General features: G+C 44.4%; 4 protein-coding genes across 6 annotated transcripts; all 4 read right to left on the bottom strand.

Annotated features, from left to right (window-relative positions):
• Window positions 1-1,492: 1,492 nt before the first annotated feature.
• LOC133024152 (leucine-rich alpha-2-glycoprotein-like) lies at window positions 1,493-3,146 on the bottom strand. The gene is made up of 2 exons (XM_061091135.1): window positions 2,686-3,146; window positions 1,493-2,594 (listed from the first exon to the last, which is right to left on the bottom strand). Exon 2 carries the CDS (start codon window positions 2,584-2,586, stop codon window positions 1,600-1,602), a length of 987 nt encoding a protein of 328 aa, XP_060947118.1. The 5' UTR covers window positions 2,587-2,594; window positions 2,686-3,146; the 3' UTR covers window positions 1,493-1,599.
• An 83-nt stretch (window positions 3,147-3,229) lies between these two features.
• On the bottom strand, window positions 3,230-4,622 carry LOC133024151 (leucine-rich alpha-2-glycoprotein-like). 2 transcript variants are annotated; one of them, XM_061091133.1, is made up of 2 exons: window positions 4,538-4,622; window positions 3,230-4,359 (listed from the first exon to the last, which is right to left on the bottom strand). In XM_061091133.1, the coding sequence occupies exon 2, from the start codon at window positions 4,355-4,357 to the stop codon at window positions 3,365-3,367; it is 993 nt and encodes a 330-aa protein (XP_060947116.1). In that variant the 5' UTR covers window positions 4,358-4,359; window positions 4,538-4,622; the 3' UTR covers window positions 3,230-3,364. The 2 variants fall into 2 exon arrangements, with proteins under 2 accessions (XP_060947116.1, XP_060947117.1); XM_061091134.1 differs by having other exon boundaries at window positions 3,230-4,367; window positions 4,538-4,615.
• Window positions 4,623-6,437: 1,815 nt separating this feature from the next.
• Window positions 6,438-39,276, bottom strand: LOC133024247 (rho-associated protein kinase 2-like). 2 transcript variants are annotated; one of them, XM_061091277.1, is made up of 33 exons: window positions 38,885-39,276; window positions 33,654-33,735; window positions 33,070-33,170; window positions 32,225-32,362; window positions 30,412-30,672; window positions 29,233-29,377; window positions 28,991-29,129; window positions 26,960-27,051; window positions 24,335-24,494; window positions 21,509-21,605; window positions 21,331-21,410; window positions 20,796-20,844; window positions 20,574-20,709; window positions 20,294-20,385; window positions 19,808-20,054; window positions 18,016-18,122; window positions 17,684-17,843; window positions 17,071-17,231; window positions 16,187-16,371; window positions 15,975-16,044; window positions 15,631-15,734; window positions 14,545-14,731; window positions 13,976-14,069; window positions 13,637-13,731; window positions 13,208-13,396; window positions 12,666-12,834; window positions 12,262-12,471; window positions 10,999-11,066; window positions 10,786-10,874; window positions 10,475-10,553; window positions 10,088-10,346; window positions 9,256-9,535; window positions 7,069-7,671 (listed from the first exon to the last, which is right to left on the bottom strand). In XM_061091277.1, the coding sequence occupies exons 1-33, from the start codon at window positions 38,978-38,980 to the stop codon at window positions 7,599-7,601; spliced, it is 4,494 nt and encodes a 1,497-aa protein (XP_060947260.1). In that variant the 5' UTR covers window positions 38,981-39,276; the 3' UTR covers window positions 7,069-7,598. The 2 variants fall into 2 exon arrangements, with proteins under 2 accessions (XP_060947259.1, XP_060947260.1); XM_061091276.1 differs by lacking the exons at window positions 7,069-7,671; window positions 12,262-12,471 and adding an exon at window positions 6,438-7,047 and having other exon boundaries at window positions 10,999-11,072.
• A 5,761-nt stretch (window positions 39,277-45,037) lies between these two features.
• On the bottom strand, window positions 45,038-53,190 carry LOC133024246 (sine oculis-binding protein homolog). Its single transcript, XM_061091275.1, has 6 exons — window positions 53,098-53,190; window positions 50,298-50,427; window positions 49,814-50,008; window positions 48,488-48,639; window positions 47,150-47,245; window positions 45,038-46,984 (listed from the first exon to the last, which is right to left on the bottom strand). Exons 1-6 carry the CDS (start codon window positions 53,188-53,190, stop codon window positions 45,038-45,040), a joined length of 2,613 nt encoding a protein of 870 aa, XP_060947258.1.
• Window positions 53,191-61,942: the final 8,752 nt, after the last annotated feature.

Genomic DNA, 61,942 nt, shown 5'->3' with positions numbered 1-61,942 from the left:
CCTGAGTAAAGGACAAAAAAAGCGTAGGATGGTTGAGGACGGGCTCGGCAGGTTTGACTGTTGTTAAGTGCTCGCTTGGTTAATGGCCTCAAGCTTCTGAAGGCAGCCACAGTGTGACTCCTCTCACCCACCTTCAGGTTCACTTTTAATGAGTCCAACAGACTCGTCTCTTCTTCTCTCAGCCTGAGCTCGAACACACGTTAACGTAAGAAGGGGATTGTGACCGGAGAAGGATGAAGGTCGCAGAGCAGTGGTACTTGATGTGGGGCCTAAACTGAACTAGGGGGGGGGGTGGGGTGGGGGTGTTGGCTGGAGCAGATGGAGATTAAACGTCTTGCCCAAGGAGCAGCCGGATACTGTGGAGGTCGAGGAGAGAGCTCTTCTCCACTGTCCCCAAAAACAGATGGTTCCAATTAGAAGGAAAACTCTGCAATCTGCTCACAAACCCACTTCACTGACCTTTAGGTAAATCCAACTATTGAACAAATTCAATTAAATACATATAAAAGGCTAAATTTAATTGAGTAAATTCCCCTTTGATTGATTATTTCCTCGAGTAAGTTCAAATCAAATCAAGAAAATTGAGTTTGGTTTATATAACTCAAATTGTATCAAGTCAATTCAACTTAATTATCGAGTTGATTAGTTAACAAAATAATGGAATTTATTAACTTGTGTATTTATGGTAGAATGAACCTCATGAATCAATCCTCCGAGGTGTTTCTCCTGCTCTTTGTGGAACATTTGAGAACAAGATTCAATTTCCATAAGTAACGGTCACCAGTGGAGGCCCGTGTTTTATACATTGTATCAGGGTATATAAATTATAATTACATAAATTATTAAGGTGATAAATTACAGTCCAGGGCACTCACTGTGATCAAGGCTGGAGAACAGGAGGTGTGTGGCCATGTAGAAGACACACACACACACACACACACACTCAGTGAATGAGAAAGAGACCTAAGGAAAGAGAAAGATGAACGAGGGATATTCAAACACAACCAGTGGAGGTCAGCTGGAAGACTCTTGCATTGCTCTGCCCACACACTCCCACATGCTCAACATCATTCAAAACAACAGGGCATGACTGAAACAAGGCCGATGTGTTGGAGTAAGGATTCAACATGAGACACATGAAGGAAGCAGAGAAGTGAGCTTTCACTTCATGTAAATATTGGCTTTATTTTCTTTATCTAAAGATGCTTGGATCGTTCTTTAAATTCATGAAAAGTGTGTTAGTCATTTCAGAAAAAAAAAATTTAAGCATCTATTTGCTCAAACGGTGAATTAGGAGTATGTGCCTCGTGGATTTTTTCAAATAAAATTTAATCAGAATATATGTTTGCCTCAGATCTGCAGGAGCCTGGTTCTAAAATGAGCGCCACCACCTCTTTAGCTCATTAGTGTCAACACTTTCTGAGGATCTTACGCCCCCCAGTGGGCTGGAGCACATCCAAACGATGACAAAACAAAACAGGGGTCAAAGGAATTTGATAATTAAGTTTTATTTCAGGGTTTAAAACAGTGGTATTTTTTTTGTTTGACATAAGAGTGAAAGATGATGGGACTTAATATATTTATTTGTTTACCCCATCTCTAATTTTTTGAAGACAAAAGCTCGCTGTCGGTCAAAGACGCCACTTGTCGATGTTTGAGAGCTTCGGGCCCGGCACAGGTCACCTCCGCCAGAAAGACAACGTTTTGAGGATGGACAGTGAGCCACTTCTTCAGAAACTCAATCTTCTCGTCACACACCCAGGGGTTTCCTCCTAATATCACCCGAAAAGATGATCCCCCCTCATCCAGAAAACCCGAGGGGAGACACTGCAGCTGATTCTGATTCAGCAGCAGCAGCTCGAGGTGTCGGAGACCCCGCAGGAGGGTCGCCGGCAGATCTCGGAGGTGATTCTCCTGCAGGAAAAGGTTGGCTAGTTTCAGGTTGTGGGTGAAAGTTGCAGAGTTCAGGGAGGTCAACACGTTCCCGGCGAGGTTCAGCATCTCCAGGTGGTGCAGGCTCTTCAGGGCGTCGGCTTGTAGCTCCTGCAGATTGTTATCGCTCAAGTCAAGGCTCTGGAGCTGAGGCAGCTTCCGGAGCAGAGCGGACGGGACGCCGGTTAAACGGTTCCCAGACAAGTCCAACGATATCAAGCTGCTGTTGACGGAGAACCACTCGGCGTCCACTTTTTCAATCCGATTATTCTTCAGCACCAGATTATGGAGTGAGGCGTGGCTGAAAACGCCAGGAGGCAGATGATCGAGCCGATTCCCGGTGAGATCCAGTGTGTTTAAGAGAGGAACCCCCGTCAGCAGATCTGAGGGAAGGCTTGTCAGGTTGTTGTGATAGAGCTGCAGTTTGTGCAAGAGGGGCACCACGCTCAGGTGACAGGCGGTAACATCGGCGAGGCCGGTGGACTGGATGGAGAGTCGGATGGTGATGTTAGTTAAACCTTCGACAGGGAAATGTGTGAGGGAGCTTCGGCTGCAGATGACCTCTGATGGGCGAAGCGAGCAGGAGCAGAGGTCCGGGCAGGAGTAACAGCATTCAGCCAGGGCAGCAACACTCAGGAGCAGCCACAAGTTCATCTTTAACACTGCAGAGATACACAATAGATACACAAATTAATGATTTAGATTTAAAATCATCACATTGTTAAAATCATGATCTAGAAAGCATGAACCTACCTGACGGGGAAAAGCAGAACTCCCTCTGTTTGAATGTGGACTCGGTTTTATTTGTAATGTCGAGAACATTTGACTCAGAACATAAAATGTCGCAAGAGGCAAACAAAGCCAACAGCAAACAAACCAACTCATCAACTGACCGGTTCACTGTTCTCTGTACTTTGTAAAAGTACCCCACACACAGGTCAATATTTTCTTTGCTTTTATTTTAGGTAGGAATTTTACATTCACATTTAATGTCTTCCTTTCGTCCACTTTCATAATCTCTTGTCTTGTTGCTAGGATGTTTTTTTCAAAGAACTCCAAAAGTAAACCTCTGGTAGTTCTGCTGAAGGAAATGAAGATAACAACATAACCCGCCGGATGTAAAAATGAGAAGTTGTGGTTCAGAGGCTGTAAAAGTATTGTTTTATATTTAGAGCTCGTAACGATGGTATCAATCTTCACATCAATTGTTGGCGATAAAGTGAAAAAGCTCATTTCCAAAACCAATGTGTAACAAGTCTTTTTATCTGCAAGTGAAGTGAAAACAAAGACACAATCGTATGTTTTACTCAAAATCACATTTAATTATACACTCATGTTACACTCATACAAGTATTCATTTATTGAAACGTGTTACAGGCTGAACTGTGAACTTTAACGTGTCAGATAATAACAAACACGACGTTGGAAACGGTTACGACTGAAGATTTAGTTCACTCGCAGTCAGCGACATCACCGACCGACCCGATAAAGACGGAGGTGAAGCACATATGATGGTTTGTGGCAGGAACACCTTCTTCTTGTTCTTCTGCAGCCACCTCCACAGGTACTCCACCTTCCCGTCGCACTGCCAGGGGTTGGAGGTCAGGTCCAGACCCTCCTCGTCCAGGGAGCTCAGCCGGTCCAGAGAACCTGGAGGGATGTGGCTCAGCTGGTTGTCGTCCAGATTCAGGTTCTTGAGCTCAGTCAGCTCCTGAAACAGCTTCTGGGGGATCTTGCTGATCTTGTTGCGAGAGAGGAACAGGTAGGTGAGGTTGCGGGTGCTCTCGAGTACAGATGCATCCAGGGTTTCTAGTTTGTTGTCCTGCAGGTTCAGCCTCTCCAGTTTGGTGAGCGCGTCCAGGGAGTTTGCAGAGATCGTCTCCAGACGGTTGTTGGAGAGGTCAAGATTCTCGAGGTGCGGCAGCTTCTGGAGCAGAGCAGTCGGGACCTTTCTCATTTGATTTCTAGATAAATCCAACCAGGTGAGAGTGCTGTTATCAGGAAGCCACTCTGCATCCGCCGTCTCAATCAGATTGTCCTTCAGCACCAGGCTGCGGAGCGGAGCGTGGCTGAAGACGTCGGCCGGCAGCTCGGCCAGTTTGTTTCCTGTCAGATCCAAAGTGCTGAGGTGAGGAACGCCCCGGAGGAGATTGGAGGAAAGGTGCTGCAGGTGGTTGCTGAACAGGTGGAGCTCCTGCAGCAGGGGCGTGGCGCTCAGCTGGCTCTCCGAGATGGAGGTGATGTTGGTCAGCTGGATCGTGAGCATGGTGGTGTTCCTCGGGAGACCCTCGGAGGGGAACTCTGTCAGGGGAACCTCGTTGCACACCACCTCAGCTCTTCTGGAGTAACACTTGCAAAGAGCCGGGCAGGAGAGGGCACCATGGCAGAAGCATGCCAAGCAAAGGAAGGCGAAGAGGGCGTTCATCACTAAGACACTAGAGAGAGAGGATGCAGAGAAATGATTATGAGGGAGACGACAACTTTGGAAAACTTAAATATCTCCCTGATGTATTGCGCCACTGCAACAACAAATAAAGTACAAGTGACGTGATTTCCACATCATGCACATGATGTTCAGTAGCATGAGTAACAAAATAAAACTTACCGTCTTGTTTGCTAGTTGAATCTGTATCAGCCGCTCTGCTCTTTACATCAGATTCAGCAGTGCTCTCTCTTGAGGCTCAGACCCCCCCCCCCCCACCAAGTCTAATCATTACTCACTGAGCAAACACTGACCCGTCACTACACAGACATTTGTCAAGGACACGCAGTTCCAACAGAGAGGGTGACTAACCTGATGGGAAAGTACAAGACCTGGAAACTTTGTGATTTTGTTATTTCAGCTTCAAAAAAACGCCTCATTCGAGGACATCAAATTGAGAACGTTAATGTGATTGTGAACATATGTGAGCGATGGTTTTGCTGAGTGAAACACTTTAAAGTTAGATGTTTACATTAATGTCTCCTTTGGATTCTTGTACAAAGGCAGCGAGGGAGAGCGAGCGTGTGGGTAAAAGCAGAAATGCACGATCATCAGTTTAAAATGAGGTGTATTGGATTTATTTAGCTAAAAATTAGACTCATCATCAGAAAAAGCTACTTCAAGACACGAGGTGGCGGCTCAGCAGAAATAAATTATTCACTGTGCCCAGATGCAAACAGTTAAAGTCGCACGGCTTAGTTATATATAACAGGGTGTGGACAGTATGGAACCAAGGGATTCAAATAATTACCTCAAGTAAACGTATCAAACAATAATGTTAAAATAAAACAAGTAAAATTAATCGTTTCATAGAATAATGGCAAGTATGAATGTGTGTATTCAATTAAAATACTTCTTAAATAAAAATCTATAACAGTGCATCATATTTTGCATCATATCGATCTAACCTGTAACTCCAGCTATGAAATGAATATTTTTCAATCAAATGTAAACTCGAGGCAAAGTATAATATAGCAGATTTATAAGAAAATACACAGTAAAAGAACATGAAGCTCTTATTTGTACGTCGTTTAGATTTAATCACGAAAGTAAAGAAATGTAAAGGAAAAGACTGCAGATGAAAGCGTGACTTCACATTGAGGAGGAGGAGGAGGAGGAGGAGGAGGAGGAGGAGGAGGAGGAACAGCAGCAGAAGGCTTCGTGCCACCTAAGGTCAAACCTGGTCAGTGCTGTAGGTTCAACGCCGGCTGATACAGAGGATTGGATTGGACCTGCAATAAGAATTTAGCAGATGGGCACCACGATGAACCGTCATCCATAATGTATGCGAGTGCCAGTTAGCTTTAGGCTGTTCTGAAAGATTTATTTCAGTCAGGCCCACTCACTCCACATGCAGCAGTGAGGAACACACAAAGCTACACTGCAAACTGCTGAAACACATCCTGCAGCCACAACTTGCTGGATTTATAATGTTACTGTCATACTGTACATTTACATCATTGTCTGCAGGGTTACTGTACATTACTATAGTGTAATTTATACATTTAGGATACTTAAGTAGTAATATATGTTTATTTGAAGATATAATACATATGTACATACATTATATGCATGGACACATACTGTATATATAGATGCATGCAAATATATGCATTCATACACACACACAAATTCCTAAACACACACACACCTTTATATACATGAGTATACATATATACATACACACATATACACACACCACCACCCTTAAAGCAAGAACTAACCCTTCAACAGCCCTTTGAAAGAAAGTGAGGATCGGCTCAAATGTCCCCACTCCGTCAGCATGATGCTCAAAAAGGTCCTCACAAAGATATAAGCACACACTCAAACACACACTTCATTAACCGCACTGCCTCTTGATTCCATGTCGACGGTGAAGGGGAAAATTGTCGTGTGAAATTCAGTAGAAAAGCTTCAAAATAAGACGTCAAGACACAAAAGAAAGCGTCAGCCTCACAGTCTGCAGCGCTGCACAAATCTTCAACAGCAACATTTTTGAAAAAGACACAAGTGAAAACATGAATTCTCAATTTTCAGGGTAACAGAGTTTATTTGAATTTGTCATGGATGTTAAGAAGGCACATCATTTCTGTTCAGTTCACATTATCCCGTCTTTATGTCTTAATGGGATCCTTTTAGTATTTGGTGTCGTGTTGTGTGTCCAAGAAATTCACAATGATGTAAAATCTTCCATTCAGCAAAAACTGTAGTCATACATCTACAGCACAAGCATGTTCTGTGTAACGTGCTGCAGCTATATCCATACAAATAAAACAATCACATACTATGAGCTACACAGACTCTTCATCCTATGTACAAGTGATCACACACACACACGCGCCTGACACGTCACAATAACAAATCCACGTCAGTCACTGCATCTGACAGAATAATATTTTTTGATGTCATGATTATTATAAAACAAGGCTGTTCTCTATTCACTTCTTCTTCGGATGAAGTCTCACTGTAACACGGTACCAAACAGATAACGCTGGTTTTCCCTTTGGTTAAAAATGACAAACGGTCCCAGTTCTCATGACGACGGCCGGTCGCTGCGAATGTTTCCTCTCCACGATTAGCATTTTTTTATTTATTTCTCAGTCTTCAGTCAATCTTTGATCAGCCGGGGTTAACTGTGGAGAGAGAGAGAGAGAGAGAGAGAGAAAGAGTGATTTGACAACCTGGGATGCTGCTGCAAAGACACACCCACACAAAATCCACACATATGAAACGAGCCTCACACGGTGCAGGAGCAGAATGCACAATCTTGGTCTGTTTGCAAGAAGTAAAATATGAAACCTAGTAACTTGGTTTCTAGGCTAAGCAGCTGCTGAGTGTAGCTTTAACACACAGACATAAGAGCGGCATTAATCTGTCCTTCTGGCCACCAAGAAAGTTAATGAGCTCATCTCCTCAGAACATCAAACATCCAGATCAAGATTTTTCCCAAAGCCGTCTCCTTTGTGTGCAGGTGATTATGTGCAACCTGCAGATTTATCCACAACGTCAAACTGTTCACTTCACAAAATACAAACATCGGGTTTAAGATTTTCACTCAGCTGCAAATTTAAAGATCACACACACAAAAAACAACATGCTCGTTTCTACGCCTTCACACTGCAACCACACACTGGATCCATGCAGAGGTGCGGTTACCCTCTGTCCCCCCGATTTCACCTCTTCTTCAGAAGAACATATCATCATCATCATCATCATCCAACGACCAATTCCAATCTCTCAGGCCAAACTCAAGCAATCTGAAACAGTAATGAAGGTCACCGAGGGGTCAGGAGCTTCATAATGTCTCGAGGGCAATGTCCTCCATGTTCACCAGGGGGCAGTGTGGAGCTGTGAGGTGACTTAATGCAGCTCGTAATGAGGAGGGGGTTAAAAGGCACAACAGCACGGCACTATGACGAGAGGGTGAGCGGCGAGGAGGCTGGAACACACACACACATATCTGCTACTTACAGTCTCCCAGCATGAGAGACGTTAGAAAGGTGGGGTCAGAGGTGAAGAGGTCAGGGGTCAGTGGAGGATGATGCGGAGCATGGGGCCAGTGCTGGGGGGGTGGGGGAGGAGAGTCAAGGCGTGGCTGAGAGGGCAAACTTTGACAAACTGAGACTTAATCAGTCACAGAGAACTCGACAGACACAGTTAGTTAGTAACTCTCACTCTCATGGTTTCTATACGATTAGATGGAAACTGAGGCTGAGTGAGGGGCCATGATGGAGCGTTAATGCTGCATCAGCGTTATGCATCGTTTGAAGCAATTGTATCAGATTAGCAGCAGGATTACGCGAAAAACTACCGAACTGAATTCTATTTTTTTGTAGGTGTGTGACCGCAGGACGAGTGCATTAGGATTAAATAGGCAGATCCAGGAATTTAGTTTTCAATGTATGAGAGTAAAAAAATCTCCGTTCACACATGTTAAACCTGGACTCTTTCAGACATTAGCTGGAGGAGCTGCACAAACGTCTGAATCAGCTGAAGCTGACTTTAAGACAAAGGTTGAAGCTCCGCAAAGTTCACGTCACGTCCGATTGAGCTGATGTGCAAAAAGATAAAAGGACTAAAACTGGCTGACACTCGACAGAATGCAAATATGAAGCGGTGATGTAATGAGCGTGGTAATTAGCATCCAGCGGTTCACGCCTCAGCTCTGCACATTGACCAGTCCAGCCACAAACTAGGATTTGACCTGATCTTGTATTTTTATTATATATAATAATATATTATTGGTAAGATTAGCTCAGATTCAATGTTTCATTCATTTTTTACCCATGTTTCCTGCTATAAAAAGAAACTGATCACATCCAGTTACAGTTCATAAGGTCTTGATGGTGAGAGCTCAGAAAACGATTCCACTTAAAGGAGGTGATGACGATTATTAGTAGAAAACACAAATGAAAAGCTGATGAGCACCACAGAACAGACTTAAAATATTCTCTTGAAATGTCATTTTAAAATTCACATTGAAAACCCACCAATTTTTAAACACGGTTACATTTAAACAGAAATGAGAGAAAGGTTCTGAAAACTGAACAGATCAATGAAACACATCTTTTAGATTCAGAACATTCATTGAATTTTTTCGCAGCTTTTTCCTTGACACTGTTTGTACAATTTTATAAACAAGTCTGATTCAAAATTGTTATTTGAAAACATGGTGATTTCCAATGCAATGTTTTGTGGTTTGAATCAAAGCTAAAGTATGACCTTGGAATAAAAAAAATAAAACTACTCCAATCAAGTAAAAAGACAAGTTTCACTGTTATTAAATATTTTCTGTATTCCCTCAAACTCCACTCTCTCTCTCTCTCTCCCCTGGGTCTTACCTGGTCTTCCCTGACGACTGCTGCTGTCTGGTGGACTGACCCTTTATGGCTCCGCGGTGGGACGACATGTGAGGCGAGCCCCTGGGCGACGGCCGCGGGGAGTTCCGCGGAGAGGAGCGCGAGGTGGCTTCAGGCGAGCTGGTGCGCACGGCAGAGGGAGGACTCAGGGTCGGGTGTTTCCTAGGGATGCGTTTGAGGAGGTGACCGACCCAGCGCTGCTGCTCCTCCTGCGAGTTGCTCAGCAGGAGCAGCTCCTTGGCAGTGGACATGTCGTAGTTCACTGTAAAAAAACAAAAAATTAAAGGTTTTTATTCTCCAGTGCAGTTTCAGGATGTACAGTGTGGTGGTGGTGGTGGGGGTGTACTGGACTGCAGAGTTTGCAATATTAAATCAAACATCACAAAAAGGTTAAAAATCTATAATGTGCAACAAAAACAATTTAATAATTATAAAAACTATTATTTAAATCTAATATACTTTCCTCAAGGATATAATATAATATAAGACATATAATATTGGTCCTCATTGGTTTAGAAATTTTGAATACTCATAATACATATAGCTGAACTATGAATCCATTCATTTACCAAAAGAAAATGTATTAAAATTGTCCTTAAATTGTTCCTTACAGTTATAGTTTTTGAAAATGAAAATTTTCAGATTTCTTTTCTGCTTTATTCATTATGAATCATGTTTATTTCTGGTTTTCATATGTGGTTGGACCAAATGGGCTGAAGGTCTCCTGAAAACTCGGATGAATGTTTTTTTCTTTTTGCTTCTGTTATTAATAAAAATGCCACAACATTTAATTGTACAAATCAGCGTCACTGACCCTTGCACGGCACGATAACCTCCTCCTTTCTGTCCAGGTGGTCTTTGTGGCACTTGGTGTGGCAGCGGCGGCACTCGAGGGCGGGGGGGGGCTTGAAGACGTTCCACAGCGGCCGGGTGCACGCCTCGCAGCTGGACGGGAAGTGATAGAGCGTGAGGATGAACTCGTGGCCCTTGTGGCTGATGTAGGACGGGCGGTCAACGGCCTCCACCGCGAGCTCCTGCTCCCGTTTGCTCTCGCCCTCGTTGGCATACAGGATCTGGAGGGAGAGAAGACAGGGAATGCAAACGTTATTGATTGCATTATTAACTCATTTAATTATTGAGTAGGTGATTCAGACAGTCAGAGATGGAGAGGCGGGAATAATGGGCTTCCCGGGATCATTACCTGGAATATTCTTGGAATTTCTTTGGCATCTGCACGATACACATCAGTCTGAGTGACGGGTCGGACGTGGAACAGTTTACTGCAGGTTGCAAAGTTTACATGTATAACTAAAGAGAACAATTTAAAATGGCACAAGATATCAGTTATATTAATTTAAAGCTAACTTTTCAGCCCCTGAGGTAATGAATGAACGGACAGAAAGGCTGCATATCCAAGGTCGTAATGTGACTTAATCATATAATGTGTCTAAGAAACTACTGATGAAAATGTTTAACCTATAAGTGTGTTATCATTATTTCTAAAGGACTCACTCGATTTCCAGGGTCATGAACGGGTTGGCCAGCTCTCGGTCCTGCTCGCTGTTGTAGAACAGGATCTTTTTACTGCTCACCACCACATACTGAAAAACAAAAAGGAAAAAACAGGAGGCGACGGGGTGAGAGGAGGGAAATGACTCAGTGTGCAGTGCTAATTACAACCAAAACAAAATCAGTCGATATGAGAAATAATGGGGGCCACGTTACTTTCTTGTCCCAGCCAAAGCGCTTTGTGTTCTTGGTCAGAAGGGAAATCCAACCCTCCAGCCTGGAGTCTGTAGCTTGTGGAGAGAAAAAGCAAAAAAACAGGAAGATGTGAAAACAAAGAGGAGGAGAAGCCTTTAATCATGTGAAGCACTTAGAAGAACACTTTGACATTTTTTAAAGCTTTGGTGGAGTCACTCAGAGAGGAAATGATTTTGGGTCAGCGACAGGAAGTCCTGCTCTTTGTTTTCAAACACAAACACTGACACACTAAATCAGGGTTTAACTATGAGGGTTATCAGGGATCAATATCTAGTCAATAAAATAAAACAACCCTGCACAAACTGTCCCAGCTTTCACAGTGAGTGGAATAAATTTCAACATAGCAGAGCAGAAGCTGTGAGTTCTCGTGTCCGGGGAACACTGAAGAGGATTAAAGCGCAGCCGAGGCAGAGTCAACACAGCAGAGGGATTAACTGCAGGCTTGAACCAGAGCTGCAGCTATTTCTTTCCAAACTGAGGGAATGGGGATGAGAACAGCAGCATTTTTGATGGATGGATAAGTGTTATAACACCATAGACTGTCAAATAAAGATGGACGACGTGTCTCCACTTCTTCACACTATCCGGAAATGAAGCCAAAATATCACAGATACGAACACTGCCATCTTGAACTTTAGGAGCCAGAGTCTGGACAGTAAGAAGATCGTAATTTTTCAACTCTTTGATCAAATAACTAACTAAACGCAGCAGAAAAATCAACACATCAAACATCAGTGTGATAAGAACGACCTAAAATCATAGAAAACACCTTTATTTAGCCTCTGACTTTTTAGTATGGTGCATACTATGGTCCCATCCACTAACATGGAGGAGGCAGGATTTATCAAGATGCTTTGGCTTCATTTTCAGGGAGCAGGCATGTCATCCATCTTTATATACGGTCTATGTTTTAAACCAGAGGTTCCCAAACTAGGGGTCGGGCCCTTTAGAGGGGTCACCAGACACTGAAGATGCGGTTGTGAGATGTTTAAACAAATGGTATAAAAATTATAAACAACTACGGTTACGTAAGATAAAAAAAAAGGAAGGATACATCTTGAATAAAAACTATAAAAATAAAGCCTAAATCTAGAACCAGGTTTAATGGAGGTTGAACATCTCTGAAACTGGTACTTTGGAAGACGGGGCTGAAAGTTTGGGAACCCCAATTATAAACCACTGTTTCCATCCCCAGCCCAGGTTTCCACCTCCATGCAGGGTCACCTGCAGAGTGAGGCTCAGGGGCCTGTGTGTAGGTGAGGGCCAGGGGACGGCGGCCCTCCTCCAACTGCTCATGTTCCTCTCCATCGTCAGAGGAGTCAAAGAGAGGACGAGCCGAGCGGAGGTTAGGCCGGGTGTCGATGCAGACAGATTTGTGTGTGCGCTGGTAGGTGAAGGACATGGACTCAGACGTGTGAGATTGAGAAATGCGCACTGAGTCCGAGCCCGAGGAGAGAAGTTGAGCAGGAGTGAGAGACAGAAGAAAAGAGGAAGGAGGATAAAAAGGAAAAAGTCAAACACAATCGGTCTGGAGGACAAAGGGAGTCAGAGTGAGAACAGCAGGAACTTAGGAAGAACGAGGAGAGTGTGTGCAGAAGTGTGATCACGAAATGTTGGAGTGTGTTTACCTGGATACCCGTCGCCTCCGTCCAGGTCGTTTCCACTGCTGATGCTGGTGGAGTCGAGGGAGTGAACGCTGAGGGAAGTGATCTGACAGCGCAGCTGCTCGATGTCGCTGTCCTTACTGTCCAAGGCCATCTGAAGCTCCAGACGCACCTGGTTCTCCTCCCCGATCATCTGAGCCACACACACGTATAAAAGAAAGACTTTTAAAGAAATATGGGAAACCACTGAAACAAACACAGGTTCATTCAACAGTATTGATTCTCCACTTCATTGAGTTTCTGGGCTGCTTCATCGATCAAAACTGGATTTTAATTAGAAGCAGTTTGTCCAAGTTACAAAAATAAAAGGTTAATAGTCTTGGCTTCACACAAAAAGGACTTTTCCTCATACACTTCTTGAGCATTTTTTAAATCCTGAGAATGTAGTAATATGTAAGTGACATCTACATCCGCATGTCACTACATCCTCCTGCTTCTGGAACAGAAACAGATGAAAAATGTCTTCTTAATGAAATTGCTGTATTTTTTGGGCCATGTGCACTGACCGCCTGCATGTCCGTCATCTCTCTCTGGTATCTGATGATGGTGCTGTTGAGCTTCTCCTTCTCCGTCCTCAGCTCCAGCTGCAGCCTCCTGTTCTCCTTCTCCTTCCTGTGCACCTCGGTGTCGATGCTGCGGCCGCCTCCGCGCATCGTCTGTCTCCTGTTCATGACCTCCGCCAGCTTATTGATAGCCTGAGAGCAAAGAAACAGATAGACAGCGTCACAAAGATCCATTTGTGATAAAGAAACGTTTGTAGGGAAGGAAGCCTGCAGGAGCATTGATGCTGCTGAAAGACAGAGTTCTATACTTTGCCCAGAGGTCAACACAAGCCTGTAGCTGAAAAGTTATTCTTAACAACACATATCGATATAAACAACTGTCTGAAAGTATAGAAGGAAGTACAGGACCCCTGTGGGCGTCCAGACACACACCTGAATTTTTAGTGTCCTTTCATTCTGCAACAGCTTTTCAAACGACACTTTGACCGAGGACATCTGCTTCTCCTCCTCCTTGGATTGCTGCAGATCTGTATAAATAGCAGGCATGGAAATTAATTCATGGCTCAGGTGCACTTTTACTGAATTGCAATGCACAACATCTTTCTACAGACACTGACGTCAACCTCTTGTGACATTTCACGACCCCTTCTCAGTAAATCACGTGGATGTTAAGACGGCTCTTAGACACTTTTTTCTCAGAAACCCTAATGAAATGTCAGCCCTGTTAAAATCTCCTGTGTGCGCTGCTCATTAACTCAAGCTGACACTCACGTTGCTGCATTCCCTTCAGCTGGTTGTTGAGCTCCTCCTTCTCGCTGGCCAGGTTCGCTACGTCCACCGTCAGAGTGCGATTGGACTCTTCCAGCTGTGAAGGGGGGGGACAGAAGAGACGTGAGCCCCTTCCATGCAAACAATAACAAGCAAGCAACTGTATTTATAGAGCAGATTTCCAAGATGTGATTCACAGGAGGAATGAAATAGAAAGAGGTTGTTGTGGGTTCTGGTCGTCAGTTTAAATCAGGTTGAATATCTGTAGAAATTAACTACTTGTTAGTCAACTAATTAACTGTGGAGCTTTTGACCAATCAAAACACTCCCTCAGCGTTATGTAAGCGGCTTCCTGTTTTGTTAACATCTTTTTCCCATCTTGCCAGTTTAAAGTTGTTACCCTGATCGACCTGATGGTGGCAGTAAAGTGCAGTATAGAAATGTGTCAGCAAATCTAGTTTCGCGGCCTCTGAATATTAATTCTAGTTGATCTCATTTTATGCTTTTGAAGCACCGCTTCTGGACAGAACCAAGTAGAAGAAAAAATATCTTGATTTAAACTCTGATCTCACCGAGCTGATGGTGGCCTCCTTGTCGCCGAGCTCCTGCTTGTGTCTCGCCATCATGTCTTTTATCTCCAGCTCCTTCATGATCTTCTCCTTCTCCAGGTCGGAGTACTGCTCCTCAGCGATGGAGCGAGCCAGCTGCTCCGAGTCGGCCTTGGTCAAACTGGCCTCCAGCTGGGACGTCATCGAATCCCTGAGGACGGAGGGAGCCGTGATCATTTTCTCATTAAACAGTGAGAACTGGAGAAATCTTTTGAGCTGCAGAATAAATCCCTGCTGACGTTATGATACTCAGAAACTCTACTGCGGACATGTGAGTATTTAAATGACCTTCTTCTACGGGTACGATATTAAAGTTTTTCCCGAGTGAGAGTTATTGGAAACGGCAGCGAAGCCGAATCCTTGTCCACAGCACTCGGAGGCGGGAGCATCTGGGAATGATGCTAATCTGGTCAAACTGTAATCATCCAGCTAAAGGTCATATGCTGCTTTTTTTGGCAGTGGGATGACTTCACAGAGGCCAAACAACACTAATCTGGAAAGTCTGCTACATTCGTTAAAAGTACAGATAAATGTGAACTTGTTCTGTTGTGAATTTTTCTACGTTAGTGACATTTTACTATAATTCTCAGCAGATGGGACTTTACAGTTTTATTTTTGGCCTGAATGATTCTTTAACTCATGTTTGACATACATCCTATTTATTATATTATTTCACATATTTCACTTTTTCCGTCCTTGATTTTGTATGTGTCTTCACAAGACATTTTCACATTGACACTGATTAAGATGAAAAAAAACTGCATTTTCTGATCACCTTTACTGGAATAAGGTCAAAAACAGAATAAAAAATAATCCATTTAGGACATGTGGAGTTTTAGTGTCATTATTACGTCCTATTGAGCTTTTCATGGCATTTTGTGACGTCGACATACAACCAAGATTCGAAAGTAACGAAGTTAATCAGACTCTGCTCTGGAATATGAATGGAATGTTCTAACAGCAAATCATGTAAACAAAATAGCAGAGGATTTTCCGGTATAAGATCAGCAATCAGAATAGTGTTGTCCATGTAAACACAGGCACAGTTACCTCTCCTCCTGATATTCCGCCAGCCGCTGCTGAGCCTGTTTAAACATCTTATTTCTCTCGTTACAGTCGTCCTTCAGCTCTCGGATCTGCACCTTGTAAAGTTTCTGGGAGGAGGAACGAAGGCAGGTTCAACCAGTTACACATGAAACATTGAACTGGAGGGTGAAGACTAGTTTGCCAATGTAGAAACATATTTTTCTAGAATAAACAATGCAAATTTAGAATTTTCTCAATCCAAGCTATTACATTTTGTTCTTTGTTGGCTAAGCCATGCATCGCTTCTAATATTCAGCTGTTTGACAGCGTTCACAAATACAACAGGGATAAAAAAATATATATATTACTGTGAAATATTGCTCTGCCTCCAACTCGTCCTTCAGATCCTTCCGCTGGCTGTCGGCCTCCTGCTTCTCCCTGAAACGTGACCAAATCTCTGAGCCAGAGCACTTCACTCAGATCAGATGAGCAAGACTCTCCACATTCACTTGGCAAAAACATAACAATGTTACAAAACGCTGCGTGTGTGTGTGTCTGTGTCTGTGCTTGAGCGAGAGACCTGCGGTGGTCCTGGTTCTGTTTCTCCAAGATCTGCTTAATGTCCAGCAGGTGGTTGACCTCCTGTTTGAGCTGCTTCTCTGAGGAGCGGAGCACCGACACCTGCTGGTTCTGCATCTTCACTTCTTTCTCGCTCAGACTGCGCTTGTGGATCTCCTGCTCCAGACGCGAGTTCAAGCTCTTCACCTGCACAAACACACGGGGGCGCCCCATTAACATTTTTAATTTTCATGATTGATTACTGCATGAAATTGTTTAGTCTAGAAAAAGTCTAAATATAAGGACAAAGGCCCGTCAGAGAGTCCCAGACTTCCTCTTCCTGTTCGCCCCAGCCAACACTACGACATTACCTGCGACCGCAAATGCAAATTCGCCCGCTACCGATGCACGCCATCGAAAGCAGGCCCGCAAGCCGAGAGCCAAAAGCTCGATTCACGAATCCGAGGGCGTGCTATTGGATTGACAGTTTGGACGGAAGTAACAGAATTTGCACGTTGTCAACGATTAAATGTCAGTTTGGTTGTTTGGTTGAGAAACATCAGAGCAATACAGTTAAAAATAAAATGTCAATAAGCTCAGATTAAATGCCAATATATGACTCAATTTCTCTCTTGGAAGCATTTTCATCATTTTGTTCTGTTATTTTTTGTTTTTTACTTCCAGCCTCAAGGAGTCTTTCCTTAAATGATAAATGGTGATTTTGTGTCGTGAATCAAATCAGCATTAAATTAATCAAACCTCTCATCTTCATCTCCTCCGCGTTCATCAGTTAATTTCTGTTACTTCCACTTCTCATATTTAGATGTTCAAGTTTTTTCCGCTCAGTCCAGGTCACAGTTATATAGTTTGAAAACAGTCAGTTATTGTACATAGAGGTGGACGCACCTCCTCAGAGAGTTTCTCCTTCTGGGCCTTCAGCTCTTGCAGATTGTGCTGCGCCTGCTTGTAGTCGCAGTCCAACATGGAGTGGTCCTTCTCCAGCTGCATCACTTTGCTCTCCACCTGCAGCTTCAGGCTTCGCTCCTCCACCAGCGTGCTCTCCATCTCTGGACCCAAATTAATCAGGGGAGAACCATCAGTGTGTGGGCAATGCACCCAGCTGAAATCTGATTGGCCCCTGAAGTGCCACTATCTTGTCAGTAGTCTTTCAAAAATAAAACAGTGTCTTACTAACAATAACTATGAAAGATGATTTGGTGAGAATTTTCATTTTCAAAGCTTTTTTAAAGAGCAAGGTATAATTTTCCAAAATATACTCGATGACATGTGGCTTTGCTCAAAGCTACAGAGCAAACAGTAAACAAGGCACGACTTGTGCATGGATGTTGGACATATAATTGGCCCCTCTGTGTAAGCTGTGTCCCGCCTATATGGCCCCCCCGATTTAGGAAATTCCTAGATCCACCACTGAGGGCGAGTAAATGAACTCTAACCTAGAAACCCATCACTTGTGCTTCCGTCTATCCTGCAGTCTTATATTTGTCCCCTGGATTCTCACCTTTCATGGCCTCAGACTTCGCCTCCTCGATGGACTGATAGATGGTGCTCTTATCGGCGAGCTTGGCCTTGGTGGCCTTGTGTTCGACCTCCTCCTGCTCCAGACTCTGCTGCAGCTGCTTCAGCTTGAACGTCAGGTCGATCTCTTGGTTGCTCTTTTCCTACAGAGTCGGACGTGAACATATGAGGTTTTCCAGTGGGCTAATATTTCATAGGAAGTTACTATAAGGCAGTAGCAAATGGAAAATGTGCATCATGCAAGTTTGAAAAGTCAAATGTAGGTTTTCAGGAGGAATAAATCTGGAAATCAACACTTAGATATGACAAACAAACCTTTTCGAGATCGTTGAGCTTCTCGTGGAGCTGCTTCTTCTCGGACTGGACCACGGCGAGGGATGACTTCAACTCCTTCACCTCTTCTTCCAGCCCAGAGATCCGTCCTGCGGATGGGAACAGAAATTACAGAGACCGAAAAAATAGGAGCACGACAACTAGAGAAAGCAAAGAGGAGGATTAGTAAGTGCGTATGATCTGACTGCAAAAGATTCATGCAAATACACCTGAACTACTCAGACATGATCTGAGACGAGACATTACACAGAGCTGCTGCTTGAATTCGCCTTAAAGTACATGAAAAAACACTGAACTTGATGTTTATTTCCCTGTCAACCGACTCCACCCATGTGGAAAAAAAAGAAACACGAGGCGTCACAGCAAACAGGCAGCGCCGTTGTTTCTCTTCGTCCCGTCCGACCTCTCCGCCCGGTCCGAGCACGTTAAAGTTTCCAAACAGCGACTCACAAGAGGCGCTGGCTTCGCTCCGGCTTTGGCTTTTTACAGCCTCTTGAACAGATGTTTCCACCTATGATCAGACATTTCCCGAGGCCTCGTCCAAAAACACTGATTCACATCTAATGCTCCGTCCAGCCTGCAGTGTTGTGTAATGCCTCTTTCCTGCTACCGAGGAGATGTTTACTGCAGTTGAATTGAATAGAGACCCGGGTGTGATTAGCTGCAGTTATGGCAGGGAATTAACTTTATATCATTTTAACAGACACGTTAAAGCTTGGGATATAAACAGCTTTTAAATAAAAGTTGGCTGCTCGTGTTTAACGGGTTATTACTGAAATAAAACACTGAGTTTATTGTTAATTTCCCGTCACAGCATGCAGCCTGTGGGTCGAAACTATAGACTTTAACTATGGACTATATACATTCTCTGAACCGCTGCCAATGTGGCTTCAGCTGAGAATTAAGGGAGACTGTTTTGCATTTTATCAAATTCAAAGTTTGAATAACAGGAGCCCAAAGAGGAAGTGGTACGTCTAAAGAATGGACACAACAGACCACAGAACACGATATCGCAAAAACACCAAGAGGGAATTTCTTTAGATTTGGCACAAACTTTCTGTTTGACTAAAGGTTGAACTGATTAGATTTAAGTGGCCAAAAGTCAAACGTCAAGGTCGCTGAGACCACACAGAGCGTATTGTTGCCTTATGAACGCAAAAACCCAGGAACAGCTGTGGGGAATTTTCGCAAAAGTTGGTACGAACTTTCACTTGGGCTCAAACATGAACTGATTCAATTTTGGTGGTCAAAAGTCAAAGGTCAAGGTCATCGTGAGGTCATGTTCTTGAAATATACAAAGATATAAAAACACTCAAGGGAATTTCACAAACTTCCCTTCACGCAATTTGACCTGGTTAGAAGTTGGAGGTCAAAGGTTAAAACAACTTTTTTGCTTACGAATGCATTATCTTGAGAACGCCTCGTTATAATGTTCAGTCAGACTCACAGTGATCTAACAAACCTTGCTATCGGGCTCTTGAACAAATCTCCAATCTGCCTTCAGGAAGTTTTGACCAGTGGTCACTTGGACCTAAAGATTAACTGAAAAGATATCAGTGCTTGAAGGTCAAAGGTCACGGTGACCTCATATGAGTCTAGGAAAAAATGTTTGTAGACTGAAACCGTACTAGCAGAGGCATACAACCACAGGTCAATGATTCTAGTTTATTATAAGTAATTTATTTCCTCAAAAGTTTCTTCTCTTGCTTTAAATCTACTTAAAACTACTTTTTTTATCTCTTCTCCACACCAGCTGTGATCTAACGTGTCTCACCCTGTAGGTCAGTGATGGTTTCAGTCCTGAGGTTGCGGTCTCTTTTCTCTTTCTCCAGCTCGGCCTGCAGCCCCATCAGCTGCTTCTCCAGCTCCATCTTGCTGTCTTCCAGCTGGCTGCACTTCTCCTGCATCTCCCCGAGGCTAACCTCCAGGCTCTGGGCCTGTTTCTGCACGTCACCCTGACTCCTCTTCAGCCGGGCCGCCGCCTCCTGCTCGGTCTGAAGCACAGCGTGGGCCTCCTCCAGCTGCAGATGAGAAACACACAGGATGAAACTTTGTTACCCTCCTGAAGACAAAAACAGGGCCAGTTCAACGGCAAAGGAGATTTCATGAGGGAAAGCAGACACAGTCGCTTGCTTGATTATGGATAACTAAATTATCATGTTTGACACAAGTATGAAACAGTGAGGAATTATTTAAAAGATGAGCAATAGAAGACAGAAAAAGTTTTAAAGCTGTGTTAAAGTTAAAAAAGTCCCCTCACCTGTTTCTGCAGCTGGATGTTCTTCTCACTGGATATCTGGGAGTTCTGGTTCCTCTTCCTGAGATCTTCTAGCTGGTCCCTCAGGTTGTTCACTGATCAATTAAAACAGATTTAGTTTCCCCCAGGAGAAATCAAATGATCCACCCAAAGAAAACTTATATTTATCTTCAAACACAGATGGAAATGGGGCTCTCAGGACGTCCTGAGTTTAGCTTAAAATATAAGCATTGTAGATAATAGATGGATGGATAGATGGATACAGGTTTTCCCTCGTGCTTACATTCGTTCTCCAGGCCGCGTTTTCGGTCCGTCTCAAACTCCACCTTGCGCAGGTTGTCGGCGCTCTGGTGCTGCAGCAGGGCTCGCTCTCTCTCCAGCTGCCTCAGCGAGGCCTCGACCTGCTGCCGGCTGTTCATCTGATCAGAGAGGGATTCACAAACACAGTGAGAGGACTGAACATGCAGCCAACATGTGAGTAATCCCTTCCGCTTTCCACGCTCACCTCTTTATCTAAGTCTTTCACCAGCTTGTCTAAACGGTTGGTAGCGTTTCTGAGGAGAAAGAACAGTGTCATTACAGACTTAAACCCACTTCACAGACTCAAGGGGAACTTGTTTTGTGTATTTGCGCACAACCGATTTTCCAAATCAAGCAACGCTAATGGACTATTGTCATTGATTTTCTTTTCCATTCTTTTTTTGTAATGTAAATCTGAAAACGTGTGTGCAGCAATCGAGCAGATTCCCTCTTTCATCAAATGGATGAAACACCGATCTGACGAACGCTGATCTTCTCCTGTGCTTTGAGTCAAGCCACTTCCCCACCCACCTCCACCCCAGCACCTCCTTTCAATAATGAATTTGACCTAATCTATGTCATCTGTGCATGTGTAAGGACAGGAGAGTTTCATACCAACAAATATAAACCTATTGCAATTATTGAAATCAAATTAATGTTGATGAAAGTGTGCATTTGTGTGTGTGTGTGTGTGTGTGTGTGTGTGTGTGTGTGTGTGTGTGTTTGTGGTCCAACTGTACTTGCACTTGTGGTCCAGCTCATCTTTGGCCTGCATCTCATGGTCGAGCTGCTCCTCCAGCTGTTGAAGCTTTTTCTGAAGCTGCTCACACAGATGAGAAAAGGAATGTTCATTATCTCTTATTTAATGTCCTTCATTGCCCCTCTTTTTTTTTTTTACCATTATATTAAGACACCCACCTCTTTCTTACTGTCCGAGCAATGTTCCTTATCCTCAGAGTTTTCCTTACAGTCCTGGATGTCCTCCGCCGAGTGGCTGTTGCTTCCCTTCAGCAGCCTGAGAGTGAGACGACAGAGCAGATCCATGAGAGTGTGTGAGCGAGTTTACCTGAGGTGATTTTCCAGCCACGACAACATCCAGCACCATCCACTGGTCCAAATCTCTCCAGACGAGTGACGTGCTTCACCCAAAACCACATCCCTCATTTCTATTGGTTTGTTAAGCGGGAGCTGAATGTTCATCCACATGCACGACTTCACAGCCACCATTTAGGAGGCTTTCATGCTGAAGACGCATGAGCTCATGCCTGCAGAATAAAACCTAGAAAACCTGCACTGTGGAAAAATCAACAGGGCCTGAGGATCCGTCAGACCTTCTTACATCTGGAGGATTTTACCTAAAGAGAAACACTCCAACCCTCCAACCCACACCGTCCGCTGCCAACCCTTCACCATGACGGGGGACTTGTAATGGTGGGCAGCTATCTCTGGGAATCATTACACAACTGGGCCACATTACTGCACAGTGATCACAGAATCGAAAGCCATTTTGCGGCCACTGTAAAGACCAGTTGCATCCCGTTTCTGAATCGTTTCCACATCTTTATAAAAACTAGAATACCTGTTTGGAATGGGCTGTTTGTTTAGCCCCTGGTTTTATTTCGGAAACAATATAAAAGTGACCTGCGGCAATTGAGCCACTGCTGTTTAACCCTGAAGGCTCAGGACGCAGAACCCTGAGCTGGTGAATCAGTTGTCGTTGTTGTGCATGAGCTGTTGTCATCCCAGCCGGCGCTGCTACAGAGCGCAGATCGCCTGGTTATCCAACTTTTGAACATATCACTTGTCCAAAGTGCAGCAAATTCAAATCTGCACTTCCTTGTGCCCTTAACAATACACATGCCAAGTGTGAGGTGGATAAGATGAATGGTTCTTTAGATATGTGTAGGGTTGCAAAATTCCGGGAATATTCAAAGTTGGAAACTTTCCATGGGAATAAACGGGAATATACGGGAATTGACGGGAATAAACTGGAAATGTTGCGGCTAATTTATACTAACTGTATTTACCTTGTCATATACAGACATAAATATAAACATTATGTTTTGGCTGATTTGAGCCCTGAGGAAACTTTTGGCACTTGACTATATGCTTCTGCATCGTTGTGTCATTCTTAACATTGGTCTTTGCACAGTATTTGCAAATGTACACAGCCTTTCCTTCTACATTGGATGGGGTGAACTGTCTCCACAGATGAGATAGTGCACGTGGCATTGTTCTGTAGAATAAGATGAGAAAAAAGTTTGTAAAAAAAACGCTAATGCAATGCCAGAGATATAAATAGTTAGCCAAACAATTGGAATCGTCTGTAAACATATTTTACAATTGATGGATAAATGAATGGAAATAGGCTAGATGAACAGATGAACAATCCTCAATCAGCATGCTAATATATTTTCCCCAGTAATATCATGGAAACTTACCTGACTAGTCCTGCACACTACAGCAGGCCTCAATAGCCCTGCTGTAGAGTGAAGGATGCTGGGAGTTATCTGTGCATGTGATGGAAGAATGCACAGTGGAGGGTTGAAACTCAACGTGCAGTGTGTTCTGCATTCAATACATCTTTAAAATAGTGTTTTGAATGATGTTTTTATTGCTCAGCGTTTAATTTGCGTATTTTTTTTCAAAATTCCCAAAATTCCCGAGCTAAACTTCCCATGGAAAGTTTCCAGAAAGTTTCCGGAAATTTACTGGAAACTTTCCGCCCCTTTGCAACCCTAGATATGTGATTCATATACGGACAGACAGAGATTTCTCGAAAACAGTAGACTGATGGAAATGCACCAACACTGTCGTCTTAACACACATTGAAGACAGCTGCAATGGAGTCAGTGGAGGGACAGCAAGGTTTTCGATCTCATAAGTACTTTGGGTCACACGTCCGTACAAATCCAAACTTGAGGGATTGTATCGTCACACGTCTGTGATTGAAAACATATCGAGAGAAAAATGAAACCACAAACTTCTGTGGCCTCCTTGTTTATTACCCACTTTATCTCCTTGTTTACACAGCGTGTTCTCCTGCGCATGCGGGTCACATCAGGCCATGACCAGTTCACATTGGAGTCTGATCCTGGCCTCATTCTAACAGATAAGGTTTGCAGTGTGAACGTAGCGTCTCTCTCAAGGCTGTTTTCTCTGCAGGCTAACGTTTGATCAGCTTCCTAATATGTATTCATGTCTGTCTATTGACTTCAGAAGAAGCCTCTTGACTCCATTTCCTGAGCTTCATGCACAAGAGAAATTACATGAAAACATATGAACGTTCAGCTGGATTAGTACAAGCCTGAAAAGCAAACACACGCCTGTAGGTTTAATCACTGATGACTGAAGCACTATAAGACACAGAGGTGCTGCTTTTTTAATTCTCCTCCTCATGGAGACCGGGGCTTAGAGACTGGACTTCATCGTGAGCAGAGGGGCAGTTAAAGGGGCCGTGGGAACAAGGAGGCAGTGTGGAGCTCAAACAGGCAAACAGTGTGTGACTGGTGTGAGTCTGTATTAAAGGTACGGGTGTGAAGCTGTTTTTTTTCTGACCTGAGCCGAGAGGCCCCAGTAACATATTCCTAAACAGGAGAGCTACATTACGAAAATCAACATAAAATCCCACAATGCTGACAAAACCATATCAAGTTCAATTTAAAAATATAAAATCGGTATGCGCGAATAATAAACATGGGTACAAAAAAACGCTGAGGATATATTTCAGAATAAAAGACTTACTGGTCCTCCTTGAAGTAGGTGAAGCCGACGAACGGAAGCTGGTTGCCCACGAAGGCTTTGGGAGGAGGAAAGGTCTCAGCATCTCCTTTATCTTCCTCGATGTCGTCGAAGTTGGTGGTGTCGATGTCACTGTTCAGCTCCGGCACAACTGGAGCCACAGCTGGAAGACAGACGCAGAGAGAGAGGGAAAGAGAAAGTCATGGAGAGAAAATGAATGAGGAGGAGGAGGAGGAGGAGGAGGAGGAGGAGGAGGAGGAGGAGGAGGAGGAGGTGCAAACCAGCAAAGAAAAATGATGACTATCCACGATTCAGACCAAAGGGCCGAAGGTATTTCACTCCTAAGTACCTCTTAATATTGAGTTTTCTTTTTTTCCAGTGGTGTTTCTGAGGAGAGTCTTTGCCAACCTTTGGCGGCGCTGGTGGGATTGAGCTTTCTGCAGGTTGGCACGCGCCCGGCCTCAGCTCCTTTTCCCCGCACAGTGCTCGCTTTGTGCCCCACACACAGCGCCTTTCAAAAAACGAGGCCTAAACTACGCCAGGAGAGTCGACTCCTTCTGCTCTTGAGACGTCTGCACGACACGCTGACAAAAATGTGTCAAAAGGCCAATCAGATAAAACCTTAGCTGCTCACTTAGCCTATAAATGGCTTCCGATTAAGAAAAGAAAAAGCTGGACTTTCCAGGCCAATGCAGTCCTGGATCGGAGCAAAGAGCTCATTACTGTCGGGTCAGGACTCGAACCCTCGGCTTGACAAAACGTGACCGGGAGATGACGGAGAAAATACAGGGAGAGATCAAGTGCAGGAATGAAACAAATGAGGGGGAAATAAAAAAGAAGAGGCAAGAAGAAAAATAAAAATAAAAAGGCCAAAATGTGGCGAGACAGAAAGAGACATAGGACGCTCCATGGAGGCCCTTGCGGCATGACTTCCCAGAATGCTCTCTGATAGCGGGCGACTAATGACAGGCAGCCGTGACCACAGTGAGAGTGACAGAGCGGGAGCAACCCTCCAAACTCGGGGCGCCCCCTCTCATTAGAGCCGTCCACACAGGCCGCACAGCCTGCCCCGCCCGCCGCTACGGGGGGGGGGGCGCTGCCTCCCATCCACTCGTCCATCCATCCACAGCCCTGGATCCCAGCGTTTAATAAGCCTGATACATGTGAGGACAACATGGAGCCCAAACCTTATGATAATAAAGCTCACACACACAGCGGGGGGAGTATTGTCATTTCTAAACAGACGCAGAAGGCCGGGAGGTGCATGTCGCTCTGTGGGACGCCAGAGTCCTGTTTCCAGTGTGTGTGTGTGTGTGTGTGTGTGTGTGTGTGTCGGAACATGCATGACATGAAGGGAGTTTGCACATGCACAGCACAGCAGTGGCCCCGTAGTGGTCTGGTGTTCCAGACTTCCAGGCTGGGATCAGTACTTCTGTCTGTTGTGATAATCAGAGCCAGGTGAAGCCGAGAGAGGGAAAGAGCCTGTGTGCAATTATACACACACACAGAGGCCCGTTCATATTCCTAATATATTCCCTTTTTACTTCTTTCCTTCCGACTTTAATGACCTGATAAAACTCCGCAAAGGGAGCTTAAGTCATAATGTGCAGTAATCACATTAATGAAAATACTTAGTAGAGTATAAACTTGATAAGGAAATAACTGATGGATCATAAACATTTCACTATTAAGTGAAAAGTCTAGGTTCACCATGTATGTCCATCTTTTTTGTTTGGCTGTTGTTATGGTTTCTATATTTTGCTCCTTCTAACTTTTATATTTTCCACTTCTAATTCACCATTGAGATGGTATTTTGCTTTATTTCCATCCTGTGTCATTTCAATCTGTATATATAAATTTAACCATATAGAAAAGTTAAATACTAAAATCAGAAGTTGCTGTGTTCCTGAATAATGTAGCAGCATCATATTCTCACATTAAACAAAACTTATTCATCAATATTAGATGAGGCGCGCATTAACTTGTGAAGTGATGTAACTCTACTTACTACTGGCAGAGTAATGTAATTAGCCAATAATAATAACAGATAGATCACAAAACACAGAGGTAAGTTTCTATAATAATCTCAGTATATTAAATGAGACTGTTGGTTTAGAAACTACTTCTATCATCTTTGTTTTCCGCAGCTAAAATTGGTATTTCTATAGTTTCAGGACAAAGAGTTATTTTCTCTCAGGTCTGTCATTGTGTGGATTGCTAGTGTGGGTGGTGCGGCCATAATGTGACATTTTCTCCTATTAAACTTTGCACTGTCGTCAAAACACTGCATCAGACAAATAAAGTCCAAAACGTGGGAGTGGAACTAAATTTGTTAAATTCCTACGCAGCTGGTTTTCCTGCAGGTTTTGTGCATCACGTGCTCTGCAGCTCTGTGCAGCCACCAGAACAAGAATGAGACATATCAGCAGGGATCATATGAGGAGCATGTGCACCATATATGGAGGCTTCATGGCTGAAAGAGAACAGACCTGCAGAGGAATGAACTGATCTGATAAGGGGGAAGAGGAAAGTCAAAAAAAAAAAGTCACATATCACCAAAGATGGAAAGAGGTTGAACGTGCACCTGGATAGAAGACGTTGAAAAAACGTGCACGTGCACACACTCACTCTCTCGGATGTTGTCGAAGGTCCACTGGTCGTTCTTGAAGAAGGGATGGCGTTTGATGTCATCCACTCCGGTGCGGCCGAGACGAACCGTCCTGCACAGAGCGAGAGGGACCAGGACTGTGAGCGGAGCGGAGCTCGACCCAAACACAAAACACACACCCCCCCCGCCCCGCCCCTTCCACCCACCATCACCAACATGTCATCCCAAACACACGGCCGAGCAGAGTGACCACTCAGCGCTGACCACACTGACCAGCATGGAGAGCCGCATGACCACTGGTGGACACTGGACACGCCTGAAAACCTCCTCTAACCAGTCAGACCTGAGATAATGATGATCCAGGAGGAGAGAGGGAGTGAAGGAACGCAGGAGGCATCAGACCTGACGGACTCCTAACACGACAGCTCGAGCTGCTGCAGCTTTCCCTGCTTCAGGTCTATTTAAAAAAACACACTTTCTGTCTCGCTCTCCCCTCCACGGCTGGGTACAGGGCTGGAGGGGTGCGGCAGTTTAGGTTTGCCACGTGTGGGACATTCCAGACCGGGCCAAGAGGAAGAGAGAGGGCAGGGGCGGGGAGGAAGAAATAGCTTTTAAAACCCCCTCCAACCAAGCCAGACTTAAAACCAACTGCGTCTCAAGAAAAAGCTGCAGGAGTGCAAGGTGAAAGTTGGAGCAGCAAAGGGAAGGATGTAGAAATGGAAAGTGGCACAGAGAACAGGTAGAAGGCATTTATAAGTGTGGAGGGATGAGAAACATACAGAGGGAGAAGGAGAGAGGTTTAAAAATCTGAAAAAGAAGAAGATGGCAGTGCTCAGAGGAATGATGGTGGAGAGGAGGGATGGTGACAGAGTGTTGAATGTGAGTGTGTGTGAGTGTGTGTGAGTGTGTGTGTGTGTGTGAGTGTGTGTGTGTGTGGTGTGAGAGAATAGTGAGTAAGAAGGAAAATAAACAGTGAGGAAAAATGAAAGGCAGCTCTGTTCTGAAGCAGAAAGGGCCTGTGTGAGGGAGTGGGTGTGTGTGTCCTCCTGGGGGGTGGAGTTACTAATGTAAACAGGAAGTGGTTTCTTCCAGGGGGATGGACCAGAACGAGACCCACACCCCTACATCCATTCATCTCACGTCTACCTTTAATACTAATGATGAGTCGGGACAAATATTAAACTCGCCCCGTCTGTATTGAGCTGGTGGGATCAGCACTATTTAATACTCGGTATTCACTCTATATTATATATATATAATATATATATATATATATAAAAGGATTAGTCCATCAATATTCTGTATTTTTCTTTTTGTCAGTAAATGCAAAGTCGACACAAACAACAAACTGATCCTTTGTAAAAACTGGTTCAGGTCACAAACCCCACCTCATCCATGTTAGTAGACGGGACATAGACCAAACTAAAGATAAAAGTACACTTAGTTCTTATCACACTTAAGGGTTTTTCTGGGAAGTTTGGTTTTATTTAGACATTTAATAATGGGGGGTGAAACGTCATGATTGACAGCAGGAACTGACTGGTTATTGGTCGAGCACATGTTTGGCAGGACCTCGATCCCGAGACTTCACTCAACAATCCTTACTGTGCAGACTCTGGTTCTAAATTGCATTAATTTCACCATCTATAGAGTAGCAAACTATTAGGTCTCCAGTGATGGGATAAGATTGTCTATGTTAGTGTGTTGAAATAAAGACGTAAGAAATGAAGGAATACAAAAAAATATAAGAAAGATTAAAAAAGAATAAAAAGGGACAAAGTAAGGAAAGAAAGAGCTCAAATGTGAGCGACGGCTGCAACAACAGGCTGCAATTAGGTCTCCTTATACTCTCCTATAATCCAAACAACACAATTACGCTGGTGTGTCGTGCAGCTATGAGTACAGTAGTAAAATAAGAAAAGGAAAAGCCGAGCACGTATCCAGACGCCTACACAGCCTGATATTGTGAAACACTCCCTTTTCTTTCTGGGGAACAAACCACAAAGTGTCGTTTTGTTGTGTTGTTGTTATATAAGGTTCCATGTGCAGACCTTTCAGTGAGGAAGGCACAGATCAGGTCTCTGGCATCCTGAGACATCTCCACATCATCCGGGAAGACCAGCGTCTTCTTGTGGTTCATGATCTTCCCATAAGTACCCACCAAGGACTCGGCATAGAAGGGAGTTTCACCTGTTGGGGAAAATACATCTTTTTACTCCACAGCATTTTTAATAATATGCAGCAACTATATTAGTGCAGCAAACTACAGCTGGATGAACAGCGGGTCACTTACCAATAAACAACTCGTATATAAAGACTCCGACAGACCACCAGTCACACTCCCGGCCGTAGTAACCGTCGCCCCCCTGGGACTGGAGCACCTCGGGGGAGATGTAGTCCGGCGTGCCCACAGCTGTGTCACAGTGCACCATGCCTGTCTGCAGACACACAAATACACAACATTTACTCCTGAGATGAAAAGACAAATTCAATATCAGTCACAGAAGAGAAGGTGGTGGAGTTCCGGGCTCTAAGTCAAAATTGAAAAGATTTAATTAGTGATATAAGCCATAAATCAAACTGTGGTGAGATGTTACCTTGTTATGCCTTTCTTGTAAAGCTCCCTGATTGGTCACAGACATTCCCGTATATATTAATACATAAATATTTATGTATATACTGAGTTTAGGGTAAAAATCTCTCTTACTCGTTTTGTACTGAAGAAAGAAACTGTAAACTGAAAACTTTGCTGGAGCGTAAATGTTTGGATCCACTCGTGACCCAGTTATTTTCAAACTGCTGTGGTAAAAACAAAAGGTGAAAAAAAGTGTTTTCCTGACTCACGGCAGAGGCAGAGCCTGCAACGGTCTGAGGATTGTTTTGTTTAACGCAATAACCTCTGGAGAACTTGCAAAACAACCTGATGCAACAGTAGCAGCACAGGGCGTCATGTCACAGTCTGAACACTTGGTGGTGCACTAGGGCCCCACCAAGAAAAGTAGAGGAAACTGAGACGGACACAGAAATGTCAAGTCACTGATGGTTCAGTGAATCATTTCCGTCCAGATGTCAGGTCTACATATTTCATAAATCTACTGTTAAATATATCTACTGCTACGTTATGAGTCATGTGGACCCCTCAGCTCGAGCCTTCTTTCTGTCCCCAAGGTCTAAATTAACACGTTCCAGTTTGGCTTTTATTAAATTAAATAATTACTGATTTCTTATTCTGAAGTGTTACGTTTACTATTGTTTGTATTATAACTGTTACACATCGGTGGAGGTATGAGCTCTACCGAGTGCCATTCTGGTTTCCTTATTTGCTTTTATTCTCGATTCAACTCTTTTTAAATTCCTTTTTTGAATTGCCATGCTATTGATTTGTGTTCTACATTTAGTTCCTCGTTGCCTAAACAACTGCTGTAGGTCCATGACCTTTGAGAATAACAACATGGCCGCGGGTGTCACCTACCGAGTCCATCTTCATGCATGTGCCGAAGTCGGCCAGCTTGAGGTGTCCGTGTTGGTCCAGCAGCATGTTGTCGGGCTTGACGTCCCGGTGGATGAAGCCCATGGAGTGGATGGTGTCCAGCGCCAGCACCACTTCGGCCGTGTAGAAGCGAGCCCACTTCTCTGGCATGTCGTAGTTCATGGTGAGCGTCACCACGTCGCCTCCAGGCATGAACTCCATCACCATGTAGAGGTGCCGGTCGTCTTGGAAAGCGCAGCACAGCTAGAAGACAAGAGACGTGATGTCAGTTAAAGACAACACTGCAGAGGCACTCTGAAAAACCTGGTTGGATTTATAATGAACCGTTTCTAAGATCATTATCTTCATTAGAAACCTTGAGAGACACTGAGCTGCCACACGAGAGAGAGACTTCATGAGAGACACTGAGCTGCCACACGAGAGAGAGACTCATGAGGGACACTGAGCTGCCACACGAGAGAGAGACTCATGAGAGACACTGAGCTGCCTTAGAGAGAGAGACTTCATGAGAGACACTGAGCTGCCACATGAGAGAGAGACTTCATGAGAGACACTGAGCTGCCACACGAGAGAGAGACTCATGAGGGACACTGAACTGCCACACGAGAGAGAGACTTCATGAGAGACACTGAGCTGCCACATGAGAGAGAGAGAGAGAGAGACTTCATGAGAGACACTGAGCTGCCACACGAGAGAGAGACTTCATGAGAGACACTGAGCTGCCACATGAGAGAGAGAGAGAGACTTCATGAGAGACACTGAGCTGCCACACGAGAGAGAGACTTCATGAGAGACACTGAGCTGCCACATGAGAGAGAGAGAGAGAGAGACTTCATGAGAGACACTGAGCTGCCACACGAGAGAGAGACTTCATGAGAGACACTGAGCTGCCACATGAGAGAGAGAGAGAGACTTCATGAGAGACACTGAGCTGCCACATGAGAGAGAGAGAGAGAGAGAGACTTCATGAGAGACACTGAGCTGCCACACGAGAGAGAGACTTCATGAGAGACACTGAGCTGCCACATGAGAGAGAGAGAGAGAGAGACTTCATGAGAGACACTGAGCTGCCACACGAGAGAGAGACTCATGAGGGACACTGAGCTGCCACACGAGAGAGAGACTCATGAGAGACACTGAGCTGCCACACGAGAGAGAGACTCATGAGGGACACTGAGCTGCCACACGAGAGAGAGACTCATGAGGGACACTGAGCTGCCACACGAGAAAGAGACTCATGAGATACACTGAGCTGCCACACAAGAGAGAGAGACTCATGAGGGACACTGTGCTGCCACACGAGAAAGAGACTCAAGAGAGACACTGAGCTGCCACACGAGAGAGAGACTCATGAGGGACACTGAGCTGCCACACGAGAGAGAGACTTCAGGAGAGACCCTGAGAAAACCTGTGAGACCCCAAGAGACACTGAGCTGCCACACGAGAGAGAGACTCATGAGGGACACTGAGCTGCCACACGAGAAAGAGACTCATGAGGGACACTGAGCTGCCACACGAGAGAAAGACTCGTGAGGGACACTGAGCTGCCACACGAGAGAGAGACTCATGAGGGACACTGAGCTGCCAGGAGAGAGAGAGAGAGAGAGACTTCATGAGAGACACTAAGCTGCCACATGAGACTTTGACTTCATGAGAGACCCTGAGAGAACCCGAGAGACACATCTAGCAAAGCTCAGTTCAGTCAGTGCCGAAGGAGAAGAGCATATGTTTCTGTCGTTTCACTATAATCAGCTTAAATAAAAAAAATAAGAACCAATATAATGTATGTGCACACCTGAACCACCCAGGGGCTGTTGGAAAAGGCCATGATGTGCCTCTCCTCCCAGAAGAACGCCGAGTCCGACCGCTTGATCATCTCAAATTTGTTGAGCTGCTTCATGGCGTAAACCTTCTGCGAGGCCTTGTGTCGGACCTGGAGGTGGGGGTGGGGGGGTGGGGTGAGGCGGAAGAGAACATGTTGGCGTACATTCAGTTATAACTCTTCAAGGACAATGAGAGCAAGAAGACAGTAAGAAGGTCGCAGTGACCAAGATAAGAGCAGAGAGGCAGAGAGGGGAATCCGTAATTGTGGTACACACCCATACAAAGACATGCTTACACAAGATTTCAAGCACAAACACACCAAGCCCCCACAGACACCCCCACAGCAGCCTTCACACTCCTCTCCGACACACACTGAGCCAGTCCAGACTTGTTCTACCACAAGACATTCAGCAGTAAGCAGAATTCCATCAGCGCACGACACACACACACACATCTGGAAGAACTGGAAGTTTATAGGGAAATGTAACTTTGCCAGATCACTTTTATGAGACCAGAGTCAAATACTTTGGTCGAGAAAGATGCAAATTATATCTGAAACACCCAAAATAGCTCGTGGCTGCTGCACAGTTTGTGTTTGTTTGGGAGATTCACAGATTGTTGCTCCCTCTGGTGGTTCACCTCTCTGGTATTCTGCTGCAAACTGCTGCATTTGTAAACATCTGTGCAGCTTCCTCACATCGAAGCACAAAACTGCTGAAAGAAATCAAGTCAAAGGGAGCAAACACACGCACACACGCACACACACACACACACACATGCCTATCGATTAACCCTTTACGGAGAGGAACACCTCACCAGCTGCACTTCTCCGAACGCTCCTCTCCCGATCAACTTCACTTTTTTGAAGTCGTCGAGCTTCACCTGCACCTCCTGCAGCTGATTGACGGCCTTTTCATCTGTGGGAAGGACACACACACACACACAAACACACACACACACATGATACCATTGCAACGCAAAGGTTAAGCTGCAGCCATGTGGGTTCGCATGGTTCTTACATGTTGCATCATTTTGTATAAAACACAATGAGATGTCTGAGTTTCGTCCTTAAACAAAGATACAGTGCACACAAACTAAAAAGCTGTACAAGGGTCACACATATCTTACGTTTTGCAGTTGCCTTGAAAGCAAACATTTCACAGAGTTTATTCTACTTATCTCTTCTGTGAACGTTTGCATGCAACCTTTAGAGTTGAGATAAAACCAGGTGGAGATTTTCTTGCAAAGTTGAACTTGCAAGACTTTGATTATTTAAAAACAAAAAGATCCCATACATTTAGTTTTCTGTGCATTAACTAACATGTTGTTAGGTTATTCCTCGTGTCAGAGTGTTGTTGTTGTTTGTCAGTGTAAGTTTGAGAATCAGAGACACAACTTACATCGATTAAGAAACGCGTCGATATTTTTGTTTTTCCTCAGAGCAGGATAATTCAGATCATTCGACAGGGCCTTGACAGAATCCTGAAAGAAAGAAAAAACAAAATACAATCACACTTTTTACAAATGTAGAAACATGAAACAGGACATATAATCCAGGTTTACCCTGCTCAGTGTATTACAATCCTTATTTATAAAATGTTTGCCACGCAAAATAAGACATACACTGGTAAAAGCAAATGTTATTAACACTAATGTTAAAATAATTAAATAAATATGATTTATTTGTTTGGATTGAAAATATAATGATGTTTCAAAGCTGAATTCAAGTATCAATGATAATGGAAAGAAAGAAAATAATATTTTCATTTGAGTCTGACCGAAATTAATATCTTTTTTGCACTGTTTATTATGTAAATAAAACTAAAGAAAGTTAGGTCAGTAAGGAAGTAAAAAAGGAATAACATTATTGTGAGTAAGGTTCCCCTGAGTGAAACATGAGCTCCTATTGCCAAACTTGGACAGTCGGTCGGATTTAAATACAAAACGAGACCACCTACACCCGCTCCAGTTTTTAAAAAAACAACACACACACACTCTCTCTTGCAGGCCACACTAAAAGCTGGGGGCCTCAGTAGTGTCATCAGCGCTTAAATCGGCGGTGTTGGGTTTCACGAAGAACTAAAATGTCTCTGTGATCCCAACGCATGAGGCTGGCAGGGGAGTCGAGCAGGTGGGCAGGGTTGAGAGTGTGTGTGTGTGTGTGTGTGTGTTTGTGTGTGTGTGTGTGTGAGTGTGTGGAGGGGACAGCCGAGTTTGACCTTCTGTTCCCCCAAAAACAGGGGTCAATTGGAGTCATCCATGCCTCTGTTTGTGTGTGTGTGTGATGGGGCGAGGGTAGGGCCCGTTTGTCCGGGGACATACGAGTGGATGGTGCAACAGCATATGGAACAATTCTGCACCTTTAAATAGCAGTGGTGAGGAGAGACCCCCCCCCCCCCCTGGACCTCAGACGGTTGGAAATAAGACCTGAAGCCTCAGAAGCTATTGTGGGACAAACAGCTTATGGGTCAGGATTCAAACTGAGCACTCCAGGGTTTGTGATCGTTTTACACTGTGCGAGTGTGTGTGTGTGTGTGTGCGTGTGGAGTTTTCCACCATGACGAACTCTGTCCCGTCTCTAATTTCAGCAAAATAAAATGATGATAAAAGGTTGATGCATCATAAACGGGTTTTCTCAAACAAAAATGAAACACAGCGAAGGTTCCAGGTCCTTGAACTGATTACACACACACACACAGGATATTCCCAAAAGATTCACTTTATATTAATTTCTGCGTTTAGTGTCATCTCTCCATCAATCACTGAAAACTAAATGAAAACCAAGAAATTACATGAGAGATGCCCAGATTCAACATGATGGATCAGCACAGGCGTTGAAACAGACATGAGGCTGATCATGTTTCAGCCTTGACGTGAACAAACCACATTAGACACAGAGTTTGAGGAAATATCATGAAAATCATCCCTCACGACAGACCACCACATTGTTTTTGTTGCTACAGAAATCCCTGACCTCATGTTACCTCATATAAACAGCAATAAATTCCACAAACTGAAGGTACACACTTTTTAAGTAAAGGGAGCGCTCACATTGAGCTAATGCTTGGTACGGTCAGATCTGAGGGACTGGAATCAGATAAAAAGGAAACTCGGGTTCATCGTTAAACTGGAACTGTGGTTTGATCGAGCTCCACCGAGGCTAACGCCCTATCACACGTGTTAAACAAAGCGAAAACGAATGAATAATTAATCTGTCTGTTTATCCGGATCCACTTAAGCATTTAATGGCTTCTTCCTTTAATCATGCTTCACTCTTCCACTTAAGTTCATGGAAATCGGTTCAGCAGGTTTATCTGCTGACTAACAAACAGAAAAGCAACAAACGTAATCTTTGTGACAAGTAATCAAACAAATAAACCAACAAACAAACGGACAGGGGCCCAAACATTTCTTACATGGGGGAGATTGGTAGTTAATTAAGTAATTTACACATTTTCCATTTATTTCTGTGACTCCTTGCTCATAGAAAAGACAGAAGAGGCTCCAACTGTAACACGAACACATCCTAACATACAAGTTGGAGTTTGAATGAGAAGGTCTGGACAAGTTTCGAGACTTTTGGTACAACAACAATCCACCAGACCTTTATCTTAATCCCCCAGTTAGACACAGTAAAATAAGATCTGATAAGGAACAGTTTAAGGTTTCAGCCTCTGTGAGTTTCATGCTAACAACTAACAAATAAAATACATTCATCCTGTTTTCTTTGGCTCCTGTAACTCCTGCTTCTGTGTAAAGAGGCCAGTCAACCTGCATTTTCTCCTGGTGCTTGTCAGATTTTTACCTGTGGAATCTGGACAAATCTGAACATGACTGTGCAGTTCCAGCAGGGCACTGACACTCCCCCCCCCAGCCGACTCCACTGTGAGCTGCCACAGTCCCAGAGCGAGTTCAGCTGCAGCGCTGGAGCTCAGAGCACAAGTGTAAAAGTTTCAAATGTTCCAGCTCAAACAGATCCAGTCTCCTAGGGCCTGCCCCTGATATAAACTATAGACTTGCCTAGAATTGCTCGGCTTCCTGATTTAAACCATGCATTTCCTTATCGGAATCGGAGTTGTACACGTCTTTACATTCTTCACAAAGGAGTTGTCACATACCGCTGACACATATTTGCATGCTAGCAAATAATCAGTGTATCTTGTTGATGGACACGGGATGCCTACGTCCAGTCTGAGGTTTCTAATACACACAAAGTAAATCATATATACTGACACATTTTCAATGTGTTTGTTATGTGTTAGCACTGAAAATGCTGATGAGGGAATAATCTCTTCTGTCTACATGCTCTCCTGAAGTACATGTGCTGCCTTTGTTCCTGCTATAAATCTACCAGTGTTACTCTTGTTATATATTTATACAAATTCAAAAAATATTTCCTCACTGGGTTTGTTAAGTTTTATCATTAACCTATTTTACTTGATTGTTCCAGATCAGCAGTGGTTGTCGTGTTTGTCGCCTGTGTAAAGATACAAAGCTACGTTAAAGATAAACTGTACCATATTAATTTATTGTTTTTTTTACGTACTTAAGAGCAAGTCTTAAAATGTTCTGACCGACCAGCAAATCATCATATTTTAGGAGCCGGAAAACTGCAAGTACTTAAAAGTGCTTGTGTTTGTATTTGACAAATTACTTAAACAATCAATTAATTGATCAACTAATCAGTTAACAAAGACCGACAATTAAACTGATAAAGGTCTTAAACAATCAGTGGAATAGTCAATTTGTTCCATCAATAGGAAATTCATCAGCAACAAGTCAAAATGGTAAATTCTTCCTGGTTCATGCTTCTAAAATGCGACAATTAGTGCTTTTTTATGCTTCGATTCATTTTAAATTGAACACCACTAGGTTGCGGTTAAAACAAGACATTTAACGAAAAGCTTCATCGCGTTAAACCAAAAACCTTTGTTCTACAAAAAATGCTTCAACAAACAATCTTTTGTGCGAACACAACACAAATAATTGCGGACAAACAGGAAACAGTGATGTGAGGTCACGCAGGGGGGTTATCTCCATCTGAATTGCAGGAAGTGACTTCAGTTTCCTGCAAGGTAGCTCCTCGCATTAGTCGCCACGGTGGCCATTGTTATTTCCACTACTCTGCTGCTCTGAGCCCCAACGCAGCCGAGAGCTGGGGGGGCTCACACTGATAAGTGACGACTGTTGACGTGATGGGATTAAACTGGTTCATTACGTGTGGTTGTCTGATGGTGAAGGGAGTCGGGGGGGTTGTCTATGTGAAGCTGAAAGTAGAGGCTTTACGCTGGATTTCACTCGTGACTCATCAACACTCGGAATAGACGCGGTCCCACCGGCAGGAACTAATGCAGACAGAGAGGTTGTTTATGTAGTGATTAGTATAAACAACATTGAATCTCCTACTTGTATATGACGCAACTGAGTGTCTCCACATGGGGAACATCCTCTGACTAAAGGTCCATGTATAGGTATCTCTCTCTAGATTGTCTTTACATCCGCCATTTACTTCAAATTCCAATTTGACCACGTATGCTGTGTTGCAGAAGGTCAGAGGTCGGGGCTCAGCAGTGACAATAGTGTTATCAAAGTTGCTTGAGCACATTCTCGGGACAGGTCACAGAGGGGGCGCGTCAACACGAGGCAACAGCAGAAAGACTGAACAGGTAATCACAAGGAGACAGCGGCGGAATGTTGGGAGGAGAGAGATAAATCAATGACCCATAACTCCTCCATGTTCTTTACCTCTGCCAAGCAGGATATGTTGTCAATGGCGTTTTGTTTGTTGGTTTGTCTCTTAGGGCAGCGTTACAAGAAAACTACACTGGACGGATACAGCAAAACTTTATGGAAGGATATGGTGTGGGTCGGGGAAAAAGTTGTAATATTTTGGTGCGGAACCGGAATCAGGGGGTGGATCCAATTTCAAAGCTTTAATGAATGTCCAAAATTAATTATTCACAGTATTATCAAATCATTCCGATGCCATAGGGCAGCATAGGATAGGCCCACAGCTCGGTACAATATGATGGGCCTACACTGTAATAGGATATGATAGGTGTACAATTCTACACAAAACGACAGTCCTACAATTCAATATGTCTACAATTTCATACCATAAGCCTATACATCTCTGCAAAGTGTGATAAGATAGGCCTTCAATTTGATACGCTGGGACTATAACGTGATACGATTTAAAACAATGGGCCTACAATGCGAAATGATATGCCAACAATTCAATAAAATACGATTGGCTTACAATTCCATATGATACGAATCTATAGGGCTACAAGTCGGTACAATAGGCCTATAACTCCATAGGAAATGAAACTACACAAGAAACTTTGTTAGTCCCACTAAGGGGGAAACTGAATGTCACCTTACACACAGAACAAACAACTGGCAAGAGATAATCCTACAAGTCTCAAAGTAGATAAACCTTTAGATGTCCTTCAATCCTTCACTCAAACAACAACAACAACAGATAAAGGGTACGTTTCCTCCTTTCTCCTGAAAGCTGTGTCCCTGCTCGCTCCAGCTGTTTGCGTGAGACGCGTGTGTGTTTGTGAGCCTGTGTGTGTCTGTGTGAGTGTGTGTGCTCAGGACAGAATCATTGCTCAGATCAACTCACCAGCAGCGTCTCCAGGTTCAGAGCCGCCTGCGGGCTCCTCATGAGGGACTCGAGCTTGTGGAGCCGGCTCTCCAGCCTGCTCTCCGCTCCGGGCATGATCACAGCGGATCAAAGCCGATCAAAGTCGATCACATGAAACACAGACACACAACAATAACCTGTGGACCCGAGTTTGAGCCAGTCAGCTCGTCATGCCCGCTGCTCTGAGTTGGTCAAGTTAATAATAAATAAGCTGTTTCATTAATGTCTCAGCGGAACCCGAGCACACTTCCTCCTTTTCTGTTCTGTTCTTTTCTCCTCTGTTCTTTTCTCTTCTCTTCTTTTCTCTTCTGTTCTTCTCTGTGTTCTGGGACGTGTTTCTCTCTCAGGTGCCTCTCGTCTGTTTCCAGGTTTCAGAAACAACCTGATCTCAGCTCAACGTTTCTGCGCTGCGGGGAGCGACGTCAAGCTGGAGCAGGAGGCGAGAAGACTTCCGGTGGAAACTGTCAAAATAAAACTATGTGAAAAACACCCTGAATAGGAAAAGCCTGCTCTAATGATAACTAATACTTTAACCCAATATGGATCTATTTTTTTAAAAGTTTGGATGAGCAAAATGGAGAAATATAAAATAGACTTTGTAATTCTTACTTGCAAGTATTTTGCTTTATACTGTATCTCGAGGCATTGGATACGGGTTATAAGTGAATGTTATGTGCATATTTAAAAGTTTTGAATGGATGTATTAACTGCTGCACAAGATTTAAATCACACAAGCCTCGAACTTATTTAATTTCATGTAAAATCTATTTATATTATCTATTTGTATTTTAACAAATGAAGCTTACATAACACACATTTTTAATTGTTGATTTCTAACATGATTGTGATGATGAAAAGGGACATTTATTATGTTGCTTGGCTAAAATGATATGCAATGTAAATATCCTGAATAAATAAATAAAATTTCTGGAAAAAAGTGAACAAATATATAGAAGCCTGATGTAACAAAAGCACTTTATTCATGTATTTTATATTTATGTTAATATTTTAAGGTTTATCTTTGCATCTTCCATGTGACAAATGGCCTAGGCAATATACAATAAGTTTGTCTGAAGTTAGTGAGTGCTTTTATTCTGAAGGCAGTGAGCTACATCCGGGTTGGGTTTGCATTAACTTCGATAACTTTAACAGAATCCACCCAACATACCTCCCCTCTTTACCTGAGGACTAATAATTGTTTGGATGACTCCACTCCCACATTTGTTCTGTACCCACCCTCTGTACAGCTCAGGGTATCACAGCCCCCCCCCCACCACCACCTCACATCCACCAGCCACTGCTCGAATTCCTGCCCTCTTATCTCATCCATCGGATTTACCGTCACTGCACAGTCTCGACCAACTTTCAGTATTTCAGGAATGTTGATGCACCGCATGCAGACGAGCTGCCACTAAAAATAGAAGTTTACAGGAACTAGAGAGTGAGGAGTCCTTATCTGCAGCTCCACCTCTCACTCATTGATTGGGTCGACATTTAGATCTGAAAGGGATAAGGCCAACACATCACAACAGAATAATAATAATAATAATAATAAAATGAGTGTAAAAAATCTGCTAGTTCTGCCGAAATAAAACACACAAATGTCCTTGCTCTTAGAATAACTTTTATTTATTTTACTTTACAAAGAGGCTCCGCACCAAAGCTCCATGTCACTGAATCTGTATTCGAATACAAACAACCTGCGGGAACAGTGTGTTCAGATGGTGGGCGACATGTTTGACAGGGGGGGTGGGGGTGTGTGGGGGGGGACACTTGCAAATTTCAGGCAACAAAATCCTCTGAAACAAAAGTGTTGTTTTGGCATAACTTTGGATTGACACACACATACACACACATATACTGTATCGGGTTAGAAATGGCAATGATCAAAATGTGCAATCAAACAAATCAATAAATGATATTTCCATTTTTGTGTTGGAGAAGGTGGGTGGGTGGGGGGGGCTCTGGTGTCAGGGCAGAGGGCCACTTGTTGACACAGCAGCTGTTTGAATGGAGTGATGTCACCACTGACTCATACAAGCTGTTGACTTGGCTGTCAACCCCCCCATCCCCCCCCCAACCAGCCGAGGATGACACTGACATGATGGTAGCGTGACCTGTGGTGAGGATGTTGGCTGGAATGAGCGGTGGGAGACGGTCACACGTGCACACACACACACGCACACGCACAAGCACACGCTAACTGATTGGCATGTCGCTTTGGAATGACGGCAGGGGGTCGGCCACACGTGGGGGTTATTCTCAGAGCCGGTGGTGATGACTGGGAGCTCTACGTCCTCTAAGCATGACACCACTGAAAAAAGGTGACAATCAGGTTTTTGAAGGTAACAGAATGGCAGCGTGACGCGGAGGAGGAGGAGGAGGAGAAGCGCAGTGAGTTGGCACCAGGTCGTTTCCGGTGTGAAGGGCCTCAGCAGTTCTTTCTCTGTGGGGGGGCCTCCTGGTGTCAAGGGGCAGGTGCAAAGTTACAAAGGCAAACACTGCTCTCTAGTGGGGACACGGTATATAAACATAGACACGAGGGGCGTTTAAGAGCTTCGGCACTCTGCAAAATACAATCATCATCAAAACAACAATGAATGAAGAAATAAAGCACTTTTTTTTTTTTTTGTGAAAATCTACAGATGCATCATCCATAAGTTAATATATCATCAAGTAGTATCTGTGTAGGCAAGAAAACTTGAATCCTTGCAATTGGACAACTGTTGACGAAGCCTCTACTATGTGATCTATAGCTGGTTCAAAACTCATTAGGATCCCCGAGAGTGGGGACTGTAATACTGATCGCTGCGTATGACAGCGGCGGGTGATTGAGTATAACACCACATCCGGTAATATTAGAATCGTCTGATCCGACCCGGAAAAATAAAGAGTTAAAAAAAAAACACATCACCAGTTAAACTGTCGTGTACCATGAACGTTCAAGACCTCTTCGCGGAGCTCGGTGCGAAAAGTGATTTGAATTCTGATTTTAAGGATTAAAGCTTTGGCAGATCAGGTGAAAGATGAGGAGAAGGTCTGTAAATGACACGTTTCTGTACCAGCGTCATCAGGACGACTCAAGTGTTCACAGACCAGCTCAGTTACTGTATCTCAGAGTTGGCGTCGCCTCATGTGCAGTATGCTGTGTTTGCAGAGGGAGCATCCTTTTACCATTCAGCCGTCTGCCAGACTCTCTCCGGCCCGGGATGAAGTCTCAATCTCAGCAGAATATCTCTCCTCCCTTTAAGGAAGCGAGTGGAGCAGGCGATCGGTTGTGAGGAATCAAACCTCAGCACTAGAGTGTGTAGAGTGTACCATTTTTAGGTTGGTGGAGCAGAGAAGGGTAAACTATATTCCTGGCCGTTGGTAAAAAAAAAAAAAAAAAAAAAAAAACAGAGAAAGAAACGCTCCTGAAGTCTGAGCCCCCGTCGACCAGGTAATCCAAAACCTGGAGTGGGGAGTCAGCGTGGGATATGGGGAGAGGAACAATGTGGCTCTTTGTGCAAGCCAGGCAGAGAAAACAAACCGTTTCCCCTGGAAAGAGATCATGTTCAGGTTCCATCTGAGAAGACCACACAAGGCTGATCAGAGCTGTGTCTGCTGTGCGGAGCAAGCAGAGGAGGAGGAGTAGGAGGAGGAGGAGGAGAGGGAGGAGGAAGAGGAGGAGGAGGAGGGAAGTGGCGCATCTGGGCAGCCACGTTAACTTGTGAACGCTCTAAGAAGAAGATCTGAGATGCTTCATGAACACGACATAACACACTGGAGCCAGAAACGCTCTTTGGTCCGGGACAAACTGTGTGACTGAGTCGTTTCCTCCCTTCAGAGATAATGTGTGGCCATCTGGACGGCTTCCTGGGCTGGCACCCTGCTGGTCTACAGGCAGGGCGGCTCTCTGGTGGGCGGACGGGCGTGAGGGAGAGGCCGGAGGGTAGTAGCACTGGTGTCGTCCACAAGGGGGCGTGGCACTGAATCTGGCACTGCCGTACAGTGTTAAACAGTGAATCTGTTCATTAGGTGGAGAGAGAGAGGGGGGGAAAAAACAGAAAGAGGGAGAACGTGGTGAGATGTTATAGGTTTTCATTGCCACCATATCTTTTACCAGCCCCGCCCGCCCTGGACACTCACTCCCTCAACCACCCATTCTACATAAACACTGAGAACGAGGCTTTTTAGTCATGTCAACGCTCGGATAACCGTCGCACAGGGCACCATCAAACCAAGAACATCTGGCCCCTGTCTCTCTCTCACACACTTACACACACACACGCTCGTTCAAACACATATTAAACAGACGCACACACACAAGCATGTAAGGGCCAAACCAGGGATCTGTACTCCCTCTGTCCCATCGCGTTTCAGTTTCAAACGCTCAGCGAATACCCATGTGGTGGGATCGGATTACACGGGGCTATAAAATATCCCAAATAAAGGCCGGGAAAACCGAGACGGAGAAAAGGGCTGTTTCCTGAGGTAAAATCCTCCACTTGGCTGCCGATTCGGTCGGAGAGGGAGATTTACTTTGCTCTTTTTTGGGGAAAAAATCAAAAAAAGGAGTTTTATCCGTGGAGACAATAGAACAGGACAGAAATGTTTGGCTCGGAGCACAGAGGTGGTCAGCTAAAGTCGCTCGCATGCGGCCGCCAGCTCCCATTACACACAACACGGAGCCATAAATCCGTCTGCACGACACAGGCAGCACGCTGTGATTTCATATGTATTGGTTGCTACGGGGACGCAGGAAACCACAACAGATGACAAAGAGTAAAGTAGGGAGCGCATTTAGGGGAAGGGTATCTTGTAACACTAAAGGGTAATGTTGTACTCTCTCTATCAACGGACCTCATTTTTTAACACCATAATTAATGTGACCTCTCTGCTAGGGCCCCGGGGGCGGGATATGGCAAGTAAAGCACGCCAGGTGTAATGTAAGCCCTTTCCGTAATATCAGCAGATTAATCTCATCGCATACAGTCAAATGGAAACGTGATCTCATTATGGCAAGACACCAGCGGGCGAGGATGACGGGAGGTGTCGCGGCCCGTTCGGACGACCAATGGGGAGGGTGGAGTTGAGAGGGGCCGTGGATTGGTGCAGAGTAAAGGAGGCATTTTCTGTTACGCTCTAACAACAACATCTGGTTGGCCGGGGACAGGGGTGATAAGTGAAGAGGAGGAAAAAAGGGTCTGAAAAGGAAAGAAGAGAGCGCAGGACATGAAGACCAGCTGAAGCCAGAACAGGGTGTCGTTATTACAAGTGTAATCGGATCGCTCCGGTTCAGCCCCTGTGTTTTCTGATGAAGCCCCAGAGCTCCATCGCAGCGGAGGGCTGGCTCTCACACGCCTGACACTCATCTCTCGTCTCTGCAGAGACCTCAGAAAGATGTCTGCGCTGCCTCAACTTCCATACTGTAAGAAGCTCTGACTTCGGGGTCGTATGTGCTCAGCCGATCTGTCTCCCTGTCAGTGTGGACACGCTATCCCACAACCTCAGGGTCACGGTTTTGATTCAGCAGTGGCCATCTGGCCTCCTCGAACCAAAATCCCTCCCTGATTCTTAAACAGACGCCCACATAACTTAATTGTAGAAAAACAAGGCAGCCATGCAAACATAGCGTTGTGACTGTCAGGTTGTGGTGAAGTGATTGGCTTTCACAGTGACTCTCACTGGCTGTGCCCTCCATCTCCTTCCCGCTGTTGTAACCTTAGAGCAACGAGGAGTGCCTGGTTACTGGGATTCTCTCTTTATGGCGCCATGCTGTTCAGTCACCACGAGCATACTGTGAGACCTGTGATTAAACTTGCTCTGTGTATGTGTGATTTTTATTTTGTATGCCCATGTTTTTCCAGACCCAGGTTAAATGGCATTTAAAAAATAATTGAATCTGTGTGGAATACCACTCGGGTAGGGTTTGCCACACAGAACAAAGTTAACCCTTAAATTTATCTGGCAATCTCAAAGAAATGCTCTGATGCTGTAAAACCCATGGGATGCTTGTGCGGAAGTTTGAATACGATAAGGAAGCACAGGAGTTCTGGTCCTTGACCATATATGATACCAGATATAATAACACTTAGTCAAAGCAAAGCTATCTATACATGGCCTTGTAATATAATCTCTCACCTCCATCCTCTATTTATTCTGATCACGGATTCGTAAGCATCGCCTCTTCAGAGCTGGCTCCATGTCTCCAGCACTGGGCATATTAGCAGGGCTCCGCAGGCTGCCCTTGTCCCTGAGTTTGGGCAAGAGCAGTGGGGCGGTGGTCCCACCTGTCTTTGGCGCTGTGGGAAGGGCATAGGCATGGTCCTCATCAGGAACATGAGGGTCGTCTCCCACTTCCCCGACTACAGCTAGGGTCTCTTCTGACTGAGCGACTGGGCCCTCGACCCGCTCCGGGCCAACAGAGCACTTGTTCTCTTTGATGGCCTCCAGCTCGCTGATCATGGGGTCAGGGGGTGGCACTGGTATTCTCTGTGGTTGGGAGGAGTCTGGACTGGAGGGCGCGGACGATGAGGACATACCATTTAGACTGTGGTCCTGAGATTTTAAAGCACAGGACGTGACTTCATTCGGATAGCTGCTCCCCGTGGGGCTGGGCGGGGTGTGTGAAGGTGGAGTGTGGGAGTCCTGGTGGTGGTAGACAGTGTCATGTGAGGGGGACTCTGGTAGCGGAGGGGTGGGTCTGATGATGATGTTGTGGAACCCGGATCTGGTACCCTGCCCAGTCCCTGACTCCCCCAGCCCTGATAGGTCCACCGCTCCATTGGCACTGGGCTCAAGCTTCACTTGGGCCCTTTGAAGAACCCTTTGGATGACTTGTCGCTCTGACTGCCGCTGCTTATAGTCTGTCAGCACCTCCGACCCTGCAGCCGAGCACAGAGACTCGTTGTACTGCGCTCTGGGTGAGGATGCTCCACTGTTGAGTGTGGATGCTGGGGATGGGAATGGCCTCTCTAGTTTAACCCAATCTGTGTCCCTTGTGTGGGGATCACTTGGGGAGGGGAGACCCTGGGTGAAGGCTCCACCCAACTTGTTTGCTACCAATCTACTCTCTGCTTCAAGGACCCCTGGGGATGGCAGCCTGGTAGCCCTAGGTCTACCCCTGTCTGCACCCTCTGGCACAGGTTGGATAACTCCACTGTGACTTGGAGGTTCCGGGGTTGACTTCGACGGGAATGGAATGGGAATAGGAATAGGTATGGGAACAGGTAGGGGAACAATGATGGGATAAGGGACCAGGACAGTGGGATGCGGCAGAAAAGGGCTAAAATTGGGATAACCATAGTTCATCATGTGAGGCATTGGGATGGGACCTCTTGGCATCATATTCAGGGGAGGGGAGTGCAAGCCAGGGAAGTAGGCTCCTGGAAAAGGATGCATCATTCCAGGAGGATTAATGGAAGAGGAGTTGGGAGGCTGCATGCGTGGAGAGTGAGGAGGTCTGTGGATGGGGCTAGAGGGGGGTCCTGGGTGTCTGGAGGCATTGGCGTGGGGGCTTCTCAGGCCCTGAGCATGAAGAGGAGGTCTGATGAAGGGGATGGGGATTTGAGGCACTGGTTGATGGTCCAGATGGGAGCGAGGATGAGGCAGAGGACCAAGCTGAGCAGGGTGGGGTGACACCTCCATGGCAGGCAGATGTGCAGGGGGCTGGATGGGTCTCTCCATTGTCCTCAGCCCAGAGACAGGGACCTTGGAGGAAGAAGAGGAAGAAGAAGAAGAGGAGGAGGATGCCTCTGAGGACGAGATGGAGGCAGATTCTGCTGATCCATGCATTAGTGCAGGTCCTTTAGGGGAGAGGTTTCTATGACGGGCTTCCCCCATACTGTTGCTGCTGTTCCAAGAGTCAGGAGTGAGTAGATTTTGCCCGCTGACACCGACCCCGCCGCCGTCCGCCCTCCCCTCCTGACTGGGCCTGCTCGGGCTGGAGCTGGTGAGAGCTGCACGGGCTTCTCTGTAGAAAACATCCATCTTATACTGATTCAGACACTTGGTGCTGCAGAACTGGAGTCGTTCCTCACCGGATCCAAAGTCCAGGTACTCTTTCGTGTGGCGGACGTGCTTGCACCAGTCACATACCTGCGGCACAGGGGAGAGAGACTGTGGGGGGTCATTTAAGTGACAGATCTAGCAGAAAGACTCACATTTTTCCAGCATGCCTGTACAGTTACTTTAATTTCATAGCACACATATATTAATACTTTACTCAGGAAAACAAAAGATACATTGATAAAGTCCTCTTACTCTGACATTGCTGTTTACTTTCAACACCAGTCTGGGCGAGTCCTCTGTATGTTGGTGCTGAGGGGATCTCTCACCCTGGAGGTCTTCATCTCTGGCCTGACAGGAGGAAACCGCAGTGTGACACACATGGCAAGCACTGGGAGGCAGGTTGTCAGACCCCCCACTTGTGATGATTTCAATCTCAAATTCACGATGTTGCAATGCTGGGAATTTTCTGCGGTTATTAAAACCAAATCAAATGATGACCTTTTTGCATAACAAGTTCAAAAAATAGTTTATAATAAATTCACCCTGTCGTTGAGGTTTGAACTTCACGGGTGGCACCAAACCCTAAGGGTCAACACAACAATCACTGTGTTGTGAAACAGATACGACTCTACAACCGAGCGGGGAGATAATGCAGGTGATGTATTGTCACATTATTAATGGCCCTGCCGGTATTAATGTAGGAAATTCCTCTTGATTCATGTAAGCTGATACGCTGTGGATCTGAGTGCTCCCACATCTCTGTGACCCATTGAGTCGTGTTGAGTTACGAAACATGAGGCAGCTGAAGGTAAGGTATGCACTGAAAATGGACACCTCGCCCCAGGCCTCCTGGCCTTCCTCTCAGACAAGCAGTAACAAGCCAACGGCAAGGCTCTCCTCCCCACCTCTAATAAAAAAACTGGAGGGCTTGTTGCACGCAGTTTGCTCAGCACTCAATTTGTGTTACTGCCGTCATGTGAATAGAACCCACCACAGTATAAATGATGGCGAGGGTGAAAGGCGATATGGGCCGCATGTCAACCCACACCAAAGAGGGTATAGCCATGTTGTAAGGGAAGCTGAAAAATCATGGCAATGTGCATCGGAGCGGTTCTCCAGACCAGAGCCACTTAACGGCCGGCCCCTCCTCCATTAACGCGAAACTGATACTAAGTGTCCGCTACAAACTTTGACCTCCCTCCCACCATTCCTATACGGGCTCCTTCATAATAACTAAAAAGTGTGTTCTCACAGATCCCCCTCCCCACTTTCTTAAATTCCTGTAAATTAATCCATCTGCTATGACCTCACAAGATCAGGAGTATCACTTTCTCAAGGACTGTTTACCTGCCAGCAACCACTTGATGCTTTGGTGTCTTGTGTATGTGACACAGCTGGCAGAAACTCTCCCAGTATAACACCACCTATATGTGCATGTATATGCTTGAATTTCAACATAAACAAGCTATAGATCATTCCTCATCATATAGATCCCAGGGCTTAGATCTCACCAGCAAGGGGCCAAGCTGGTTCAATTCCTGTGACCCCCTGCTGTGACGTTGTGGATACATTTTTCTGTTTACCACTAACCTTGTTGCGTTTGAAGTAGGCCCGTCTGCAGGCGGCGAAGCACTTTTCACTGCAGAAGCTCTTGAGCTCCGAGCCCATACAGAGAGAATAACGCTTCACACCTTCCTTCTGGCACCAGACGCACACAATCTGTACATTCTGTACATCTTCCACTGCAGGAGGAGAATCACAGGAGAGGAGGGAAACCAGTGAGTTAAATTTACAAAGGTACAAGTGGACAACTTTGATAAGAGGTTGGAACGAGTGTGAGGGTTAAAAGATCGAATCAGGGTGTTGGTTAAAGAGGATTTCAGCATCTTACCCGGACTCAGGAGGAGTGAGTCACGTTTACTTAGAAACTGATGCTAAAGTCAATTATCTGATGAAGCATATATTTGAATAATATGACAGAATCACAGTCTCCTATTTTATGCATTTATTTACATTTTATATCAATTCATATGTTTATTTTCTTAATTCAAGTTCTACATATTTGGTTGTATTTGGGTTTTCTTTTTATTTATAGTTATTCATAATAAAGTTTATAGTTAAACTGTCAAATATCAAGCTTCAATTACATTTTTTTAACAACATCTTAGGAATCACTGCCAATTCAAAAAATTAAGATATCAGCTGATGTCTCTGTATAGGACAGATTTTACTCCCTGATGAAGATTTCAGCATCAACCCCCATTAATCTGTATTGGTGCGGCTCTAATCTGCAGAGCAGTTTGTCGGTAAATGGAAAGTGATATGAGATATTTTCCATTGTTTTGATTTAGGAACTCTAGCAAGCTGAAGCTAAACTGAGGTTCAAGAGTCGACCTTGTCAGGTTTACTTGAGGATATTTGCATCCATGCTGCACACACAGAGATTCCAGTGGTGCAATTCACTGTCAAGGTCACAGTTCTACTTTGGACGTAAACACCTTCAAATTAAAAGAGGCAGGTCTTGCTCATTGAGACATTGAGTATAAATTACAGACAGAATATAAAGATGGACGACGCGTCTCAACTTCCTCTCACTATCCAGAAATAAAGCCAAAAGATTCCACAAACGCTCGCTGCCGTCATGCCCATTTAGAGCCAGAGACCGATCAAAGAGTCAGTCTCAGCAGAAAAGTGAATCCTTGAACATACATCGGTGGGATAAGATCTATGTCGCGTCCACTAACGTAGAGGATGCCATGTAGATATACTGCAGCCAGCCACTAGGGGGATGACCAAGACGCTTTGGCTTCACTTTAGGGAAGCTGTCATGTCATCCATCTTTATATAGAGTCTGTGATAAAAACACTTACGGAATTTCCAATGATCCAATCTGTATCTCTCCATGTGTGGTCATACCTGCTGATGGCTTTATGAGGGGGACGATTACAGGGGCACTCTTGTGCTCTTTGGGGGTGGTCAGGGTTGAACATGTTGATGAAGAGGAGGGTGAAGATGAGGGCACACTGGAGGACTCTCTCTCCCCACTCTTCATGGCCAGGACTGAATGGCCGACTTTGGCGTCCGGGCCCTTGAGTTTTGGCAACGAGTTTTCTGAAAGACATAAACACGATACACCACCACGTTGTAAATAAATCCAGTGTGCGGCAAACGCGATACTGTAATAACTTCCACACCTGTGACAATGCCCTACTCTGAGTTTTAGTACAAACGCGTTGAGAAACAATAGATGTACTTGAATGAATGAAATTTGAGAAGTTGCATCTGCAGTCTGGCCAATTTCAAAAAGTGTCGGTGAAAAACAAAACTTGCAAAACCTGTCCGTTAGTGCGAATTCAAGACGGCTCAGTTCCAACAGCGAGCCGTCGACACCCGCCCTCACCTTTCAGCACAGACACATGCTGACGCCTCTCTCTGTAGTTCCTGATCTCATTGGCCTCCGAGTCCCTGAGATCCACCTTGTCGTATCCGTACCATCCCAGCAGCTCGTTCATGGTGCTTTCTGCAAACGTCTGCGGGAGAAACAAAACGACCAGAAGAGAAATCACTGATTAAGGTTCCATGTAAATTGATAGGGTAACCGAGCCTCAGCCTGTGACTGCAAATGGGAAATTGTGAGCGTAAATCTCTGGGGTTTGTTAGTGGAACTTTTTATCCTATGTTAAACATAATCAGACCTTCCCACTCTGAATCAATGCGAGGGATTCTTTCTCAGCGCCGGCCCTGTCTGAGAAATGAATACGGGCACAGTGGAGTACAGTGTGACACTTTTTCCATGATGTATTCGGGTTGTTTACTCTTGCTAAATCTGAGACGGAAAGGTTTAAAACCTAACACCAGTGTGAAATCTATGAATCATCCTTTGTTTATCTATTTTAATTGGAAAAAAAAGAGGGAGAAAAGAAAACTGTTCCCCGCAGATGGGATGTGTGGTCTCTCTCTCTCTCTCTCTCTCTCTCTCTCTCTCTCTCTCTCTCTCTCTCTCTCTCTCTCTCTCTCTCTCTTTCTCTCTCTTTTTTTTTTATTACGACCAGATGAAAACAAAACACAAAGGTCTCTCTCTTTATCCACCCACCTCTCTCTGTGGCTTTGGGAGAACCGGATTGGAGGAGAAACCTGATCCGGAATGGGCAGAAATCAGAGCGGGACACCCTACACCGCAGCGAGGTCCCACGGTTCTCGGAAATGCCCCACTCCTCTCCCTTCTTCTCTCTCCAGTGTCCACCACTCTCTCCCTCTCTCTTTTCCAGCTTTCCACCGTCCCTCCCCTATTCCTTGCTTTTTCTCCCCTCTACCACCCCCCCCCTAACCGTCTCCCATCTTCACCATCCTCCCCTCCGCCCCTGCACCTTCCAGCCCTGACACCCGACACAGCGCCGCCTCTCAGGTTTCACCCTTTTCCAGCACAGCCAGTCTGCTGAGGCGGTGGCGGTGGTGTGTGTTGCAGTGCAGTGTAGTATACTGGCTGCACATTCTTTCCCCCTGCTTTCCTCACTCCGACCTCTGCTCTGCACCGGGGCCTCAAGAAGAAATGGATCTCTCCCTCTCGCCGTTGCTCACTTTCTGCTGTGTGTGTGCGTCTGGAAGAGTGTGTGGGTTGAGTGCAAGCGGTGGTATCATGTCCAGCTAAATATGCCTAACGATGATTAAAGTTGGGTATCCGGTGTCCGGTGCTGCGCTCGGGGTCTGACGTGGAGGGAGTAGGTCCGAATGTGGTGTTGAAACAGATGTATTACAGAGACAACACCAGGCTGGACCTCAGCTGAGCGAGAAATCAGTTCGCCTCCCTGCCTTGGTTTGACTTTTTTTAAAGGTGCACATCTGTAGGACTTTACTCCACAAACATGCATGTTTCCCATCACGTTTAATCTGGGAATTGTGGCGGTCCCCAGAGGGGCAACATACATGACAACTTTATATGCATATACATCTCACTGTCATTTAGCCTTTTCTGTTTCCTTGTTAACCAAAGACAGGCCATTTTCTTTTTCTCTTCACCCAGCCCTCCACTTCCCACAATGTTGTTTTTGTTTCTTTTTGGCAGTTCAGACAAACATCTGCTTTGTGAGAGTGACAAGCCATATCCCAAACCACAGAGAGAGTTGCAGCCAAAGGCAACAAACTGGGGCCGACCCTGAGATTCAGCCCAGGCAGGCTTACATCAAGCGGGGATAGCGTTTCACGTGTTTTGATTAAAATTAGTTAAGTTGTAACTCTACACCTCCCCTGGATATCAAACGATACAGTCCAAACCACTTATACAAAAAAAAGAGCACATTTCTTCTCTCACGAAAAAGGCCACAATCTCTCCCCCTTCTCGCAAAAAAAAAAAAAGCTGCTTGTCTTTTTATATTTCTCAGCTCCTCAGATATCCCTTTACCACCACAGTCACAGTCTCAAATAGGCAGCGTCCAAACCCAAACAAAGCAGACAATCCATGGATTAGTTTCCATGCAGTAATGGGCTCATAACGGTGGGAGGGAGAGATGTCTGTTCCTGCGGTTTAACTTGGGAAGAGGCAACAAGCGGAGGAGATTGTCTCAAAGGTCACATCATTAGTGAACAGTCATATTCTGAGACTTTTCATGGGCATCCCGAGGGAGGAAAAAAGCCAGATAGGATATTAGTGTTTTTTCCTGAGGAGAGTCTATTTAAAGGATATAAATGCCCCCTCTCTTTTGGGAGACATGAGGGCAAAGCTCTGTGGTCCAGCAAGTGTGCGCACCCGCAGGAGCTGGAGAAGAAGCAGAAGAAGAAGTGACGCACATCTGGATCTGGACATCAAGAGTTTGCGCGTCCGGCCACAGCTGGCCTGCCATGGCGTCATGAAGAGGACAACCTACTCATCTCCACTGGCTCACATCTGTAATCAAGACGGCCCGAAGTCCCTGAGTGCGCGTTTATGTCTGGCACTCTCAGTTTAGACAAATAATAAAGATTTATTACACTAAGTTTATTGTCCCGATGCGTAAACTTGCGTAAACTCCCAGTGCATTATGGTTGCTTAGGTCTACATGAAATACACAAGGGGGGCATTCATTAAAAACAAACATACCATGTGTCTGATTATTCTCAGCACTGATTTGTGCGCAATGAACAAGTTTCCTGCGTAAAAAGTTACCAAACACGTCAAAAAACATGCGTCTCACTGGATAAATGGATGAGGTTGTGTTGACTCTCACCTTCATCTCCTGGTTGATCTCCCTCTTCACGGGGTGCGCGGGTTTCCTGCTGCGTTTATTTTCCGGTGGTCTCCCTTTCTCCATCTCTGGCATAGTCCCGGTGTGGCTGGATCCGATCCGGATCAGTGTTGGGTGTCCGCTGGAGCTGGTTCAGCGGAGCAGTGGGTCCGAGTGAAAGCTGTCACTCCCGGTGACAGCGGCTGTCATTCCCGGACGTCTGAGTCCTTCATCTGGGGCTTCGCACCATCCGAGTCCACTGAACATGCTCCGGGCTGGAGGCACCGCCGCCGAACAATCTCCTCTCTCTCCTCTGCACCGCCGTCAAGCTCCGACCGGCACCTCACACATGGGTTCCGGCCAGCACTTTCAAAGTAAAACCTCCTTGAGTCTGAGGGTTATAGGGTCTATCGTGGAGATTGAAATCTAAGAAACAACAACTTCATGAAGAAACTCTCATAGTAGAATAAATAACAACAGAATCACAAAATATGTTAAGAAAAGAAGCAAAAACTATAGTGCCTTAGGTTCTTAACTTTTGTTGTCAATTTATTTATCTCAATAATCTCTATGCCAGTTTGCAGGATTTCAAAAAACAACTTCTGCTTGGAAACATGGGGGAAGGATGTAGGTCAGAAAAGGACGCATTGAATTTTGGTGCCGATTTGGATCAGGGGGCAGATTTTATATAAAATAGCAAGATACTGTCTTGTCAACATTTTTATTGATTATTCAGAGAAAAATTTAATAATGTTCATGGTTTTTCAGGGACTGAAATATATGACTGTGTGATATTTGGTGCAGGTCCAAACAACAATAGAGTAAATTTAAATGTTGATAATATCCTGAATCTAGTTATGAATCTTTATTAGTGAGCGAGTGACGTTGTTAACATCGGCACAGTGAAATTATTTAGGATGCAATGTGTTGTGAACTGTTAAGATTTCCCTCGGAAATCACGGATTTGGATATTAAAATTGTATTATGTAGTAGTTATTGTAGTATGGCAAAACTGTGCCTCATCTGAATGTTTTAGGCAAATAGAAATGCAAATAGAAATTCAAAAAAAAGCAGGAGGGAGAACCTTGAATCAACACACTATTCATGACGAAAGTATGATGTAGGGAACGGTTCATGTTTATTGAATAATATATATTAGACCCATGTTGGGCCACAGATCAGCCTCCAGGCTTCCAGCAGCAATACAAACTAAATATTATGACATTAAAGCCCAGATAGATGCTATTTACCATGAGAAGGCCAACTTCACAATAAAATACAAAAACAAAAGGCTTGAGTGTAATAAAATCAAATATACACTCAAAAAAGAACATCAACCATGAAAATGACCTTGTCCAGAGGGAAATCATTGACTTCAACAAATAGCCTCAAAGTTTCTGAAAGTGTGGAGGAAAGAAACAAGTCCTCAAAGAAGCTGTCACACACCAACAAAGGTCTGTCATGAACTGACTGAGCCACAAGCCACATAATCACTACTTGTCTAACTCTAACGTCAACGACTTACCCAGAAACCTCCTCTTTATACCAATTGGAGAAATGGCTTTGGTCCCTAATAACACAAAAGAACAAGATTCTCTAAAAAGAATGTGTGAGGCTCAACAAAAATCTCCTCATAAAAATCAGCTGAAAGTGGCTCAGGAGGTAGAGCGGATCGTCCACGAACAAGGGGGTCTGTGGTTCGATGCCAGTCTCCCCCTTTCCGAGTACAAGAAACTGAACCCAGAACTGTCGCTGATGGTTGTGCTGTTAGTGTGTGAAGAAGAGCTCTGCACTGTACGTGTGTGTGTGAAAGGGTGAATGGAAAAACTGTAAAGTTCTTTGAGTGGTCATCAAAACTAGAAAAATATATATGAATACAGACCATAAACCCCAATTAGGAGACATGGAGTCTGTCCCTAATTGGACAATTGTCCCTTATTAACTGTTCTTTGGTCTGAAGTTTGTCCCCAAATGACAAAACCACGTTTCCAGCTTTTATTCTGACATCTTAATCCTGCAGCTATCGCTCCATGTTCTGCTCTGTGCGAGGAACTTGACTCTGCCCTCGGTGGACAGGGAAGGGAGGGCCCTCTGATTTGGTGTAACCCAAAACCTGGCGCCCACCCCTCCCAAATCTCAACAGATACATTTCATAAGGAATGCAAAGACTGTGTTTTATCTGAGGGGACTCAGGACAAACACTGTCTGTAAACTCTTGTCTTAAAATAAAGAGATGAAAAGAGCGCTGTGAGCTAAACGACACCACAGCAGAATGTTTGGGGCTTTTCTCAAATGGCATCTGTTTGATCACTGTCTGTGTGTGTGTGTGTGTGTGTGTGTGTGTGTGTGTGTGTGTGTCTGTCTGCGTGTCTGATATTGTGTGTGTGTGTGTGTGTGTGTGTGTGTGTGTGTGTGTGAGTGAGTGAGTGTGTGTGTGTGTGTGTGTGTGTGTGTGTGTGTGTGCAAAACAAACACCTGAAATGTCCACATTTGGCCCCGAGCTCAAGTCCCACATGCCTACAGGTCGTTTACATAAGGACGTGTGTGTGTACAGTATGTGTGTGTGTGTGTGTGTGTGTGTTTGTGTGTATACAGTATGTGTGTGTGGCCCAGGTATTACTTATGCTGTGGTGACTTAAATCTGTTTACACATTTTGGAGACCTTAAGGGGATCAAAAGCAGGTCCCCGCAAGTGAATCATTACATTTTAAGATGAAGACATGTTTTAAGGTTTTGGTTAAGGTTAGGATCACGGTTAGGAATAGGAAAGTTAGAAGAAGGTTAGAATAAGTTACCGAGAAATCAATATAATCCATTGTCCTCTGAAGTCATGGAGACACAACTGTGTGTGCGCTTGCGCGTGTGTGTGTCTGTGTGTGTGTTTAAACATAAACATTTGTCCCATGCTAATTCCTGATGGTAAAGGCCATGAGGATTTGTTACAGTATCAGGTTTCTCCGCTGGTGATGAAAAGATCGACACTGGTTGATTTCAGTAACATAAACACACACTAATGTCTTTTCGGACAGATTTTAATCCAGTTTTACTCTACTATCATAAATCAAATGTATGAAAGTGGTCCTAAAACACCAAACACACAGGGCAGCTGGGTTTGGATGTCAGGCCCCTCTCCTGCAGGACCCTCACTTGGTCATCCAGCCCTCAGCAGAGAGACAGACAGGTGGACAGACAGGTAGACAGACACTGGAGCTGTCTCAGGGCCTCTCTCTCTCTCTCTCTCTCTCTCTCTCTCTCTCTCTCTCTCTCTCTCTCTCTCTCTCTCTCTCCGGCCTTCCCTCCCTCGGCCTGCCCCGGTTGGAGGAATCCAGGGACCACGCTCGTGTAAACAGAAACCCGAGCCAGAGCGCCGGGCTTGGGTTTCGCCCCCTCGTAGACCCGCTGATGATACCTGATCCGGGTCGGCTTTGGGAACAGGGCTTATCTGATGCCTCACAAAAGGCCCCCTCTCTCCAGCTCTCCATAACAGCTCACATCTGGTGCCTCTGCAGGGAGCCCTGTCCCTCTGGGCTCCTCTGAGGGGGTGACGGCGAGGATAAGACCGTCTCACTGCTCCCCTCAGAAATCCACTTACATCAGTGACGGAGGATGGAGACACTACTTCAAGGTCTACAGTTACAATCCCAAACATCTGGGGCCAATCATAAAAATTGGCCACTTTGCGTATCATTACTTGTATTATTGTCCTCAGACACATGATTACAGTAACACATCCTGCAGTTAGGAGGGTGACTGTAAATGTTGCTGTCTGTCCTCAGCATTAAAAGAGACACAGTGTGATCCCCTCTGGAGTTCACAGTGGCGTGTGGTCACCATAGGGGGGCGATGTTCACTCGTACAGTATTGAATAGCTGTGTCATTGCATATAGCTTGATGTTTTCCCTGCATCAGATTACACGCAAATATAGTCATCATGATGAAGGTGCATGCGTTTCCAGCTTAGTGAACAAAAATAATTTCAATGTCATTTGCATTTGACGTTGAACAACTAGCTATGCAAAAGAAAACATAAACAAGGATCCATTCAAGTAATTACATAAATGGTACAGACTCCAACTATGATACAAACTAAGGTCTATGAAAGTTATATAAAACATTTATCTTTGTGAATCTTATGTTAGGGTGAACTCAAACAAAATAATCTTAATTTTTTAGGGTATTAAGGATTTTTTGGCACTTTGGCCCAAGGCAACAAATAATAATAATAACTTTATTTGTGTAGCACTTATCTTAACATGTTTACTTAGTGCATCACAAAAAAAAACAAAATGAATATCAACATAATAAGGTCAAGACCTTAAGATTTATAGAGACAGTGATCAAAGTTGTCGAAGGGTGTGAGACAAGTTTCAAAATCATTATTTAAACCAATTTTGTTGTTGTTGATAAATCAATGTTAAGCAGCCATATTACACGCAAATATAGTCATCATGATGAAGGTGCGTGCGTTTCCTGCTTAGTGAACAAAAATAATTTCAATGTCATTTGCATTTGACGTTGAACAACTATGCTATGCAAAAGAAAACATAAACAAGGATCCATTCAAGTAATTATATATGGTATAAATGGTACAGACTCCAACTGTGATACAAACTAAGGTCTATGAAAGTTATATAAAACATTTATCTTTGTGAATCTTATGTTAGGGTGAACTCAAACAACATAATCTTAATTTTTTAGGGTATTAAGGATTTTTTGGCACTTTGGCCCAAGGCAACAAATAATAACAATAACTTTATTTGTATAGCACTTCTCTTAACATGTTTACTTAGTGCATCACAAAAAAAAAAAAAAAATGCATATAAACATAATAAGTTCAAGACCTTAAGATTTATAGAGACAGTTCTCAAAGTTGGGTTAAAGGGTGTGAGACAAGTTTCAAAATCATTATTTAAACCAATTTTGTTGTTGTTAATAAATCAATGTAAAGCAGCCAATAAATTGTATTTTGAACCATTATATTTATATATACAAACAACATCATAACATACAATCAAAATATAAAAGAAGTCATTCCATTTGAATCATACGTCGCTGCAGTGTATTTCCCGTTTAACCTTTTCATCTTGTGTTGTTGCAATGTCTTTGTGTGTTTATGTAAAAAGGGATTATTACAAGTTTTAACAAATGGATATGCAACTTAATACCCTGTCGTCACACAGAACAATTGTCATTTGCCTATTTAATTCCTAATTATTATTTATAGCTTTATTTATATAATAAGAATCCTTAAGATGATGATCATAGGATATAGGCCAAGTATATACTTTGAACAGCAGCAATTATAAACTCATAATTTCTAAGAGACTCTGAAAGTTCAATAAACAACAAATACATAACTTTTTCTCATTTTATTACATTTTAAACTTGGCCACTAGATGTCGCTGATGCCAAACACATGAACCCTATATCCATGAGAGCCCGTTCAACAGGTGAAGTTTGTCACCGTTATTCCCTGAGTTTTGGTTTGTTGTCCTCAAACAAGTTGGTAATAATAATAATAACAATAATAACAGTAATAATAATAATAATGATAATAATGCATCAGACCAGAACCGTGATCACCATGGCAACGTAATGGTGGAAGTAGGGTGCAGGTAAATCCTGTTCCTTAATATTTCGACCAACGAGGTTACTACAGGTGTATCTTTCTTAATTAGGGGTGACGTCACTGACCTCCGCCTGAACACATGGTGACAAAGAGTAAAACTCACATCAGTCACGTGATTCCCAGCTGATGTTCCCAACAGTATTCTTTTTTTCTTAATGCAATGAAAATCCTGCAGCGAGTCGATGATGGTTCCCACAGTGGAGACCAGTTGAAACCAGGCTCCTCGATGACTTGCCCCCCCGCTGTGAATGCAGACGCGCACAGAGGCTCCTGCTCTACGTCACAGCGCCGCAGCCCCGAGTATAAAAAGCTGCGTGTGATGCTGCGTGCACATCAGAGAGAAGCAGCGTCTGTGGGCAGCAGCCTCCTCTGGACACATAACTACTTATAGAAGACGAAGAAGAAGAACAAGAAGAACAAGAAAAAGAAAGAGAAGAAAGAGAAGAAGAAGTAGAAGAAGAAGAAGAAGAAAACATATTTGTTAAAAATGTCCAGAATGACGATCTTTCAGTTCGGAGTGATTGTGTTCGCCTTTTGTTTAACAACACAGGTAAGAGCACTTTTCTATTCCTTCCATCTTGAAGATAAAATGAATTTCACTGGTGAGACATTTCTTTATAAGAGCATAAGAGGATTATAGATTATTTGACTTTATTGATAGGTCCCAGACTGGGATTATGTTCTGTGCGATGGTCTGGATTACATCAGGCACTCTCTGGAGAAATTATCTTGAATCTTGATTGATGTGTTTTTTTGCGTTAATTGCATTACAGCCCCCTCAGTCGTAGCATTCTGTATATATTTATATCCCCCCTCCCCCTCCCCCACCTGTTATTCTGTACCTCTTGGTTATAGCTCACACTCCGGTGAATGAATGATTCAGGTCCGGTGTATTGTCCACCTGAGCGAAGGTGGAGGGAGAATCTAAAGTTTCTCTGCGGTGGCGTGTGCCAAACGAAACCTGACACGCAAGCGGAGAAACATAGGTCTCTCTCTTATCTGCCTAACTGACCGACCAGTCGTCCTAGGCTGTTTAGAGGTTGTTCAACATTGGCCTGATGAATGAACATCAATGTGCTAATGATCTAAAACCTGTTCAACCCTGATTGGCATCTTGTGTTTTTCCGATAACAGTCTTTAGATTTTTTAATCTCATTATGCTTCATTAACTTTAATGCCTTGTTGGAACTTGATCAGTATTGGTGCAGAATATGTCCCCACACGTCCACCTATCCTCCTCTTCTTCCTCCTCCAACAGGTGGTCTCCATGAACACCACAACCCCAATGGCGTATAACTCCACCTCCACCCCCAACACCACCATGATGGCCACTTACAGTTCAACCAACGCCACCAACGCCACCACGGCAACAGGAGCAGGCGTCTCGCTGTACGCAGGGCCCTTCTCCATCGTGGCACCCTTCATCATGGCAGCCTCCCTCCTGCAGCACTACTGGTGAAGCGCAAGTCCCCCAACGCGCCACTACCACCACCACCGGCACCACCACACCCCATTCCCTTCTTTCTCTCGGCCTCGGCTCTCCTGCCCAACACCTCCCATCCCGTCATCTCACCACAGAGACCACAGGACTGACATGGATGGACTACCTGACCTCCTTCGTCCTCCTTAGATAATAATTAAATATGTAAAAATCCAAGACATTTCTTTTAAATAAAGGGGGTTTAACTTTCATCTGGAGATTATTTAACAAACGACAACCCCCCCCCCCCACACTCACACATTCAGCCCCCTTGCAAGGAATCAAAAGGAATGGCGGTGCACAAAGCTTCCCTTTCGGCTTTTATGCGTTTTCCCATAGTCACGCCATCACTTCTTGGAGATGCTCAGGGCTGCGGTTGTCATGTCACCAACTTGATTGAAATGCGGACCACTTGAGTGTACATAGGGTTTTTTCTTTTCTTTTCTTTTTTTGTGGCTTCAAATCCACCAGGCAATCAATATGAATAAGAATGTTTTTTGTCAGTAAAAGTGAAAATTTGCTTGAGGGAAGCCAGAAGATTTTTTTTTGTTGTTTCTTTATTTTCTTTCCTAAAAAAGGCTCTTCGGCCTTATTATTAGAAATGTCCCACAGATGTACAGAGCGATTCAGTTTCCACAGGACGCTTGTGTCAGTTTTGCCTTGTGATTTTTAAAGAGTTGTAGTCTTTTACAATGAGGGTTTGATTGACACCCCCCTTACTTGCCCCCCTTCATCCATGGGTTAGACCCAGGAAATGACTGTATGTGTAACTTTATGGGAAGGGTTGATGTTAGATTTATATTTCCCCCACTTATAGTTTATATTTTGTATAAATGGAAACGTTGTACTGTTTATCAGTTTGGCTACAAAATAATGGAAGAAATGACAATGTCCAATAAATGATGAAAAATGACGACGTAATTGTTTCTCCTTTTTTTTACCAGAGGTGTGAAACTATTGCATAACACATTCAATTACCTAATGTTTGTCTTGGTATTCCTCTCCTCCGAAATTTGCATGGATTTCAATGGACAAAGCCACACCAATATTGATTTAAAGGGCGTGGCGGCGATGTTGTATTCACCATCACAGAGCTGCCAGGCAGTCTAGACAGGCAGCTGCCGAGCTACAGGCCAGAGATGGACTCAGCATTCCCTGATGCCCCCACTGATCTCCTCTGGATTAGTGCCAGAGCAGCACCGGCGGACGGGTTGTAAAACATTGTGAGCCGCTGTGGTATTCTAGTGAAGTCCAAACAAGACTGTGTATAACACCTCACTCATTCCAGAGAACGGCAACCAACGTGCAGTCTTCTTTCAGTCACATGTTTGATTATTGCTACAGTATTTACATATGTATATCTCCCAGTTACTGGTTGAGGACCGATGAGTTCAAAGAGCCCAGAGGGATGTCAGCTTCATGTTTGATTAGGTATTTAAACAAGTTTGGCCTTTAGCTGTTACACGACACGGTCTCGTCACCGTTTATGTCCCAACGCTTAACTCTCCAACAGCTGCAGAGCGTGGAAAAACAGACACACGCTAATATCAGATCAATTTAATATGGATTTACAATGAAACATCTTTGCTCCGTTCTTAACGGAGGAGGAACTTGTCTGGAATATAAACTATGGGGTGACAACTGTACCTTTTGTGTAGTAATAGTAATTTATCGCATGATAATGGCAAAATTAAGCTATTTTCTATTTTCTAACAAGGCATTTTGAGGGATGTGCAATC

This window comes from Limanda limanda, chromosome 18 (assembly GCF_963576545.1).
Source record: "Limanda limanda chromosome 18, fLimLim1.1, whole genome shotgun sequence".
NCBI lineage: Eukaryota > Metazoa > Chordata > Actinopteri > Pleuronectiformes > Pleuronectidae > Limanda > Limanda limanda.
Note: the sequence above shows the minus strand (reverse complement) of the source record. Positions and strands in the feature narration are given on the sequence as shown.

Excerpts from the sequence above, each read along its gene's own strand:
- LOC133024247 (XM_061091277.1), bottom strand. The coding sequence starts at position 38,980 with ATGCCCGGAGCGGAGAGCAGGCTGGAGAGCCGGCTCCACAAGCTCGAG. Across the intron at positions 16,372-17,070 it reads AGGAGAAACTCTCTGAGGAG|GTGAAGAGCTTGAACTCGCG; the intron begins GTGCGTCCACCT and ends GTGTTTGTGCAG. Across the intron at positions 16,045-16,186 it reads CAGAACCAGGACCACCGCAG|GGAGAAGCAGGAGGCCGACA; the intron begins GTCTCTCGCTCA and ends GTCACGTTTCAG.
- LOC133024152 (XM_061091135.1), bottom strand. The coding sequence starts at position 2,586 with ATGAACTTGTGGCTGCTCCTGAGTGTTGCTGCCCTGGCTGAATGCTGT.
- LOC133024246 (XM_061091275.1), bottom strand. The coding sequence starts at position 53,190 with ATGCCAGAGATGGAGAAAGGGAGACCACCGGAAAATAAACGCAGCAGG. Across the intron at positions 50,009-50,297 it reads GCATGTGTCTGTGCTGAAAG|AAAACTCGTTGCCAAAACTC; the intron begins GTGAGGGCGGGT and ends TATGTCTTTCAG. Across the intron at positions 47,246-48,487 it reads CCTACTTCAAACGCAACAAG|GCCAGAGATGAAGACCTCCA; the intron begins GTTAGTGGTAAA and ends TCCTCCTGTCAG.
- LOC133024151 (XM_061091133.1), bottom strand. The coding sequence starts at position 4,357 with ATGAACGCCCTCTTCGCCTTCCTTTGCTTGGCATGCTTCTGCCATGGT.